This window comes from Ananas comosus, linkage group 1 (genome assembly GCF_001540865.1).
Source record: "Ananas comosus cultivar F153 linkage group 1, ASM154086v1, whole genome shotgun sequence".
In the NCBI taxonomy this organism is placed as follows: domain Eukaryota; kingdom Viridiplantae; phylum Streptophyta; class Magnoliopsida; order Poales; family Bromeliaceae; genus Ananas; species Ananas comosus.
Genome location: NC_033621.1, coordinates 14430519 through 14502607, shown reverse-complemented (window position 1 = coordinate 14502607; position 72089 = coordinate 14430519). Strand labels below are relative to the sequence as shown.

The window sequence follows — 72089 nt, the reverse complement described above, 5'->3', positions numbered from 1 at the left end:
GGACACTGAAGCGAATATGCAGGTGGTTGTTAGAGAACAAGGGTACCGAGCGTGACCAACGCGAGAAGTCACTTGGATGTCTACTCACTCGTCAGTGACTTACTCAATTGTTGCAGTAGTGTGACTGGTCCTTTGACCTGCGGTGCCTCGGCTATTCACAATGAGGTTACTGTAGTTTGACTGTACATACACTTGGTCCCTAGCCATTCGGGTCCTTGCGGTGCATGTTGGCTGCAGTAGGTTCATTGTAGGAATAGGGTGCGCACTCAGATGGAATCTATCTCCCTTGGTAGATAGGGGTGTTAGTCCTATGTGATTTATGAGACCGAGTTTAGAAGACCTTGGCCAGGGCAGAATAAATAGCGGAAAAGGGTTTCCGATATTAGAAACTCGAGTCGAATAAATTTAACATATGACAGACGATGGGGTTTGACGAGTTATTCCATAACCTCCGTCTAGTCGGGACTCATGATAGAAGGATTGTATCACACGGTAACTGCACCAAGAGGTTCAGTATTCCATTCTACTGGAATGCCACTACATGCTGCTAGGCGTCACTGGTGGATTGTGAGACTCATGAGAATTATCTAGATGATCGATAATTCTCATTGGGCTGAGTTGGAATTGTTCCGATCCACTGAAAGGAGTTTCAGTGATATTGTTGATAGTGATCAAAATATATCTCACTACCAGATAGAATAGAACCTATGGGGTCACACACATAAGAGGTTGTGATTGATCGGATAGCTAGATCGCGATTATTGAATCGCCGGAGGACCTAATTGTCAATATGTTGATAATTGGACTAATTTGTAATTGTTACAAATTAGTGGTATTAAAGTGTAAATGTTACAAGAGAGGACTTACTAATAGTTAGTAAATTATAAGAGGACTTATGTGCAAATGTTGCATTATTAATTTGATAAGATCAAATTAATATAAAATTCAAGTCGAATCAAATTAGGATTTGATCGATCTAACCAATTAAGGAAAAGATAAATTTAAATCTAGATTTATACTTATCCTTAATTGTCATTATATTATTAGGAATAGGATTATATTCCTATATATAATATACGGGAGTTTTTAGAAAACCCAAGCCGTCATCTATCCTCTCTTCTCTCTTCCATCTTCTAGCAAGAAAGACGTCCTTTTGCAAGGGAGCTAGCACCCCGGTGAGGACATCGATCAAATCAAGAACCTCGTGTGGATACCTATAGAGGCCGGACGCGTGTGCGGCTTCAAGAGAACCCGATTCCACGATCATCAAATTGAGGTAAGGATTTATCCGCGAAAAGGTAATGATTCGATCTTACTTTTCTCCGTTAATCTTAAAGAACATAAGGGATCCTAATTGCGTGGTTTTGAGATTTGATCTCGAGAGTTTTCAAAAATCAAATTTGTTTGATTTCTTTTTCCGCTGCGTTTTTACCGTACGCAATTTTCTAACAGTGGTCGGTCTAAGCAAACGGTCCAAACCAGGACGGCTGCAATACAACGCAAGTAAAAGTCTCACTCCGGAACGGCACTTATGGGAACGACCCAACCGAGTATGCAAGCGTATCTCTGCCGAGCTCAATCAGGCTCTCACAGGCTGTAGTCAATGAAAAAAGTCTCACTGGTTTAACAACCAAAGATCACGTGCTTTTGGCACAATCTGATGCAAGATACGGAATCTGGGTCCATCGTTAACTGCAACAGCACCCGACAGTACGAAACAGTCTACACATAACTGTAAAACGAGCTCAGCCTCCTAGCACAAGCGTAAACTCCAGCTACACTAATCTAGGTATCTACCTTGCACTAATAGCGGCGATACAAAATAATAATAACTCCTAAAGCTAAATCTGGTAACTGTTTAGAAATGACAGTGTAGAGTTTATTGGTTTTCTCCTAAGTCAATTCCAAGTCCAACATGTAAAAATAATTCTAGAATTTAAGGCTCTAAACTCAGATTCCATAAAAACTATGCAAATCGATGAATTGATCTTCTAAACATGATACTACACAAAAACATACATGCTGACAAAAATTCTGACTTAGGAGGAAATTCGACGATTTCGGTAAACATTAACCCACCTCGAAAAGCTCGTCCAATAACAGCAAGAAGTCGAAAAGGGAAAATCTACCCGCTCACCCGGACTCCAACGGCGCAACTGCGATGCCCACGCGCTCGAACGGCCCTCCGAAGCAACATCGAAAATCACTCGAGCTCAAGCCGCGACCTCCACCACGAACGACGTCCAAAACTAGAGAGAGAGAGAGGAAGCAGCAAAGAAATTCTCCTCTCTGAACTCTCTACACATATATATAAAGGCTGAGAATAAGGTTGGGTTGAAGGCCTCTTCAAAAGACCAAAATATCCCTTACCTACTCAAAAATACAGCTGGAGTACCGGTACCCCACTTGAATACCGGTACTCGACCCCTCAACTTGCGGTCTTGCACGCTGGGTACCGGTACCAGCCCGATGCAGTACTGGTACCCGAGCTCGGTACGGGTACTCTACAACAGGTACCGGTACTCAGCAGCAGATTTACGCAAATCGAGAGCATCCAGTTCTGCTAACACACTGAGGTACCAGTACTTCTCCCCAGGTACCGGTACTCAATACTGAAATCCTGCACTTTGCAGATTTCAGTGTCAAAACTCCACTCTCGCTCTGCGCTGAGTCTGTTTTGCATCCATTTCGTGCCAAACGACTCCAACTTGTTGCGACACTCCCCAGACGTATCGACAAGTCTCAGATGCTGAAATTATACCGACCGCTAAACACCAGAGACACTACATCCTCCCCACTACAAAAAATTTTGTCCTCGAAACTTAGAAACATATCTCAACCCTGAGCCTCAAACAAGTAGGAGTAGAACTCCTGCATCACCGTTCCGGCTCCCAAGTCGCCTCACACTTCTCGTGATTACTCCATTGCACTTTTACGTATGGGATGATCCGGTTGCGCAATTCTTTCGTCTCTCCAGCAAGAATCCGCACCGGTCGCTTCTCGTACCTCAGATCCTGGTCAAGTTCAAGTAGAGTGAAGTCAATCACGTGTGAGGGATCAAATACGTATCTCCTCAACGCCGAGACGTGGAATACATCATGAATACCGGCCAGTCGTAGGGATAGAGCAATCCTGTATGCCACTGGCTACAACATTGGAATATTCACAGTTTACACACAATTCAACTTTACATTAATACATGAATGATTCCTCCAAATACAATTACATTCCCATTTCCAAAATTACATTCTTGCTCTTGTGATATGCCCTCGTGCAAAACTGTATTATGCTGTTTTTTCTGAGTGAAAATTCGATGTACTTGTTCTGTGGAGCCTTCGGCGGATAGGAAAAATTCTGTCCGTTCGGCGATCTGTGCACGTGCCTGAACCGACCAAATAGGCGGTCCCGGGGCGTGATAATACTTCGCACCTCTGTGCTTCGCATCCAACTCGTACGCCCCTCGTGTCCCATCACTCCTAGCGAGAAAGCCCACACCTCGTGCTCTCGACCGTCCACCTAACCCTCGCTTTGCTGTGGCACTCCGCGCCCCTGATTTCTTAGGCTCGTTAAGTAAGGCACACCAAGGGAGAATTCGTGGAGCGCGGTGCCCACGAGACTTGAGAGGCGGAACGTAACGTGGCAAGCGGTATCGGTAACAATGCATAAATGTTCGATTACTTATCATAACTTGCCTCAAATGATTTCTTTCTAAAATAAGTGTGATTTAAGAGAGATGATTTTATGATACTCTATTATATTTTTATTTTTTAATTAAAATAATAAAAATTTAAATTTAACTTTGAGTAAAAATAAAAAAAATACTTTTGTTATAAAAAATGTAGGAGCCCATAGTTGATTACTTCCTATCTTTTCATCCCAAAATCTTTATTTAGTAAAAAATAAAAATAAAAATCTAAAAATAATTTTTTGAAAAATAAAGAGCAACACTATTGTTACACCTTTTTCCAAAGTAACGTGTAAATCTTATACCTTTTCATTCTGAGCCATTATTTTATATTTTTCACATGAACTTTTTTATAAAAACAAACTGAAACCGGTTAGGATTTTATAAATCTTAAAATGAAAAATGTAAGATCTACATCCCTCTAAAATGTACAAGTAGAATTTTTCTTAAACAAAGAGCAATGTTATTGCTAACACCATCTTCATCCAAAAACAATCATTTTTTTATTTGGCACATTAATTTTTTTTTTATTTTAATATCCATTTAATCGAATATATTGTAAAATAACCAATAAAAGGAAAAATTTTCTCTAATACATTAAAATATTATAGAATTAATATTTTAAAAAATAATACGACCAAAGAAGGCCTTAGCTCAGATGAAACACAAGTTTTTTTTTTTGAGAAAGATAGGCAGCATGTTACTCGTTTCATATATTTTATTTAAAAATAAATTTAGTTGAAAATGTGAATTAACTAAGATTCAAATTCGGAACCTCGAATACAAATCATCAAATTCTTTGCCACCTGCACTGGGCACGATCGGTGTGAAATATAAATTCTTAGACGAGACAAGTTATATTTTTCACTCTGTCATAGAGGCTAGAGAAAGGGCGAGCCGGATTCAGTATCAGCGGGTCCAGAGACTTGCAGAGTCTTCCGTCCCCCCCTGGATCTGCCCCGTTTGCAATCCCTATCCCTATCGGCAACTATTTTTGAACAACCCAATTCTGAATTTGGCATAACCAGAAGAGGAGGGACCACGCGCGCGCCTGGCACCAGGTGGTTGCACTGGGTAGCAACATGGTGGTGGGCCCCGGATTAAGTAGGGAGAACTCATCATCATGACATGCTCTGCAGTAAGACTCATTTGACAAACAGTGTGAGCTCCCATCGATTGACACTTGTCTAGGGGTGGAAACGAGCCGAGCTCGAGCGAGCTTATGTCAGCTCAAATTCGGCTTGAAATTAATTTCGAGCCTAAATCTAGACTCAAGTTCGGCTTGAAATTAATTCGAGCCGAGCTCGAGCGAGCCTAATTTCGAGTCGAGTCAAGCTCAAGCTCTAAATGAGCCGATTGAAATTCTCGACATTATATAATCAATAGTTTAATTTTATAAAACATTATCTATAATTTGATGCAACATGTTCAATAGTTCAAAATACAAAATAATTGTAAGAAATGTAAGTTAGGGTGACTGTCTGACTAGGTGAGGGTCAGAGAGATAGAGAGAGAGAGAGGGGGGAGAAAAAATTAGAGATTTGAAAATTTGAATGTTTTCATGTTTTAGAGTTATGTGCAACAATGAAAGTCTGAAAGAGATAGTGTGTTATGTAATTTAGAGTTGGGCTCAATTGCACAGTTGTACTTGTTGAGTTTATTTTATGGGTCAATAATAATGGCCCAAATTAAATTAAAATCCATATATAATTAAAATACATTATATTTATAAATATTATATGTATATTTTTTCGAGCTTTCGAGCTTTTCGAGCCTAATTCGAACGAGCCGAGTAATACTCAAGCTCGGCTTGAAATGAATTTCGAGCATTTTATTTTCTTCAAGCTCTGCTCATTTAATTTCGAGTCGAGCTCGAGCGAGCCGAATATCGAGCCGAACACGAGTCGAACGCGAGCCGGCTCGCTCGTTTGCCAGCCCTAGACTTGTCATTGTAAGCAATGTGTTTGTTGTTAACAATCCCACATGTGCCTATAGCACCGAATTAGCTGTGTGCATCATTATTTGCAAAAAAATAAATAAATAAATAAAACACATACCTTTAATAGTGGCAATTGGATTTTTTTTGCAAATTTTATTAAATAATTCAGTTAGCCCCTCTAAAGCATATTTGTTTCACCCAAAAGAAAGAGAATAAAATAGTTTTCGATTGCATATGTCCACTCATGATGTTTGATTTATCATAACCTTTTTACCTTCCGTGGAAATTCAAGTTCTCCAAAAAAACGTGACCGAAGTCAACTACGAAAAAAAAAAAGTGAGAAAAAGTTAATAAAATATTAATCCATTTCTATTTTTATATTATTTAAAGTTTATTTTAATCTGAACTTTATTTTCGGTGAAACAAACAGAGTTAATAATATTTTTCATGCGACCTTGTCAAAGTTTAGAATGCAGTGAAACCAGCTATTAATTTTGTTCTATTACTTGAAAAATTGAAAATAAATTCACCTTATTATTCAATCATAATACTTCAGGGCGCGTTTGGTTCGAGTTATGTAATATTACAGAGTATTTTAATATATCCAGATATCTTAGATTTCAAATGGTTTGAAGTTTAAAATTTAAAATTTGAAATTTAAAATCTGAAATCTGAAATTTGAAATCTAAAATTTAAATTTAAAATTTAAAATTTAAAATTTGAATTTGAAGTTTAAAAAATTAAAATTTAAAATTTAAAAATTAAAAATTAAAAATTTAAATTTAAATTTTAAAAGTTCACAATTTAAAACTTTAAATTAAATTTTTTAAAATGACGTATTGAAAGAGTTTCGAAAGTTAAAGGGGTAAAATTGTCATTTTGCATAATATGTAATATTACTGGCAGCCAGTAATCCAAGATACACACCCCACTCTCGGTAATATTTTTTGTGTAATTCTGTACCGTTTGTAATGCTACATTACTAACCAGATTATATACCAGATGAACCAAAAATAGTAATCCTGACAGAATTATCTGTAATCCTGTTAGGATAATCTGAACCAAACGCACCCTTAGTTTCATCCCTGAGAATAGAAATAGCTTCTTTTGTATTTTGAAGCTTTGTAGCATCATCAATAATAGATATACACTGCCAGTGTGACTGTTGAATTTAGTAAAATTGAAAGTTTAGAGTGTATTTCGGCAAACCTAAACTTAGAGAGTCCTCGTACGTGCATCCCTTATTATGTTTACAGTAAGCTTTAATTTTTTTTTTTTTTTTTTTGCATGTTTTTACTGTCTCGCACTTTTCTTTAACAACTTTGCACTTTATTATTCTGTTGTTTTAATTTTATTTTACCATAAAGACGATCAAAGTAGTATATTTTACAATCTTCGTGAAGATGAAATATAACAATTTATCATCCTATTATTTTGTAGTTTGTAAAATTTATTATAAAACATATATTACTCTCTTTTCCTTTCTTTTCTTTTTTTTTATATTTTTAAACTTAACTAGAAATGTAAATCAATTAGGATTCTAACTTATGATATTGAGTACCAATTATCTGAGTCTTTTATCATTTGCTTTAGAGACGGTGGGTATTTGAGAGTTAATAATATGTGGAAAAGAACAAGAGCCGACACAGCTGTTAAGGACAGAGCAAGTGGAGCTAACATTAATTCTCATTAGAATTCAAGTCACCTGCTGCATGGGGATTGACAAAAGCAAAGGGGTAAATTGGGTAGCAAAAGTTTTACTTTGACCCTTCATTGAAATTAATATTCTTTTCAAATTCTCATCCAATATATCAAATTCGCTTGTTTGGTTATTTATCCCTAAATTTTAATGACAACTGTCCAATAAGTATTTATTTTTCAAAAATAACAGTATTAAATATTTTTATATTTAACAATTTTCGTCACAGTTAGGCTCGAGATTATTTTGTTAGGCCCATGATGTGAAATTAAATTAAATAATAAAAAATCAATTATGCTACAAGTCTGACATGATTGAAATTCAGAATCTCCTAATCTGATATTATATGAAATAATTATTAATCTCCAAAAATTTAAATTAGTAATAAATAATATTTAAATAGTTTTATATTTAACCATTATAGCACCTTCTAGCGTAGAGCTTTATCAACAAGACACCAAGGGGGCATGTGGCCCGGCTTCTGAAAAGTGATTCTGAGCCAAAGATAATTTTGGGCTCAGTAAAGCATTGGGTACAAGTGTTGAAAAATCTGATTTTGCTTGTCAGAATTAGAGATATCAACTGGTCGGATTCGGGGCGGATTTTTAAAAACCCGAACCCGAACCTTACTCCAAACCCGAGACCCGAACCCGAATCCGAACCCGACGGATTTTAAAAATCCATATCCAAACCCGAACCCGATCAAAAATCTGAAACCCGAACCCGAACCCGAACCCGAAAATTTGAACCCGAAACAATTATTTCTTTTTTCAATATTTCAAAATATATTATATTAAACCTAAATTTTTAAAATACAAATTCAAATATAACATCAATTTTGTTCTAGATATGAGAACTAGAACTAATGTTCTGAGGATAGTAGTAAACGGGGCGTTTTACTATCGAGTTGTTTTCGATGATAGAGCTTCCAAATTGACGATCGGCTCCGTTAAAATATGTCTAAACCATTTAAACTACCAAGAAATCAAATTTCACGCACTTTTCGATATTGTTCTTTTTATCCATCTAGTGAACAAAAATGATGGCTGAAAATGAATATTCTTTAAAAAATGATGATAGGATCTGTAATCAAGATCAAGAGTATAGATCTTGTTTATAAATAGTTTAAGATTTTCTACACAAAATTCAATTGATTTGGATATCTTTACACCGTTAAACGAGAAAACGTCTCTTATCCACCATTAAAATTACAATTTTGAAATCCTTTGTCATTAGCAATGATGTCGAAAAATTTGAAATTTGATTTCTAAACACTTCAAGTGGTATATGATCATGTTCAACGGAGCCGATCGTCAATTTGGAAGCTCTGATCATCGAAAACAACTCGATAGTAAAACGCTCCGTTTACTATCGAGAGTATTCTAGCTCAACTCTATATATATATATATATATATATTATATATATATTATATATATATATATATATATATATATATTATATATATATATATATAATAAAAAATAAATTCGATTCGGGTCGGGTTCGGGTCGGGTTTCGGGTTCGGGTCGGGTACAATCAAAATCATATCCGAATCCATATCCGTCGGTTTCTATTTTTGATATCCATATCTAAATCTCATATCCATATCCATCGGATATATCGTTTATTCGGGTTCGAGTTTGGATAAAATTCGGATATCCATACCCATTGACATCCCTAGTCAGAATCAGAAAACTAACTTTGAAGGCCACAAGAATCAAACCATGCAACAACACTGCTTCTTGAAGTCTGATTTTGATTTTGGAGTCAAACTACAAAATTTTATTTTAACTTTAAATTCATATTTAAAATTTTTAATTTCATATTTAAAACTTGAAATTTTAACTTTTCAAAATTTAGATTTGAAATTTGAAATTTAAAATTTGAACATTTAATTTTAAATTTAAAATTCAAATTTTCAATCTTCAAATTTAAAATTTTATCTCAAAATTTAAATTTTGACATTTTAGACTTAAAATTCAATTTAAAAATTTTAAAATTTAAATTTTAAAATTTAAAATTACAAGTTTTAATCTTCAAAGTATAAATTTCAAAATTTTAAATTCAAATATCATATTTTTAAAATTCAAATTTTAAAGTTTTGAAATTTAAAATTTAATTATAAAATGTAAATTTAAATATTCAAATTTTAAATTTTAGAATTTAAATATGAATTCAATTTTTCAATTAAGATTTAAAAAATCAAAATTAAATTTTATATTTTCAAATTTCAAATTTATTTTTTTAAATTAAAATATCAAAATTTAAATTTTGTACAAATTAGAAAATTAAAAATTTTATTTTTAATTTAAATTTAAATTTAAATTTAAAATTTAAATTATTTTAAAATAAAATTTAGTATATATATGCAAACATCAAAAAAAAATTTTACCAAACAGCTTTATAAAATCATTTCAAAAAAATTACTTTTATCTAAACTCGGCCAAACACTGTATAACTTTTAATCAAAATTAATTCTCTAAACCAAAATCAATTTTGTAAAAATTACTTTTTCACTATCCAAGCCAAACGGCCCCAACTTAGCTAGTCTCGGTGTCACCTTTGGCTATTGAACTCAGCATTAAATGATAAAATTAGTCAATTTGATATGTTTGTGATAATTCAAGATTGACTTATGTATACTTTTAAAAAACAAAGGTCAATGTAAAACTTTCATAAAAATTTGGAGGCTAGAAGGGTAATTTACCTAAATTTATACTTGAGATAGATTGTAAAGCCTGATTGGTTGGGCCAATTAGATCAAACCTAGATTAGCCATGTATAAAATTTCAAATAAAAAAATGGCTAAATTACAGAAAATTCCCTTGTAATAACCTGCTTTTTCACTTTTCCCCTCTGACATTTAAAAACTTACATTTTGCCCCCTTGTAAAATAAAAAATGTGCACTTCATTCCCTACCGTTAGGGTTCCGTTATAAAATATTTTTTTATGCTGAAAATACCCCTCCGCCCTCTTCTTTGTTGCTTCGCCTCCCTCCGGCTTGCTGCCTCGCCGCCTCGCCGACCTCCACTGCCTCGCCCTCAGCCACATCCCCTTCGCCCTTCTCCGCCGCCTCGCCTTTGCCCTCGTTGCCCTTGCCGACGTCTCCATCAACACTGTGAGACCCCAGATAGTCATATATATGAGATATAATATGGCTAAACTCTTAACCCGGCTTAAACATTTTGGGTGGTGGCAAGGCTCAAGAGGTTAAGAGAGTTAAGCGTGCTAGGACGGGAGTAGTCCTAGGATGGGTGACCCCCTGGGAAGTTGGGGTGTCACAGTTTGGTATCAGAGCTGGTTCACTAGCTGGACATGTGTGGCGAGTCTCGGCTGAGCCAGGGTCTGGATGACGGGCTAGCGAGACGAGTCTCACATAGCCTGGTGATCTTGGGCTGTGTGTGTGAGGACTGACGAGGACGTCAGGGCCTTAACGGGGGGAGTCTGTGACACCCCAATAGTCCCACATCGGATGGGAATAGGGTTGTCATTGGGTTTATAAGAGACTTAGATACTAGTAATAATAACTGGGCTTAAGCATTTTGGGCTGTGGGTTCGGGCCCAACGGAGTTATATTGTCTAGTGGGGCTGGTTCGTTTCATGTTGTATCAGAGCCAGAGGTCACCGAGGTCTCGATTCTGCATGCTGCAAATATGTGCAGGTGCTGGAGGGGGATTGTTGGCTTAAATGGCCAGCATCCTGCCTGTGGCTGGGAGCATGTGGGCCGAGTCGATGATCGAAATGGCGTGAGGCTGGGTTGGGCCAAGTCATGTTCGAAGTGGCGTGAGGCCAGGTGGCGAGTCACAATCGAACCCGTAGGCGCTGTTTCTGTACGCTTTAAGTGAAGTTGGTTTGGTATTTCTAACAGCTCGAGCTTTTGGATTAATAGTTAGCGCCAACGCATCCTTTAGTACATTCGAAACCAATTGAAAACCACAGATAGTCAGATAATAAAATAGAACTGAACCATAATATGTCTAAGTATTTATCTAAGCATGAAGGGTAAAAGGAATAACCGACTCGGGAAGGAGCTCTATCGCAAGCTAGATACGCTCCCACCAGCTGTCCCACTCGGACTGTACGTCACGTGTAAAGGGGCGGGGGTGAGAACATGTAAACATGTCTCCCTCCCAATGAGGTACCCGCAAGCCGTAGAGGCGAGGGTACTCACTAGTCACGGGGAAACTAGATAGATATAAGTGTGATAAGTGAATATGCTGATAAGTAAGGAGACTGACAAGTATAGATGCAGGTAAGTAAAACAGTGAGCTACAATTAAACAGATAAGGGTTACTGGAATAAACACTACAGCTACTGTATGCATCGTCACACTGACGAAAAGCTCAAAAAGTACCCAATCTCGCTGCCATTGGTCCGAGACCTCAGGCTCATGCCACGCTGCTGCAACCTGTACCTGACCCTCGCAATGAAGCCCCTGGGTCAGAAGCATATACCCTCGCAATGAAGCCTCTGGGCTCACGGGTTGGCAATCCAACAACTTTTCCGGAAAAGAACACCCTCTTGCGGTGGATCAGACCGCTGGTGTTCGTGAAATGCGTACCTGTAGTGGCGATCAATGTAGTATGCTCAAAGATCATCCATCGGCAACTAGCCGACAATCCAGGCCCCTCAGGGCACACCGACCGTATAGGCCATCAGCAACTAATCGGCTACGTAAGTCAAGATGGAACTGTAGCAACTCAACCGAATAGGTCATAGGTATCAAAATAGGGGGAACCGCCCAACCAAATCACTGATAGTGAACAGATAAGTCAACTCTACTCCTAAGCATGATATCAACATGGAAATAACTGAGTAGAGGAATGTAGATATAAATGCAGGTGCAAGGCTCAATATAACTATAAGATAAAGTAGACAGTAGGGGTGAAGAGACGTCACCGAGCGTGCACCACTGTACCGACTACGGGTCGAAGTACCCACCTGTACGTATCCGACGAAGGTCTCTCGACTGTGAAGACGTGCAAGCGAACCTACGAAAGGTCCAATGGGTTAAAATCTAACCCATTGTCATGTAATACTAACTCACAACCCCTGCTAACCAGAACCACGACCGGTTTCCCAAAACCGATTACCGAATAAGCCGGAAGTCCCGAAAACCGCACCGGAACTTCACCGTCGCTCACCTGTCATTTCTAAACCCACGAAACGATGCAGGTGACCAGCCAACAGGGCTCAGCGACGAAACAAATGATCCCCAAGAACCATCGGAAGAATTCCGAATCGAAAACGCGTTCTATCGGCGGATTTCGCCAAAAAACGCTCCGGAAATCACTTTTGATTTCCGCAAGGGCTTGGGGGCCTTGGACGATCAGTCCAGAGGTTATCCTCAGCCCAAACATGCTGCCAACGATATCTACAACGAAGCAGAAAACCCAAAAGCCCATACCGATACATGAAATCGCATCATTTCATGTGATTTCTAGGCTTTTATGGGCCGTGCACGCAAACCAGAGGTCGATTAATCCGACCGCCGTACTCGCTGACAGGTTTCAGCATGTCGGAGGCCGTGCTCACCTTTCGGAGCACTGTCGGCCACTGCGGTGCCCACGACGATTAAATTCAGATAAACGCGCGCACAGCGCAAATCGTAAAGACAACTCACAAACCAGGCCTCTTTGCCGCTGTTGGAGGTGACACGATCAGTTCACGATGTATAATCGTGCTCACTTCCAAGCTAGGACTATCGGATTCACCGAAAAGAGATCGACCTTCGAAAAAACAGTCTATGACATAAAAACCCTTACCAACCCGAGGATAAGCTAGGGTTGTCCCGGCGGCCGGGAGCGTGCGTCCGGCGAGGGAGGACACTCGTCCGGAGTTCTTGAGGTCTGCCGAGCGCGGGCGCAACCGGGTGCGCGCCGATATCGACCCTTCCACTTCCTCTCGGGTTTGATTCTCCGCGCGCGGCGCGGCCGGTAGGAGGTCTGGAGGCGACGTTCGGCCCGGAGGTCGAAGGGAGCGTGCACCAACGTGCGCGGCAACACGCGATCGTACGACGGCTCAGGTCGACGCTGCGCATAGTCGGGCTCGGGGGTCAGGGCGGCCGGTCGTCGTTGAGGACGCAGGGAACACGCCGGGTTGCCTGGATGTCGCCCGGGGCGACTGAGACGGCCGCGGCCGAAGATGATGGTTGCACAGCCGCAGTCGGGTTGGCCCGGCTTGGTCCTGTCCCCTGCCGCAGGAGCATGGTGTTCGCGGGCTGAGGCTGGCACGGTCGCCTCGACGGGATGAGCCTAAGAAAGACGTCGATGGAGTGAGCTCGGCTTATGCTTTCTCCAGCATCAACAAACAAAAAATATGGCAGTCGAGCTATGGAGAGCTAAGAGGTGGCCGGGTACTTTTGCCAGCGCCAGTAGCAGCCTGCCGTCGGCTCGAGCTGCACATAGTTGCATGTCGGTGTGAGAAAGTGGGTGGTTAGACGCAGCTTGGAAGATAGGTTAGGGTTTCCTTACCGAAACCTAAAACCGTGACAATTATATATATAACTAATTGTAGAAAACCCTCGCTAGTCCCATACCACCCTTTTTATCCCAACCCCTGCCGAATTTTGTGGAAAATCGTAAGAGTCCTCTCGAATTCGAATCTCGCGAAGATCGCGCATAAAAATTGACCTTTTTTTGATTAATCGTTTGCCAACTTGCCTCTTAGCAACTTTTACAGATTCCAAATCGACGTCGGATTCCGACCGGATTACGCCAGCGGCGTTCGCAAACTGGGCATCGAATCTAGCAATTTAACTATTGTCCGAATTCTGGTCTCCATTCAGCGTCAAAACCCGATCTCTTATGATTCCACCCATAATAACCATTTTGTAATTTCCATTAAACCTCCTTTTCTCGACAACGTCGCATAACAAGACTTCAATTCTATGCCATTGGCTCCAGGAATTCACTGCGTGAAAACAGACTATCGTAAGCTATATCGGCATCCGTCCCCGAAAGTCCACCTATCCGCGCCCGTTCATTCCGGAAACCGAGTACTATTCACTAATCGAACTTCCGGTACGCGTAACTTTCTCTCGTTTTTATACTCGATTTCTCCTGAAATTTGACAGAGTACACTACTATAATTATATTTACACAAAAACATCATCAAACAAAAGGTTAATCATAAATAAAAATCTCAGTATTCAGTTCATTCCCCCTTACATAAATATGTTTCGTCCAAACTAAATTAAAACATCCCGTAAACAAATGATCACTCTTCCGATAAGCCAAGTCCCGCTAGCCCAAGCTCGACTCATAGATTGCCACCTGAACCTTACATAATGAATGCTTCCTTCTTATTGCTTCACCTCACCCAGAATCTCATCGGACCTCCCATAGCTCAGATCTCCCTACTAATATACGTTGAATCTGATATTGGTAGACCGATCTGGAATTGAGTTCCGAAGCATTGACACGTGAAAGCATTACACACGCGAGACTTGGAGATATCCACTGTACCACTGACCAAGCAAGCGCTCCAAGGATCTTCAAACCCACAAACGAGAGACTAAACTTGTTCCAAACACAACACCTATGATCCCGCCTGAAGGCCGACACACTGAGCGAATATGCTCACCGACTGAAATCTAGTCCACCCTGCCGTTATCACCGCGTTAGCTCTCTGTGACCGTCACTGAAGACCTCGCTCTCCTCGCAATCAACTTGCCTCAGCATCTCCACTATCTGCCCATCAAACGCGTTCCCACTCATCCAACAGATAGAATCACATCGCGGCCATATAAAGCCTCGTAGATGCCATCCCGATGCTCCCGGCTAGCTTTATATAGCGAACTCCACAAGTAGTAGATATCGAAACATCCAGCGTAATCAGACACAGCGCGAACAGTCTCAAATCTGGATACTCGTACTGATCCTTCACTTCTGGGGATGAATTCTGTACTGAAGTTCAGCTTTCGTTCCATAGCCGCTGGAGCTCCTCCAAAAGTGGGAAACGAAGCCGAGTGTCCCGATCAAGATACAATCGACAGCACCCATGAAGCCTGGAATCTCGTTCAATATACAACTGTGCATCGATCACGGACGTACGTCGTGTGACATCGTAGGAATAGCCATTTCGAGTCGATCCACTAAAGTCAGATCGCATCGATGCCCTCGACTGGTGATCGAGGCAATCCAGTGACGAATCCATAGTGACGCTCCCACTTCCAAACGGGATCGGGTAATGGTTGCAAGCTTCCCTGCCGCGCTTGGTGCTCGCTATACTCCTGAAAATAAACACCGAGCAGTGCTTAGCCACATTAGCTTCATCCCATGCCACCAGAAATTTCTTTTTAGGTCGCAGTACATCTTTGTTCCTCTGGTGAAACTGTTAGGGGACAGATGGCAGCCTTGTTTTTTGAATCGTCTTTGGCTCGGATAAGGATATCTTCTTCCTCTTATATGCACAACCACTCCTGCTATGAAACCAAGATCATCGGGGATGTTTGAATCCTCTTGTCCTGCCGACTGCTCAGAGGTCTCCGCCCGTACTTACTTAAGTACGGGTCACTCTCTTCGCAGTGTAATCGTCTGTCAGGCAGCTTACACCAGAGACATCAACTGGGCGTAGCTCTGTGAAACAACCTCGATCTCAAGAACGGCGAAAAACTCTTCTCCCACAACGATCCTCGCTCGTGACAAGGAAGGTCAACTCTCACCGAAGGCTTTTCGGCTCAAGGCATCAGCCTACTCGTATCCCTTTCCCGATAATACTGTAGGTGACATTCGCTAGTCTCAAGAGCTCGAGCCAACGCCTCTGCTTGAAGTCAACCCTCTGAGTGAAGAGTACTTCAGCTCTGATAATATGAACACCTCGGATGTGCCCCATAATAATAGTTTCTCCACAGCTTAAGGCAAAACCACTGTGCAAGTTCCAAATCATTGGATAATTCTTTCATACGCTTTAGCGACGATAGCGTAGAATTATCCTTCCCAATCTTCTGCATAAACACGCACCCGCAAACGACCCTTGAGGCATCGCAATAGAACACAAAGTCCTCACGCCGCTGCGTAAAGTCAGACGTGCGCGGTCAGTCGAGTCCTTTCGCCATCAAGCCGTTGTTGCCGCGTCCACTGATGTTCCGCTTTTCTGAGTTGTAGCGGTGCGGCGATCTTAAAAAGCCCTCGACAAATCGCTTAAATATATTAACCGCTCAAAACCAGAAAACTCCTGATCTGTCACTGAATCGCCTAGCCACTCAACACCGAAGGTACTTCTCGGATCACAGTAATGCCGAATGACTCACAATATTCCCCAAGAAAACATACCCTCGCAGACAGAATTCCACTTATTGAGCTTAGCATAAATTGTGCTCTCGAAGTATCTGATACTCGCCGAGATTGATCCTCCGTGCTACTCATCCACTACCGACAGTAACAGGATACATCTAATAAATACACGACAAACTGATCCAAGTACTCCCGAAAACTATTGCATCATCACCATGAGGAAGGCTGTCCGGCATTAGTAACCGAAGGCATCATCCCTGGTGAAATCGTTATACGTAACGAGTCGAAACGTCTTCCGGCACGTCTTCTGCCGATCTTAAGTCTGAATGTACTGACTGAAGGTCGACGTTAAAATAACGCGACGAAACTCTGAAGCTGATCAAAGAGATCGTCTAATTCGGGGCATGATTACTTGTCTTCTCACTGTGATTTGTTAGCTTCTCGCTAGTCTGCATGCAGTCGAATATGTCGTTCGACCATCCTCTTTGACAAAGAAACCTGGCACCCATGAACACAACCTGGTCGTAAATCCTTCCCAAGAATCCTCATTAGCTTCAGCTCTTTCAGCTCAGTCAAGCATGTATAGGGCCTTCGAATCGTGCTGTGCCACGAATACCATAAAGAACTCGATTTGCGTCCGGGGATTCCCAGAAGTTCGGTCTTGGAAAACTTCGGAAAATCCTAAACTGAATCTCCCCAAGGCGGCAGCCCGTTGGTGACATCCAACGAACGCCCAAAAGGCACACATGGCATTTATAAGCCTCTAGCTCTAGCAGAAAGATAACGAACTGCGCGAATAAGAGCTTAACACCTCGATACAATATTCTCTTCACCGGGCCAAATAAATGTCACCGTCCTCCGCTCGCAGTCGATAGTAGCGCGGTGCCTGGTGAACCAGTCCATCCCAAGCACCACGTCGAACTTCTTCATCGGAAGTACCACCAGGTTCGCTAGAAAACCTCGATTATCCAAGACGACAGGATAAGATAGGATGCACCGATCAGCTAATAGATCACCTCCGGGCGTGTCAACACGGAGCGGCACGTCTAGTGGACGCGAGGAAATACCATGCTCACATGCAAATGAATGCGAAATGAATGAGTGCGATGCTCCAGTATCGAATATAGCTCTAGCACGAGTGATGGAGAGGGTGACAATACCTGCAAGGACGTCGCCACCAGTGTTGCCCTCGTGCTGAGTCAGGGCGAAGACCCGTCCACTAGATGCCTGACGCGCCCCCTCATTTTGTCGTGAAGAAGAGGGACGCCCAGACGGTGCAGCTGCGCTGGAAGCTCCTCGGTCCTGTCGGAATGCTGCTGGGGAGGAAGCGGCGCTCTGCGTGGCCCCATTTCTCATAGGGCACTGCGCCTGTCGATGGCCCTGCTGGCCACAGCGGAAACAGTGGTCTCTCCTCTGCGGGCATTCTGTCACCTTGTGTGATCTTCCGCAGATGACGCACGATCGTCCTCCCTGTCGCTGACTACGCGAAGGCGCGCTCCCCGTCGACTGCTGAGTACGAGGATGCTTTGGTGGCCGGTTGCTGTTGGAAGAGGAGCCGCCACCAGTCTTAGAATGGGAACGCTTCCTGTCCCCCGATCGCTCTGAGGCCTCCTTTGCAGCTCGGACCTCGGTAGACTCGCTCTGGATGACGAGGGCTCGGTCCAAGCACTCATCAAATGTCATCGTGCCATGAGAAGCCAGCAGCATCCTGATGTTGGGTCTCAAGCCCCTCGCGAAGACTCTCGCCTTGTGGCGCTCGTCTCGGATGACGAAGGGAATCAGCTCCACAATGCGAGAGAAGTCCCGCTCGTACTCAGCTACGGTACGGCTCCCCTGCTGAAGACGTTCTAGCTCGCGCTCCAGCTCCAATTTTGAGTTGTCCCGAAAGAATTGCTCGTGGAGGAGTCTCCGGAACTCCCCCCAGGGCGGGAAAACATTGCCCAGCTTGAGCGATAGATGTCGACGCCACCAAGAGCTTGCGTCCCCGTCCAGAAAGTGGGCGGCCAAGGGGACGCGGTCCTGCTCATCGATGAATAAGTCCTCAAGTAGTTTCTCCATGTCGGTGAGCCAGCGCTCGAGAACTCCATTCTCTTCCTTCTTCCCCGCGTATCTCGGCGGGTCGAACTTCCTGAACTCAATCAGCTTCGCCCGCATACGGGCGCCCTCCGCTGCTGGGGTATCAGCACCCTCAGTGGGAATTGTCGTGGTGGCCGTCGTCGTCCTCGGGACGGTCGGAAGGACCGCCTATGCAGGCGCCACCTGAGGGGCAGCTGTCTCAGGAACCGGCGGCGTCGGGGGTGGTACCGGGGGAACAGCAGCTGCAGCGTGCTGCTGTAAAAGCTGCTGGAGCTGCTGAACCGCCCCAGTGAGGGCTGTCATCTGACCCCTCATCGCTGCTACCTGAGCCTCGAGCTGCTGGGTACGAGTATCGCCCTGCTGATCTGGGCCGATCTGCTCCCCTCTGCCCCTGCCCCTGCCTCTGCCTCTCGGGGTCTGCTCTCCAGGGCTATTGATAGAGCCCTCTGCGGCGCGTCCACCACCACGTCCACGAAGAGGAGGTCTGCCACGAGCCATCTGTAACAGAAACACCGTCAATCGAAAAACCAACTCGACTACTATCAACCAGAACTCGAGCCCAAACCCCGCACTCACGTGCCTATACAGCGTAGGTCTTCCTAGGGTCAACCTAACCAATGGTTCAGTCCTTTTTGGATTTCAAAAAAAAATAGTCTGTGAATGGGGTTGTAGTTGTAACTTGGCTCTGATACCACTTTAATCTGTCACGTCCCGGGGTCCCTTTTAGTTTAAAAGGTAGGCGGAAAAGCGTCTAAAATTTTTTTTTTTGAAAATCTGACCCCAGAGTGTGCCAGATCCGCCACAAATACAGGAGTTCCACTGTTCACACGGACAGAGTCTCCCCTGTATTTGCACGGCGTCGCACAAGTACAACAGAGTATAAGTACACACACAACCACAACCAGATGAACAACAAGATAGATAACATTCATCCATTCCATTCACACACACAGATATGAGACTTGAATAAGAGTAACATTCCACATCTATCAGTTAAAATGTTTCCTACCTGGAAACTGATTTTGAAATACTAAATCCATAAAACCACAGAAAAATCAATTTGAAAACTGATTCCCACACGGGAACCATTCTTTTTCAAAACCAGCTACCACGAGGGGTAGAAAACTGTTTTATTCAAGAAAACTCAAATCCTTTAGTACATTTCGAAACCAATTGAAAACCCAGATAGTCAGATAATAAAATAGAACTGAACCATAATATGTCTAAGTATTTATTTAAGCATGAAGGGTAAAAGGAATAACCGACTCGGGAAGGAGCTCTATCGCAAGCTAGATACGCTCCCCACCAGCTGCCCCACTCGGACCTGCTACGTCACCTGTAAAGGGGGCGGGGGGTGCGAACATGTAAACATGTCTCCCCTCCCAGTGGGTACCGCAAGCCGTAGAGGGCGAGGGGTACTCACTAGTCACGGGAAACTAGACAGATTAAAGTGATAGATGTGGAATGTTACTCTTATTCAAGTCTCATATCAGTTTCCAGGTAGGAAACATTTTAACTGATAGATGTGGAATGTTACTCTTATTCAAGTCTCATATCTGTGTGTGTGAATGGAATGGATGAATGTTATCTATCTTGTTGTTCATCTGGTTGTGGTTGTGTGTGTACTTATACTCTGTTGTACTTGTGCGACGCCGTGCAAATACAGGGGAGACTCTGTCCGTGTGAACAGTGGAACTCTGTATTTGTGGCGGATCTGGCACACTCTGGGGTCAGATTTTCAAAAAAAAAATTTTCAGACGCTTTTCCGCCTACCTTTTAAACTAAAAGGGACCCCGGGACGTGACAGATTAAAGCACCCAAAATGCTTAAGCCGGGTTAAGAGTTTAGCCATATTATATCTCATATATATGACTATCTGGGGTCTCACAATCTCCCCTCCTTTAAGCCCTGACATCCTCGTCAGGCTCAGACTCACAAGTACCAGGCGATGTGAGACTTGTCTCGCTAGCCCATCATCCAGACCCTGGCTCAGCCGAGACTCATCTCACACTTCCGGCTGGTAATTGGCTCTGATACCAACTGTGACACCCCGACTTTCCAGGGGGTCACCCATCCTAGGACTACTCCCGTCCTAGCACGCTTAACTCTCTTAACCTCTTGGGTCTAGCCACCACCCAAAATGCTTAAGCCCAGTTATTATTACTAGTATCTAAGTCTCTTATAAACCCAATGACAACCCCATTCCCATCCGATGTGGGACTATTGGGGTGTCACAAACACCCACCTCGATTTCCTCCATACTATCGTCGAAATCGAGGGGGCGGCGAGGGTGCAGGAGGAGAAGGGGAGCAGGTGGAGAAGGAAATGGAGAGAAATCGCGACTGATTGAGGTGGGAATCGCGGCCGATCGAAGGGGCGGCTGAGAAAGATGAGAAAGAAAACGAAAATGGCGAGGGGCAAAATGGTCATTTTACACACCGTAACAATCCTGTCAATATTTTTCATTTTACAAGGGGGCAAAGTGTAGGTTTTTAAATGTCAGGAGGAGAAAGTGAAAAGACGGATTATTACAGAGGGGTTTTCTGTAATTTAGCCTACAAAAATTAATAGAATAGGGACAAAAGTTATTAAATAGTATTCAATCTTATTTTATATATTTATACGCAGTGTTATCTGGGCATCTCATATTCTTATTTATACTATAGAATAAGTTCTACTAAACAATTCATTTTCCCAACTTTTGCCTTTAGGGTTGGACCTTGCATATATAGAGGAATTGGGTTCAGGCTTACTCTAAGATATTATTTGGTTTGGATATAAATAAGAACTGCCTATTTCCGGAATAGATATAAATTCATGTATAAGTAAGAACTAGACTAATTTTGTATTTGGATGAAAATTGGATTGTTTCTGAAAATAAGAAAAATAACGTTCAAATAGATAAGATAGAATAAGAAGGATAGAGTGTAGTTATAAATAAAAAATAATAATATTACGCTTCTCATTATATTTGAATTTAAAATTTAAAATTTTATATTTATATTTTTAAATTCAAAATTTTAAAATTTAAATTTCAAACTTTAAATTTAAGATCAAATTTAAATTTAAAAAATATAAAATATCAAATTTTAAATTTCAAAAATTTAAAATATAAAAATTTAAATTTAAAATTTAAAATTTTGAATTTAAAATTATAAACTTTTATTTTGNTATGTTATATATTATAATATATTATTTTTTCAAAAATTCTACTTAAACTTAAATTTAATAAAAATAATTTATTATAATATTTAAATATAAATAATATATATTAATATTGTACTTAATAATTTTATAAAAAAATAATATATTATAATATATAACATATTATATTTATATATTTTAGTTTTAATTTAATTTATAATTTTAATAAAGTTTGAAATTAAACATTAGAATAACACTATTTGATCAAAATGGTGGGATAGCAAATTCAAAGCTATTCAGGGGTAGCCAGGAATAGTCAGGAATAGCAAGATTTGACCGAGATAAAATATTCCAGTAAAAAATAATTCCATTTGGCTGAAAAGCAGGAATAACTTTCGTTATTGCCGCCTATACCCCGAACCAAGTTGGCCCTAATTCATTTGACCCCTCCCCACTGAAAAAGGGCTAAGTTACACTTTTTGTCCTCGATCGATGAGATGTGATACTTTGGCGCTAACACTTTAATATATTACAATTTTTTGTCAGAATTTTATAAATTATTGTAATCAAATATCATAACCTAATTTAGTTAACTAAATATTAAAGTATTACTAATGTGCAAATCATATAATATCTTAATCAATATTGCATCATTAATTACAATACCTCTGCACCATTTTTATATTAGTAATATATTAATATTTAGTAAATTAAACTAAGTTGCGAAACTTAACTATAATAATACAAAAAATTCGAAATCATTATTATAACAAATTAAAATTTGAGAAACAAAATGTTGTGTGCTTTATGGTATTTAAAAAATATAAAAAAAAAATTGACAAGACAAAAACCTAATATAGGCCCTTAGATGTAGGGGGTGTAAATCACACCCCCTTCCGGAGTGTACTAGTTTCTTAAAAAATAGGAAATGCTACTAATGCACTGAAAAGAGGGTTATATAATTTACACTTCCATTGTAGAGTTTAAAAACTCTTTAAATTTGTAGTATTAAAAATAACTAAATTACAAAAAAACCCTTCTATAAATACTCTTTTTGTTATTTTTCCTCATTGACTTTCAAAAAACTATATTTTGCCCTTTAAAAATTTTAGAAATATTTTTAAGAAGGTAAGACGTTAATGGAGAGGAGAAAATGATCAAATTATTCTTATTTTTCTATAAAAAAAAATATTTTTTTAATATATTTCTGTCATTTGAAGGGCGTTTTCAGTATAAATTATAAGAAATGGACGGAATAGTGATGGACCCCCGACAGAGGAGGGGAGGAGACTAAATGCAACAACTAAAAATATTGAGGGACTAAACTGTAGGTTTTTAAAAATTAAGGAGAGAAAGTGAAACAACAATATTTATAAAAAATGTTTTCTATAATATTGCCTAAAAATAATAATAATAAGACAAGACACAATATGGGCCATGGGATGAAAAACAATATGAGACTTAATTGTATCTTTTTTTGAAATGTACTCTTAAAAATGAATCAAAGGGATGGACATGAAGGACCCAGCAAATGATGTGATGAACATAAAGGGGAAAAAAAGAGGTTGTTCTAATAATGGTTTGATTTTCTAAGTAAAATTCATTTCAAAAAGTTTGTCCTTTGTTTGGTTTATTAAAAATGACAAAATGCTTTGCTCTTACATCATGCTTATCATTGTTGCATAGATTTTATATTATATCCTTTCTTTTTCAAAGCTCTTTCTTACCAAACTGATAAAGTGGAGAGCAATGGCACAACCACTCTTATGTGGTCACACAGCATAGGGTTCTTTGCAAATTGTTAGGTCAACTGCTTATTTCTTCTTCTAAATTCTGGTGTCTCTCTCTCTCTCTCTCTCTCTCTCTCTCTCTCTCTCTCTCTACCTTTAAAAATAGCCTGTGTGCTCTGTACCTTTAAAAATAGCCTTATCAAACATTCATGTTTTAAAAATTAGGTCAAACAACTATCCGGAATTGTTAGGACACATTTGTTTGGGCGGACATGGGGTGCAAGTGGAGAGAGGGAAGCGGTTTTTGCCGTAATCGTTTACTTTCGTTGTTTGGTTCGTCGTAAATAAGTTATGATCGAAATTCGAGTTAATCTGAAACGGTGTAAATGACTTCGGCCCATCGTGGGCAAAAGTCATTTACGGTGAAAAAAGATTAAAAATAAAATAAAATAATATAATATACTAGGTACAGATAGTTATATTTAAATATAGTTAACTATGATACTAATTATTTTTTTATTCAGTTGATATATTTAAAATATGATAAAAATTGATTAGTTAAATTTTAATATTTTCTTTATTTAATTTGTACAATTAAAATATGATAAAATTAATTAATTAAGTATTAATATCTTTTTACTTTATAATTTTATTATTGTATTACTATAATTTATGTATAAAAAAAATAATATAGTTGTTTTAAATTAAATTTTAATTATATAGAAATATAATTATATTATTTTTATTTATTAAATTATTTATTATTTATACATAAATTATAGTTTTATATCATACATTTTCTATCAAACAAAAAGCTTAAATAATGAAACTTCACTTCCATAACTACGAAACAAACAGCGGAGAAGAAGTAGTTTTTACCGCACTTCACTTCAACCCAAAGTTGAGTTTCGGTGAAAAAAAACATGCCCAAGGATGGACCAGTGACATCAACATGACGTCATAAATATTTAATTATTTTTTAAAAAATATATTATAAAAATATATATTATATCATTATTATTATTATTATTGAACCAATTTGAGTAGATATAAATTTTTAAATTTTATTTTTCATAATAGAACATACAATCTGCAAAAATTAACGATAAATAAAACTACCGAAGAAAAAAAAAAAAAAATTCAGCCAATTCGTTTAAAACCAAACCAGTTATCTAGTTTGCTGGTTGAACTGCCAGTTCGAACGGTTCAAAACAGATTTTCAGCTTATCGAATTCAAGGAATTGAACCGAACTGCTTTACAAACTAGGTCGCTTTTAAACGGGTCGAACTAAGTACATCGCGGAAAACCTGCTACACTAAAACCCAAAGGTGGAGGCATCACTCATCAGAGATTAAGAACTTGGCCGGATTTGAAATCCTAACCTCTTGGTGGCTTCGCAGGTACCTACCTAACTATACTTTGGTACTCTTATTAGTTTTGCAGTTATGCTAAGCTATACTAAGATCCAGGCATTTTATGCACGAACCTAGAGATTAATACTGATGCTTCTTGCAACAAAGGACCTAAAATTATTCCCAAACTCAGATTGTCCAAATTAACATGCACTTGGTTGGTTGGTTGTGGTAAAGCATAGTTATCGGTAACTTTTAACAATTTGATAGTACAAAAATAATTGTGTTATTTTTGTTTAACTTGAAGCAGTGACGTTTGTTGTTGCATATGGGACCACATCTTCTATAACCCCATCATGGATTAGTTTCGTCACTGATGAACCTCATGTAAGAGGTAGCTGTTAGACTCTAGATAGTCCAATATGTAAGATATAAGAGAAAGATGAAATCTGTTTTGTTCATTTTTTTAAAAAAAATAAAATTAGTTGAAAATATAAAGTAATTATGCTTCAAATTTGAAACCTCTGGTACAGCCATCCGGGCGACATCCTGCTTCAAATTTGAAACCTCTGGTACAGCGATCCGGGCGACATCTCCCCAGGTGAGAAACCACCTACAATGACCACAACTTTGTCAATGCCCAAAGGGAGTGCTGCGTCCACAACGACGACTTCTCACGTTCGCAATCTGATCTGATAAGATTTGGGCTCGCTCAATAGTACGTGCGTCGTCTGGTCTGCTTTACATCCCTATCAGAGAAGGAAGAAACTTATCCAGTCTGAGTAATCTAACCTGATCAAATTTGGGCTAGATCAATAGTCGATGAATCGAAACGCGACCTAACCTGAACTCAAGCAACTTGTAAAGTTTAATGTGATGAACTGAAACCTGCTATGTAAAATCCAGAAACCCAAAACCAACCAATTCGCAACCTGAACTACGTAAATTTAAGTGATATTTCAAACTAGAAATACAATGACCCAGCCCACTAAACTACATAGATGGGCTAGCCCATTAGCATGAAAAGCCGTGCACATTTTATTGGTAAAAATGTAAGGAGAAACGTCAACTATTTTACATTTTGAAATAGGGGCTTGTACTTTTTCTGATGACACCCTCGACTTCTAATTATTTTTTTATTTAAGTATTCTTTCTGGATTTAGGTTGAATATGTTGTTAATTTAATGACTTTACTGATTATTAAACATTAATCATTTAGTTTTATTTGCTAAGTGATTATTTGATATAGTCAATTTGATGAAGTTATTATTATATTTAGTAAAATATTAAATTTAATTGATTAGAATCATTTAACTAGAAAAAGTTAAAAGTTAATAGAGTGCTAAATTATATATAATAATAAAACTGAGTGGACCATTTCAAAAGGGACTCTAGTGAAAGAGGCCTCATCTGCGACACAAAACTATAAGGCTTGTGACACTTTAAGCTTTTTATTTGTTGCCATTTTTGGCTTGAATTTTGTAAATTATTGTGATCAAGTGATCTTCACTAAATATTAATGTGTCACTGATGTAAAAGTAATGTGATTTCTTAATCAATATTAGTCATCAATCGCATTAATGGTAGATCATTTTCACATTAGCGATATATTAATATTTAGTCAATTAAATTAGATTATGTGACTTAATTATAATAATTCAGCAAGTTCGAGTCAGAAATCATAATAAATTAGAGTTTGGAAACCAAAGTGTCAAGTTTCTCATAGTTTGACGCATTTGCTCTATCTAATTAGTTGTAAATGCAGTGTAGTTAAAAATGCATACAGTTGAAAATGCAGCAGTTGTAATTACATATAATTTATTTGGTTTTCTGTAGATGTAACTGTTGCAGTTGCATTTCTTATATTTGGTAATTTGAACCTGATAGTTGTCTTTGTGAATCTTATTACCTCTTTAGATAGAGAGGTGAGATTACCTTCACTATACATAAAATAATTATATAATTTTATTAATCAGTTAAATTTACTATCTATAAATAAATAAGTGGATATATATAATATTTTTATATTTTTCAATAATTTTTCAACTTATCAATCAACACATTTAAAATTTTNCAACTCCATTCTCATTAACAAAAAGCATGCCTTACAATAGGGTCTTGACCCTTATTTATAGAATAGGTTAAAACGACTAAAAATATGACTAGAAGTCCTAAAAAGGAAATTAAACAAATTCTCATAGGAGAATTCAAAACACAGTTCTAAAAAGGAATAGGATTCTAATCTAAATAATAAACTAAAACTTTCAAATAAATATCCTTATCTAATAAAACTTCAAAATCCATCGAACATGAATCAGACCCAGATTCAAGTCAGGCTTCTAGTATCAATCTATCGTCCAACCAAATATTCTGAATTAGGTTCTGACGATGAATATAAGTCCGAAAAGGACCCGGTTCCCCATCAAGGAGTAAGCGAGTAAACATCGTCGATGTATGACTTTTAATGAAGGGGATATATCTTAATCTATTTTAGAAAAGAAAGTTTCTTAGTTGGAGTGTATAGCAAGTTGAGCAGGAAAAAGTACGGGCCATTCAAAATTATGAAGAAGTTGGGGTCAAATGCATATCTAGTTGATTTGCACCCGAACGTGCTAGCATCCCCGATCTTCATGTTAGCGAGTTGTACGAGTACCATGGAGAGGCCCCCTCTACTATCGATATTAAGGGCTTGGCTTTTTGCATCGACATTGAAGCGTTATCAGATTAGGCGGAGGATATTCTGAATGTACGTGAGTCTACGACGCGTCGTGGTACCCATCGCCGATACTTGGTATGTTGGTGTGAATGACATTGTCCGATAACAGTTGGTTTTCTGAGGTGGAGTTGTGTTGACTTCGAGAGGACTTATGCTAGAGCTATCAGGATGCCATCTCGATGGGGTCGAGATTTCTCCAACCCAGGAAGAACTAATGCAGCAAATAAATTTTTTTAAATTTTTGAATGCAGTTTTCTCTTATTTTGTAAGTTCGTGTTGAATTCGGGCTTAAATCATTTAGTTTTAGTTGATTCGGCTAACCCAAACTCTTTTTTCAATAAACATAGAAACAAACCCAAAAAAGACCTTTCGGCTTCCCAAAATCTCTTCGTCTTCTATGTGTGATCTTTGGGTGACCATGTTGTGTGGAAGACGAATGGACAATAATTTATTACAAAATATGCTCTTAACACAATAATTACTTGGTTCTTGATACTTTGAGAGGCAGATTTGATGAATAGAAATTTCTACTCTTGTTCTTTAATCCTTGCCATGTTCTTCTTTCCGGTGTGATCATCGATGCTTTTTTCTCGTGCCGAGATCGTCTTCTTCCTCAACTTGATCGTTGTCGCTTCTTCTTCGTGGCAAGATCGGCTTCTACTTATACCCCTTTCTTCTTTAGGGTCCCAACCTCCACTTCTCCTTCGTTGTTGCTGAAGTTCTACCCATGATGTACTGCCCTCGTCGATCGTGGATCCTCTGCAATCGTGTGATCGGTGCACTTCTTGTATCTTATCTTCTCTCTCGTCTCTTGATAACCCATTATCCCTTTTAATCTAGCCTTCTACCATTACCAAACATATTTGCCAAAACAATCAGATCTAAGAGTTTTAAGTTCAATAAAACTGAATTTACCTTTTTGGAACTATTATATGTATTTTTAGTTGGTTGTTATCATCTCATATATTGAAGGTTTATCACTATTGTAGTATTTCTTGAATTCGATTTTAATTTTCCGTCTTGTTGAAATTTGTTTTTCTTGCTTCCTTTAGTTTTAGTAAAGTTCGCTAGAATTGATAAATTGAACCTAGTTTATTTCAAGAATACTTATAAACGAAAGCAAAGTTGAAAATTCAGATTTTACAACCTCTCGGTTTGCATCAGTTAGGCTTAAATGATAGGCAGACTTAATTAGAAATAATCAGAGATATTAGTCACTGGCCTATTGAGAAGAAATTTCGATGGATTGTTGTAGGATTCCGTTTTAACTGCTCGAGAGTCAGATTAACACGAAACTTTAAAACTAGCTTCTGTGGATGAAAACTGATGTCTTACCAAAATTTCATAATTTTTAGCTATTATTTCATTTGTTCTTTTTTCGCAGGTTTTTAATTTATCAAATATTGCTGCCAAATGAATTAGTTCAAAACTAATAGAAACCTAATCATGTCTGTTTACAAAAATACCTAATTGCATTTTAGATGTGGTATTCATCTTGATGAAGGGTCTGAATAATATCTGCACCATGATGACCCTATAGAATAATATCTGCACTATGATGACCCTATAGTATCATGAGAATGCCAAATTTACAGGATTTGAAATTTCAAAATTGAAATTGCACCAAGAGCTATTGGCCACCTGTCACATGCCTACGAATTAAACCATGAATTATTATTTGGTCCTGAATATGACGGGTTCTATTTGTTAGCCTCCAAAAAGCTTATATTTTTCACAATATTTGGGAAATATACGGGGACAAGGTGAATAATTCATTTGTTCATTCTTTCGCGAATAATTCGTGAATTAACTAACTCTGATCTAAAGTTGTACATTTCTTAACGACATTTTTGATCTGTTTTGAGATCATTCAGGGGAGATATGTGTTGGGCATTTGGTTGAGATGACCAATAGTTTCCAAACTCCCAAGGAATGTAAGACTCGTCATGAAATCCTTAATCTCTTCCATATTATATCCCCTAATAGAACCAAATATGGATATCTGAAATCTTCAGTCCACAATCTAGTATTTGTACAATCACGTAAACCTATTAGTATGGATATGCATTTGATTGGTGTAGTTGGTTTCTGTAGTTGGTTTCAGAAGAGATTTAACAGAATCAAAATATCTGAACTTTAATGCTCCACATAATTGAATGGAAAATTATTGGTTTAGTTTAGGAGGTTTGGACCTATACCCATAAGGTTTTTGGGTTAAATTTATGTAAATATTAATTATGGATTTTTTATCTCATAACCTTTTTGCTAGCGTTGGAACCATTCAGATCTTGATTCTTTAAATCAATTCTTTAGATATATAGAATGTCCCTTCAACATATTCAGATCCTGCAAGATTCAAAATGTACAAAATGTGATATATATTCAATTGGTTTATTCAATTTTTGGTTTCGAAACTGAAGTTAAAATTGTAAAGTGGAAGAACCTTTATTGTTTGAACTGAAAGAACTGAACTATTTACTAAAGCCAAAATATCAAATAGGTTAGGTTTGTTTGGCTTTGGTTTACTACCGATGTGTAACGACCCGACCCGCTAGCAATAATAACTCATTGGGTCAAAACCATTGGCCCAAAATGCTTAAGCTGAGGAACAAGAGGGATTCACAGAAGAAGACCTTTCCTTTTGTTCGGAAGATAGGGTGGAGTCCACTTATACCAATGACAACCCTATTTCCATCCTATATGAGACTAGTTGGATGTCATAGACTTCCCTCGTTTACGCCCTGACGTCTTTGTTCGCCCTAAACACACACAACCCAAGATCACCAGACGATGTGATATTCGTCTCGCTAACCTTTGTAGTTCCGACTCTGACTTAGCCTGTCATTCACCGACCCTGGCTTAGTCTGTTATATCGACCCTCACTCGGGTAGGGGTGTTAACGAACCGAACACGAGCGAGCTGGGGTCGGCTCGTGCTCGTTTCATGCTCGTGTTCCGCACGAACGAGTCGAACACGAGCTAGCATGTTAAAGTATCCAGTCGAAAAATTCGGCTCGTGTTTGGCTCGTTTGTTAACGAGCCCACAAGCCGAATACGAGCTGGCTTATGAATAAGAATTTAAAAGAATTAGAAAGAATATATATATGAAATAAATTTATAAGATCTTACCCGTTATACTTTGATCTAATGGTTGAAATTTTACTTATAAATGAACCATTTTATAATTGAGTTGGGCTTTATATTTAGGTTGGGCTAAAAATCAAATAATAAAAATTTATATTATATATATATATAATTATTTACTTATTTATTATTGTTAATTTGTGGGTGATCCTATTTCTGACCAACTGCTGCAGTTGGAACTGCAGTCAATTTGGATATAGTTTCAACTACAGCATTTGGACCTTTTTGTGCAGTTGCAAGTGCAGCAGTTGGACTCAACTGCATTAAACCAAACACAAAAATTGAAATTGCATATATTTGTAGTTGCAATGCAGTTGCAAATATGTACAACCACGCATTTGCAACTGCAGTGCAGTTGCAAATGCATGCAGCCTTAATTCCTTTGTTTGGTTTAGTGTATTTGAGTTCAACTGCTGCAGTTCCAACTACACAAAAAGGTCCAAATGTTGCAGTTGGAACTACATCCAAATTGGCCGTAGTTTCAACTGCAGCAGTTGGTGAGGGATAGGATCACCCACAAATTAACAATAATAAATAAATAAATAAATAGCTAAATAAATAAATAATATATGTATATAGGTAAATAAAAATACTTGTAAATAAACTCATACTAATAAAATTTTTTAGACAATACAAGCTTTGTGCAAAAAATTAAATTTTTTAAATTTATTTTATTTAAAATATAAATATAGTTTTTTTTAAAAAATTTTATAGAATGTGATTGTGTATGTTAATTTAATAAGTTTTAATTAATTATAATTATTAAATTTGATAAAAAAAAAATGAGAGAATCGTTTAAATTTTTAAAGTTTGATTTACATATTAAAATTAAATAAATTAAAAATTTTAAATGTGTCGATTAATAAGTTGAAGAATATTATATATATTACTTATTTATTTATAAATAGATAAATTTAACATGATTAGAAAACTATACAATATTTTATGTTTAGTGAAGGTGAATGTCTACCACTCTATCTGAAAGGTGATAAAATTCACAAATACAACATCAGTCTTTATATTACCAAACAGAAGAAATGTAACTGCAGCGTTGCAACTGCGTAAAACCAAACCTACTAGTGTTATTTACACTGCAGCATTTGCAACTGCATGTACATTTCCAACTACAGCTGTTTCTGCAACTACATCCAACCCAACAGCCCTAGTAGTTGAAGAGTAGAAGGGAGGGCATGTATATATATATATATATATATATATATATATATATATATATATTATATATATATTATATGTATATATCATTATTTTTAATGACGAGTTTTTTAACCACCGAAACTGTTTTAAACTTTGGTTTGTTACAACGCCGAAGCCGTTGTTTCGTTTTGGCGCCAGAAAATCCGGTGGGGTCCAACAGTCCCTACGTGGCTTTCTGTGATTGGTAAGCTTCTTCGGTTAGGATTTTTTTGAAAAAGATTTATGCGGCCAATAGGAAACTGCCTCGTGTCCGGTTGTCGTTGAAGCAGCTTCTAGAAGCTCCAATAATAAGCCCCACAAATGGAGCGGCGTTTGTTTCGGAGCCCCGCGCGTACGGTTTCGATGCTCGGAAATGGAGCTCCAATAAGAGGTCGAGGAGAGAGAGAGAGAGAGAGAGAGAGGAGAACAAACCCTAGCTCGCTTCTCCCTCCTCCCCCTTTTCTCTAGAGAGAGAAAGAGAGAGAGAGAGCGCGCGCTAGGGTTCACAATTCAGATCGGTGGATACTGTTCGTGTTAAAATATTCAAAAAGTAAATTTTATAGCAGTTGCGTCAAATCGTGTCATTTTCAGATTTGATATATTAATGCAGTGTTGATTTCGGATTTTTTTTCAGTAATCGCGTATTAATGAATAGCGGAGGAGGCAGAGGAGGAGGAGGAGGAGGAGGAGGAGGAGGTGGGGCGAGCGGGAGTTGGCGGAGGGTGGTGGTGGTCGGCGGCGGCATTGCCGGTGCCCTCCTCGCCAAATCGATCCAGTTTCATACCGACGTCGTCTTGATTGATCAGTATATAAAATCGCCAACATTTCTCCCTCTCCCCACTTTAATTTTCCGCGCTTGATTATTTGGCATTCATGATGAATAATGCTATGCTTATATATAAATCTTACAACAATTTATGAAGTTCTTGATCTTATGCGTTGAATAAAAAATATTAAAATATATAAAAAATATTAAAAAAATTTGAAGTTCCTGTCATAGACATATCAAAAAGAATTAAGCACGGATATTAATTAGTAGTGTCGGATATAAAATATGAAAACATATTCTCCGAAAACTAAAGCTATTAGAGACAATTAAATTTGGCCGTGCATGCATGGTTGTAAACTATTGTAGAATTTTTTTGTAAGTATCGCATTGATAAATTGGAATTGATATTCGAAATTTGAAAGTTTGATTATGCTATCCGTATTTTGCGACTTTTGATTTTATAACCTAACCTTGAATATTTGTTGTATTATTTTACGACTTGTCTTGTTCATTCTCAGAATATCCCTTTCGATTACGAATATTATGTCGCAAAGTTAAAAATTACTATATGATATGGTAGTACAATTAAAATTTTAAATCTTCGATACCTATTTCGATGATACTATTAAGATTATTATGTTGTCGAAAGGAATAATTTTTTTACCTTTTTTGTTTCTTAAAGCTTAAATTCAATGCGATTAGACGCTCTAGCAGATGAACTTCTCTCTTATTGTCATTGTTCGTTAGCTTGCAAACAATAAAGTGGAAAAAAAAAAAAGTTATTTTTTACTTATAACCTAATCTTTCATTCTTTCAAGATTGAAATTAAGACGATCTTTTCGATTTAAATCGAGTAGGATCTACTTTTTAAGCAAATCTGTAATGCTCTGAACAGTCATTAATTTGATTTCTTTGTGTTCTTCAAATCCTCCCAGGAAGGAGTACTTTGAGATTCCGTGGACAAACCTGAGATCGAAGGTCGAGCCATCGGTTGCGGAGAAATCGTTGATCAACCACAGCGATTACTTAGTCAATGGCAAAGTTATTACGTCGTCTGCGGTCGATGTCAGCGAAGCAGCGGTTATGACAGCCGAGGGGCGTGAAGTGGCGTACGAATACCTCGTCATAGCCACAGGACATACAGTCTCGACTCCTCGACGTCGGAGAGACAGGCTAGAACAATTCCAAGAAGGCAAGTATTTGTCGACATTTGTTTTCGCGGCAACTCACTTTAGTACTGATGTGTAGTTCATATGCATTCACTGGATTGTTGGCTTAAATGGGCCAGCATCCTGCCCTGTGGCGGGAGGCTGATTTGGGCCGAGTCACGTTCGAAATGGCGTGAGGCTGGGTTGGCCGAGTCATGTTCGAAGTGGCGTGAGGTCAGGTGGGCCAAGTCACAATTGAGACCCGTGGGCGCTGTATCTGTACGCTTTAAATGAATTGGTTGCGTATTTCTAACAGCTCGAGTTTTTGGGATTAATGGTTAGCGCCAACGATCCGACATGGATGATCTGTGAAATTGGACACAAATATGAAGCATTGCTTGAAGTTCGCGGCAATTCGCGTCCTTCTCCTTGTAACATTTCACTTTGTTACAGATAATGTGAAGATCCAAAACTCCGGTTCCGTCCTTATTGTCGGAGGAGGGCCGACGGGTGTTGAACTCGCCGCTGAGATCGCTGTCGACTACCCTGATAAGAAGGTCACTCTGGTTCACAACGGGCCAAGGTTGCTGGAATTCATCGGACGCAAAGCGAGCAACAAAGCGCTAAATTGGTTGAAGTCGAAGAAAGTGGAAGTGCTTTTGGATCAGTCAGTGGACTTGAACTCTATTTCAGAAGCTGATAGAGTCTACACAACTTCGTCTGGAGAAACCATCGAAGCCGACAGCCACTTCCTTTGCGTGGATCGACCGTTGGGTTCGTCGTGGCTCGCCGAAACAGCATTGAAGAATAGCTTGGATAAGTATGGGAGGCTGATGGTGGATGAGCATTTGAGAGTAAGAGGGCACAGTAACATTTTCGCCATCGGAGACATTACCGATATTCCTGTAAGTTTTTGCTGTTAACTTTTCGTTTACTGCTTATTCGCAAATCCTAAGAATGAAGTGTGTGTGCTCTTCGAAAAGATAGCCTGATTTTCGAACTAATTTCAGCAATCTTTACATACACATACCTCCAAAATCTGAATTTTAATGTATGATTTGCAGAAACTTCTAACACAAACCGACTTACAGAAATGACTCTTTTACTTCTGCATTCCAGTAATGGTGCATTTCAAATTGAAGATTGATACTGTTAAACATGATCTATGACATACAAACCTCTACAACTTTTAATGGCAAATAAGAGGTGCATTTGAGGTCGCTGGCATCGATTGTTGATTCAGATGTTTCATCATCCGAATTGAAGCGGGAGAGTTTCTGATAGTGTTTGCAAGTGTCATATAAGATGTTATTCGCTTACCCTTGATTCGTAACATGCATTGTGTGGGCAGGAACTTAAACAAGGATTTTTGGCGCAACGGCACGCGATGGTGGCGGCGAAGAACTTGAAGCTGCTTGCAGCCGGAGCAAAAGAGGGCAAACTCGCGTCTTACAAGCCCGGATCGGCGATGGCGATGGTGACGTTGGGAAGGAAAGAAGCGGTGGCGCAATTGCCGTTCATGACGATGGTCGGGCCGTTACCGGGACTGTTCAAGTCGCGGGACTTGTTTGTTCACAGGACAAGGAAACAAATGGGGCTTAACCATCATTGAGCCCTCAAGCTCCTCTACAAAGTGCTTTTCTTTGTTTCTTCTGCATATAAGGCATCACATTCTCATCAGATAAATTGGAAGTGTCTTTTTCATATGATTTTGGGCCTTTGAATTTGTATGTATTATATGTGGTGTATGTGTGAATTGAATGTTCACTGTTTTATATAACCTCTGCTTTTGTGTCACTGGTATGTTTCGAATTGGACTTAATGGGGCTTGGTTCACTTCAAAATATCAGCACCCCTAAATATTTTTTAGACCAATTTGATTATGGGCCTGTTGTGGCTTTTTGGGAAAGTTGATCTAGTGGTTAGATACCTACTCGGAGGCCGATTTTGAGGTCGGAGGTTTGATCTCCTATTAAGGCTTAGTTTGGTATTAAGGTCTATCTAACGATATTAAATAAAATGAAGTTAGGGAAAAAATATATAGTGATATGCTTCTGCTTTCTCCGATGGGATCGCAAATAAAAATTATAATCGACTCATCGCAATATCCAGAATACAATATTACGTACGGAAACAAACAGAGTATTTTCCCATTGTATTTTTTCACTGCACGTAACGCAATTGTACCCCAATCCCAAACGAATCCTAAATGTTTTAAATTTGAGTTTCATGTTTCAATGTCAGATTTAATTTACATCGGTCTTAGGGTGAGTTGTTTGAAGTGTGAATTCGAAATTAGAACATCCTGTAAAATTAGCTAGAAATGTGAAGCATTAGGTTTCAAACCTGGGATCTTTGATACTAACTATCAAATTTTTTATCGCTTGCACTAGAGACTATCAGTATTCCATTATATTTTATATTTAATAGAAATAAAGGGCTAGCCACATAATACAGTAATTTTTCCTTACCTCAAAGAGTTGTTATTTACCGACCGCTCCTAGAGCAAGTGGCAAAGGGCTTGGTGGTTGGTACCCGAGGTTCCAAGTTCGAATCCTAGTTGATTCACATTTTCAACTAAGTTTATTTCTATATGAAATAAACGAAGTGGGTAGCGTGCTACTTATCTCTTAGTAAAAAAAAAAAAGAAAAAAAAAAAAGAGTTGTTAGACATATCTAACAAATTTGTTAGATATGTCTCAAATTCTAGAACCGCAAGAGTTTTCTACTATTTTGATTATCTTATTAAGTTAAATTTAAATTATGCCTAATCGTATTGAGATTTTAGTTAAAAAAATAAATATAGCTTTTATCCTATTGATTTAGTGCCGCAAATAAAAGGGAGTATGCATGTATTTTAAAACTAGAATTTTGTAAGCAGAACATATTTTGTACAATACTTTGATCATAATGAAAATTTTTGCTCTATTTTTATTATAACTTATGTTTCATTTTCGCACGTCGACATAAGCCAGCGATCAAAACGCATAAATATTTTATGCTCTATTTTTCTTATCTCCATTTCAATTCTGTTTTTAATACTTTGTTTTTTTCTAGAGAATGAGAGAGAGAGAGAGAGAGAGAGAGAGACTTCTACTATCTTTTTTAAGTCACCAGTTGCTTTGCCAAGGACTAAGACAAGTGAGCCACTTCTAGCTTCATTATTCTCTGTTTTCTCTTGTGAGAAATCAAAATTGATTTGTACCTGAATATTAATCAAATTCAGACACGATTCCCTACGAAGCTATCCATCTATTTATCATCGGCGAAATGCATCCTGATAATTCAATATGAACGATACTATCTGAATAGCCCGCAAAAACCAGAAAATAACTGATGCATAAGAAAAATTCCACACACCTAACTGTATAACGATTAGCATCAAAATTGAAACATATTGGATGGTCGGCTGCATTCTTAGCAAACGATGTCTCGCAGCTGTTTAGATTATTCTGTAACTTTATTGTGAAGTGTATATATAGTGCAATATAGGTCTTCTTCAGTATTGTCAGAAAATGTAATTGCGGAGATTCAGAAATTTTAGCTTTGTTAAGTTTTATAACAACTTTTAAGAATTTTGGTATAACCACTCATTTTGTGAATGCGTATATTATTGTTTTCCATAGAACAACAGTAAAATTATATAGCAACTAAATAAGAAAAAAAAATACTACACATTGGACTGTATAAAATGCGTCGCCATCGAAATTGAAATATTTGGTGGAATATTGAGAAGGGTAGAGCACGCGTTTACAGCTGTATCTCATGCGAGAAAAAGTGCTTCTTCTAAAAGCGAGAACATGCGTGATATATGGGGGGGGATGAATGGGTGAATTTCCCCCACTTTCTCCTCCATAAGGAGAGGCGCAACAAACGATCTCACACTCACAATTGTTTTCTTGTATTTTTTTGACTTAATTTTAACACATGATCACACAAATATACTTTTGGTACAAGTAGTTGACCACAAGCAAATAAGTAGCTAAGTATTGTTTTAAGCAAGATGATCTTTTTTTATGTTTTTTTTTTTGGTTTAGGAGGGTAGTTTTAGGAGACATGGGTGCGTGATGAAACAAATTAAGCCATGGATCTCTCTCTCTCTCTCTCTCTCTCTCTCTCTCTCTCTCTGTATATAATATATATTTAGGCCAAAAGCTAGAAAATCTAATTATGATAGTAATAAATAAATTTATTAAATCTAGTTGGTGAATCTAATAGTCCCTACATCCAAAGCACAATTACATGCACGTAAAATTTTGATAATGGTTAAAAGACTGTCATAAGATTCACGTGGATAAGATTGAATGGCTTGTGATGTGTGTTCTATATCATTTTAAGAATTGTTTGGTTTCTCTAAAAAAAAAAATAGAAAAAAAAAATTTCTAGAAAAACTTATTTTTTTAGATTTTTTCTTTTTTCATATTTTATAAAATAACTAGTGTTTTTATTTTTTGGATTTCTTTTTAGGAAAACGAAAAAACTAGTTTTTCATAAAATTTGAAAAAGAAAAGCTTTTCAAAGGAGCTAGTTTTTTTAACCTAACAGGCGAAAAAGTGAAAAAAAAAAAAAGTTTCTTTTTTCATACTTTTTCGAGGAACCAAACAGGTAGCTAATGAAAGATTTTCTAATTCTACATACATATACAAATTGGAAAGCATGTTATTTTTCAAATTTTATGAAAANTTTCATACTTTTTCGAGGAACCAAACAGGTAGCTAATGAAAGATTTTCTAATTCTACATACATATACAAATTGGAAAGCATGTTATTTTTCAAAAATAAATATATTAATATCACCTCCATCCTATGAAGGGTTAAGTAAAGAGAAGTAATATTAGCCGACCAGAAATTACTACTGACAGATAGATTCATTAAAGATAGTTACTGATTATTTAATCAGTTTTGACAAGATTCAAAAAAATACAATCTGGTATTAAAAAAAATTAGAACAGTTGATACCATTATCCTCAAGCAAATGAATCTTTACCTTATGAAAATAAAAAAATTTAGCTTCCTAGATACATGAAAGCGCAAATAATTAACAATCATTAAAGAAATAAACTTGTTCTTGTAGACAAGTAAACAGCTAGTAAGTTAAAACCCTTAAGTTGAGCCTCAATAGATCCAAGTAGAGCAGCAACTAACATGTTAAAAAAGGGGTTAAATAATCAGGTTGGTTAGAACCACACAAATTTAAATCCAAGTATGGATTTTACAGTGATATTTAAGAAGCACAAAAGCTCTTTCTCTTCACAGCACTATTACCTGGACAGCAAAAACAAGTGGTGGATAATGAATAGTAGATAGATACCATATCATTTTCCTTCCAGAAACATCAACCACAACAAACTATTTTAATGATGTTAGGAAGTGGTAACACTTCTAGATCTAGAAAAGCACAGGGAAGTGTCTGTTTGTGGTGATGGTGATGGCTTGTGACTTATCATTTGTGGTCCAAGATACCAATTCCCGCCACTTTCAGGCACTGAAACACATTTTAGGGTGTCAGAAAAGACCCCCAATCATGGCAGAAGGCCATTTTCATGGTTTAGAACCATCCATCATAATGTCTCTCTCATCTTTATAATGCCCGGTTAGCGCCGCTTCTGCGTCTATTTTTATCATCAATCATTTGGAGCGGCATTTGCTCCGATAGGAGAAATGAGATTCTGAAACTTATGGAAGCGCAAGTTCCAATTTGAAACTCTGGATTATACTGAAGAGAGAAAAGCGATTTCAAAATAGTATGCTGCTGAAATACTACCGTACCTGAGAGCGAGGCCAAATAGTTACTACTACTTTTACCTGGCATGAATCAAGTTATTAGACATTTGACGGACTAAAAACAAAAGGAAATTCAGAGCAACATAAGCAAATGCAATTAAAACTTTCTTAGAGTTAATCACATCGAAGAGTATTAACGAAAAAGCGGTTATTGACTCGTCAAACAACTTTATCAAACAGAAGATATATGAGTACAATAATGCCACACATCACATTATTTTCAGTTCATTATTGTGTCAGATCGGATCGTATCCAGCTGTACCGAAAAGAAACTTCATATATGTGATAAAGAGTAACAACCAACAAATACAAACAGATTCTCCTTTCACCGTCAAGTTAAATAGACCCACAAGTTAGGCATGATGGGTGCCTCTTTTGCATCTATATGTGAACAATAATTCCGCAAGTGGAGATACCCAAATAGTAATCCTCTGGACTTAAATTTTATATTTAAATCTATCTCAAATAACATGACATGTATGTACAACAGAATTTAATCAGGCTTAGTTATATTTATATAAAAAGGAGAAATTATTTCACAGTTATAGCTCCCAAATCACAAAACTAACAAAAACAAACTGCTTTGCCCTATGTTTAATTTACAACTTGTATGGTAAGCATTTTACATATCAACTATAAATCTACATTAGGCAACAATGATTATGCCACATTCATAACACATATATATTAACAGAACAACAGGCAATGAATCAGAAGAAAACCCTGCCGTCATTCTCACTCTCTTACAATCGGAAAGAAAGCATTGAGAGAAAACTTAAAAGGAAAAGAAGAGGTTTTGATGAACTAATAAGAAGTGGGCAAGTAACTGAACCATATAAGACAAGGAAAAAAGCTGAATATAGCAGATTATATAAAATAAAAAGAAGCCATTGAAGCTCCATTTTATCTAAATTATTGCCTGAACAAGAACATATCCCAGAAACAACTGAGCTCATGCAAGTGAGCGCTAGTTTACCATGAACTATTTTATACCAAACAAAACGGGGTCAAAACCTCCGTCCAAACATGGCATACACATATAATGCTATCTATCTACATGCTGAACACAAACAAAAGATATCTGCTTTAAAGTAAAAGAACTAGACCCAAGACATAAAAAACAAAAGAAAAGCTTATTCACCGTCCATCTGCAGACGTGAAGGACTCCGCGAACCCTGCAGGCCGGGCCGGGATGCTCCCTTTGCTATCATCAAGGCTCAGGCCCACAGTGCTCACGTCGCTAGTCGTGCTATCACCAGCCTGCCACCCTTTCACCATTTGAAGGAGAGGCTGGCGAAAGTCAATTCCTAAATACTCTTCCTGCTCGTCCTTAATGGGCTTCCACTTCTCGACCAGCGGGGCAAGCACGTTCACCGCGTGGCCCATGTCAGGCCTCTGGTGTGGCTCACGGGCCGTGCAGTGGCCCGCAAGCTCCGCAATAATGCGTATGCTCTCGAAGGTCTCATCTGTAACATCGAGAGACAAGTCAATTGCCGCCCTTAGTTTTTCTTTGGAGTTCTTGATGTTGTAGAACCATGAGGCGAGGTAGCGCGTCTCCTCCGCCCGGGACTCGTCGAGGGCCATGAGGCCCGTTATTAGCTCCATCAGAACCACACCATAGCTGAAGACATCAGCTTTTGTTGTGATTTTCCCAGTCACTGAAGAAAACAAAAAAGAGAGCAGAAATGAGATTAAAAATACGGTGACAAAACGAACTAACTAACAAATTATACAGTACATGTGCACATTATCTTATATTCATGTGAATGACTTGGTAATTTAGAAACTTAAAGGGTATAAAAGAAACTACAGCCTAATAAAGTATAGTGAGAATCTATCGTAGAAAATGCACTGTCTAATATAGCACTTGATCAGCTATGGTTAGATGATTTTTGAATGTGCGTTGCATGCAGTGTTGTAGATCAGGAAAAAAGTAATGTATCTGCTCCTTTAAATTTAAATTTTCAATGCATTGCTTCTCATACATAATAAGACCCAATATTTGCAAGAAATCGGAGGCTAGAAAGATAGTTAGACAGATATCACATTAGGTTAGAAATGTTGAATTTTATGAAGGCATATAGTATGAATATCTTTCCCAATTGAGAAGAAAAGATTACTAGCTGGCATTCAAGAGTAAACAACATAAACAATCATCTAGAAATTCATCTCTTTAACATGACAACTGAACCACTTAAGCACTGAACTTTATGCAACGCTACAAATTTTATTCCAAACATCAAACACTATTTCAAACATTTAAAGCTAGCACAAAAATGATCGACTGAAGCTATACAAATGAAAATATTAGACACTAGGAAAACAATTATAATAATTCCTATTCTACAACCACAAAGAAGACAACTTAATGTTTCCTTCGATGCACTACATTCAAATTTTACCTCGAACATTTAAAGCAAGAATAAAATCATCTATAAAACTAATACAATATGAGCTGCTAAGGAAATATATACAACAAGAAGCCCTTACCAGCATATTCAGGCGCAAGGTATCCAAAAGTCCCAGCAAGTCTGGTCACCACAGAGTTCCCATCGGGTGCAAGCTTAACAAGTCCAAAATCAGAGACTTTAGCTCTGTAATCATCGCCGAGTAGAATGTTCGACGACTTGAGATCTCTATGGATGAAGCACTGATGAGCCAAATTATGGAGGTACTCCATTCCTCGGGCTACATCTAACGCAATATTAAGCCGCTTCTTCCACGACAAGGGCTCCAAACCAAGCTGCTTCCACCGGAACAAGTGCTTGCTTAAAGCCCCTTGCGGCATGTACTCGTAAACAAGAAGCCTCTCGGCGTCTTCTATGGAATAGCCCAGTATGGAGACCAAATTACGGTGGCGCACTTTAGTGAGCACGGCAATCTCAGCTTGGAATTCGTCTATCGCTTTGTTGCTCAGAACGCTCGCCTCCATCCTCTTAACTGCGATCATCGTCCCGTCATGCAGCATTCCCTTGTAGACCACCCCAAATCCTCCCCGCCCGAGAACATTTTCCTGCGCAAAGTTTTTCGTGGCGTTGCGAAGGACTTGAAGCGAGATTATGAAATTGCCCGCCTCGATGATGCGAGTGTTGCTCGATACGCTGCTCTCTCCGCTACGAAGATCGCTAGATAGCGAGCCGTTATTGTTCGTGTTGTTCGCAATCACAATTTTAACCATATTATCGGGATCCGATGGGTCTCGAGGATGAATAACAATAGGACTAGGCGCCGTTCCATTCTTTTTCCCCTTCTGCCTCCGATACAAAAGGAAAACAACAGCAGAGATTATCAAAATTACCCCGACAAAGATCGGAATCACCACGACTAGGGCATTAAAATGTTTAGAGCTCTTGGTGAATCCTCCGCCGCCTTCAGAGGGAGGAGAATTGCTCGGAGAATTCGGCGAATTGTTCTCATTACCCGGAGAACCGGGCGAAGGAGGGGAACCGCTAGTAGGCGGAGACGAACCGGTCAATGCCGGGTTTCCGTCGACAAGGAGTTTCACGCTGCTGCTAAAAGCCGGAACGGGGGGCTTCAAATTATTCGAAGACACATCCAACGTCGCGAGCGATTTCAGCGAGGTTAAATTCGCGGGAATGGTTCCGGTAAGATTGTTTCCGCCGAGTTTGATATCGACGAGGCCGTCCAACTCGCCCAACGACGGGCTGATCGTGCCGTTCAGCCCGAAATTCGGCAGATTGATGACCGAAACCTTACCGCCGCCGGAGCACGAAACCCCGATCCAGTTCCCGGAGCAAGGGTTGTCGCCGGACCAAGACTGCGCGAGCCTGTAGGGGTAGTTGACGCCGCCGAGGAAATCCAAGAGCGCGGCGACCTGCGGGGAGCAGGGAGCGCCGGGGGTGGACGAGCAGAAGGAGTTGCCGGTGTAAGTGAAGTTGTAGCGGACGGCGGGGATGGGGCCGACCAGCATGTTGTTGTCGAGCTGCAGGGACTGCAGGGCGGGGAGGGAGGTCAAATTGGTGGGGATCAATCCGACGAGGCGGTTGCTGTTGAGCCAGAGGCGGGTGAGGGCGGAGAGGGCGCCGACGGAGGGGGGGATGGGGCCGGAGAAGGCGTTGCCGTGGAGCCAGACGTCGGCGAGCATGGTCATGGAGGGGAGGACGTCGAGGGGGCCGGAGAGGGCGGCGGCGCCCTGCTGGTTGTTGAGCCAGAGGGTGTGCAGGCTGGAGAGGCCGGCGAAGGAGGCGGGGAGGGGGCCGGAGAGATTGTTGTAGGAGAGCTGGAGGACGGCGAGGGACGGCAGGGCGCCGAGGAAGTCGGGGATGGGGCCGACGAGGCCGGCGCGGGAGAGGGTGAGATTGACGAGGGCGGAGGAGTCCGTAAGGTCGGGCGGGAGGGACCAACCGCCGGTGGTGAGGTTGAGGGGGTTGTAGTCGAGGGAGAGGACCTGGAGGGCGGGGAGGGCGCCGAGGAAGTCCGGGGGGACGGCGTCGAAGAGGTTGTCGTTGAGGAAGGCGAACTGCAGGACGGGGAGGCCGCGGAGGGAGGGGAGGGGGCCGCGGAAGCGGTTGTTCTGGACCTGGATCTGGGACACGCGCGAGCCGGAGCAGTACACGTGGGGCCACAGCGGGGGCCCGCACGGGTCGGATCCCTCCGACGGCCACCCCAGCTTCTCCGGGTTGTCCAGAAGCTTCCGGAACTCGTCAAGCACCGCATAGTCGCCCGGGTCGGTCTCGCATAATACACCCCCAGGCAGCAGCACGAGGACGACGACGACGACGAGAAGGACGTTTATGCGGGCGTTCATGGCGATTATGCGGAGGGAGGGAGGGAGGGTTTAGATTTGTGGGGGAATGGTGGGCTTTGGTTTGAGGAGGAGGAGGAGAAAGAAAAGGAGAATGGGGGAGTGAAGCGGAAGCTTCTTCTTCACCATTGCGGGAGAGGCTTGCGATGTACTCCTTCACCTCACAATCTCTCTCGCTTCTCACAAAAATGGGTACAAGATAGAGATTACGGGATATATTATATCAATAAATTTTGATTTTTTTTTTCCTTTTCTTTTCTCTCTAAAATTTAATGGTTGGAGGGTACAAATGGCGAACTAAAATTATAGTTTTGGTTCGAAAATTATGGGTTAAATGCATACAGGTCCTTACAAATATACTAAATTACAAATACACTGCTATAAAGTTCAACTTTCATGCATTGTTTCTGCAAAAGTTCTAATATTTTTATATATGCCCTTTTGATTTCTTACCATTATAATACTGTTTATATTTTAAGTAAAATGTCAATTTTTTTCTATTACAGATGTCCCTTCGAAAACCACAACAGTAATATAAGAGCGGCAAAAATGTCAAGTTATCTCATAAACTAACCAAAATTAAGTATTTAATCTATGATTAATAAATTTTTTTTAATGAATTCTAACGACGGGGACATATTTGAAAATGTTAGGACTTTTGTAAAAACAATATATAAAAATTGAATTTTATAGAAATATATTTGTAATTCACTATATTTGCAAAGACTTGTGCGAATAGGGTATAATTTTTGCTCAAATCACAATTTCAATTCAGTTAACTAAATATTGACGTGTATAAGGACAAGTAATATGGCACATTAATTATTATAGTATTATTAATCATAATATTATTATATCACTCTCACCTTCACATACAAATTATTATTTTGTTAGTTAAAAAATTTAAGAATCAAAATTGTAATTTAATATTATAGTTATGGACCATTCAAGAGTTGACATAACTTTTTTAACCGTTTGGTTCGGGGTTAAGAAAAAACTAGTTATTCCAGGGATAAGGTTAAGTTCAGGGTTAAGGTGGAGTTAGAGTATTTTTGTGTCTGGTTGGGGGTTGAGTTAGTCCAGAATAGTAAAAAATAGTGTTTGGTTGGAGTATGTGGGATAAGAAGGATAGTGGGTTATTATGAATAGAAAATAGTGTTTGGTTCGGATTTGGTAGGGTTAGGTGGGGTTAGCTAATCTGAAATAGTCCATTTGAGGTGGGATTAGCTAATCTCATCCATTTTTGAAGGTGTTTGGAAATAATATGGGGGTTAAGGGGTTATTCCACTCCTTAACCCCCAACCAAACATGATTTGATAAAAATTTTAAAAAAAATTGACAAAATACAAAATGAAAAAAATATTGGCTAAAAGAAATCTATGGGTGTGTATGTGTGAATGTATGCCATTCTTAGGTAAAAATGCATGGAGACTCCCCTCTACTATAGAACGTTTTGAAATTGGTCACTCAACTATTTTTTGTTTTTTCATTGAGATTTCTCAATTTCTATTTCTTTATTTAAAACTTTTACATAATTAAATTAAAATTTTATTTTAAGTTATAATTGTATTAATTATTAATTATTTAATTTATTTACTTTTTATTAATTAAAAAATTAAGTCATCAAATTTGATGAAATCAAGCAATCAATTTTCAAAACTTTCATAATTTCGAACTAAGATCACTTAATTCTAAGCAATTAGAAGTTTAAAATATTCTAATAAAACATAAATAAAAGCTGAGGAGGCCATTACAAAATCTCCTATACCTGAGGGGGTCTCCATACATTTTTACCTGGTAATTATTTCCCTTCAAAAAAAGCATACCTTGCAAAGGGAAAGGATGTTGCCCTGTAAAAAGAGAAAGGTAAAGGGGATGAGAGAGATATTGATGTTTGAATAGGGGCCATGTATTTTCTCTTTTGGGAAAGACAAATGCTTTGTGTCCTCTTTAATGGTCTATATATCTTTGATTTCTAAATAACTTTAAAAAAATATAAATTAATCACTATTTTCTACTTTATATATATCTTAATTTATCAATAAGATAGTTCGGCTGGGATACTATTGATAGCACCAAGTGTTTGGTACTATCAATTTTCCGCTGTTAGCTTTAACTCTTTAACTATTTTTATCTGTTAGATTATACTATTAAATTAATAACTCACTCAACCCTAGGAGATCCATATTATCCTAACCGTATATTTTTTCATCCAAATGCCGAAAACTTAATAGCACGAATAGCTTAGTGCTATTGAGAGTATTCCAGTCTAGTTCTATATATAACAACAACAACTATATCCTAAATAACAATAATTTAAATAAAAATAAATAATATATTGTTAAATATTAGTTAATAGATCAGTTTTTCTATATAATCAACAGATTAAATCAGAGATTACTAGATAACTAGTACAAATGACTAAATTACAGAAAACCTCTCTGTAATAACCCGCTTTTTCACTTCCCCCCCCTGACATTCAAAAACTTACACTTTGCCCCCTTATAAAATGAAAAATATTCACAGGAAGGTCACGGTGTGTAAAATGATCATTTTGCCCCTCGCCATTGTTGTCTTCTTCCTGAGCTTCCTCAGCCGCCCCTTCGATCCGCCGCTATTTTCACCTCAATCGGCCACGATTCCTCTCCAATTTCTTCTCCACCTGCTCCCCTTCTCCTCCTACACCGTCGCCGCCTATCGATTTTGGCGACAGTAGGGAGGATATTAAGATGGGTGTTGATGGAGAGGTAGGTAGGGACAACGAGGGCGAAGGCGAGGTGGCGGAGGAGGACGAAAGGGATGTGGGCGAGGGCGAAGCAGTGGAGGACGGCGAGGCGGCGAGGCGGCGAAGCGGCGAGCCGGAGAGAGCGAAGCATGAGAGAAGAGGCAGAGGGGTATTTTCGGTATAAAAAAATATTTTTTAACAGAACCCCTAACGGAACCCTAACAGTAGGGGTGAAGTGCACATTTTTCATTTTACAAGGGGGCAAAGTGTAGGTTTTTAAATGTCAGGGGGGAAAAGTGAAAAAGCGGGTTATTACAGGGGGGTTTTCTGTAATTTAGCCAAAAAAAATTATTGACTCATTAGGAAAAGTTTTGCGGTGCACCTAATAATAGTAGAGAAAATTAAGTTTTAGTTAAAAATATATTGAGACCGCTCAATTATATGGCTTTTTTAATTTATTTTTATATTTAGCTACATTAAATATTTAATTAAATTTAATGGCTCTATTTAGGACTAATTGTTAATTGGTTTAGTTTATTTGTTTAAAGTTGAGTTAAGTGATTGAATTCAGTAAAATCATCAACAAATTTAACAAAATTTTTTAATTTTTTATTTAAAAGTACAAAATTCTAAATACCTATAACAGTTGAGGGGTCTATTTCAAATTAAATGTAGTTGATGGGGCTCCATACATTTTTTCAAAAAAAATTCATTATTTTCTTTTCCCAAAGGAGGAAATTATGATTCCTGAGAACAATTGATTCTCATCTTGTTTTTGGCTTTTTACTAATTACTTGCACTAAATTATTGTAGATGGTGATTAGAGATTGTGACAAATTAGTGAATATTAATTTGGTTCAAGAATTAATAATACTTATTATGGAAATTAAGTGGTGAGATATTATTAGGATACACTTACAAGAACATGGTCATAATTTCGAGACTATTTTAATATGGTTTTCTAATATTTTATTTTAGAAGCAATTGTTTATATATTTCTGAAAAATTCTCGATATTATTTTATTACCTCTCTTAGAAGTTTAATATTAAAAATATTATTTTAATATTTCAAGTTATTTCAAATATATTTCTAAGGTTAAATTCTATATCGTTATCTCTGTAAAATTATTATTTTGTCCGTTCAAATATACTTTTCTATCGTCATCAATTTTTTAAGAACAAAAAAAATATTTTGACTTTTTATCTTTTCAAATATATTCTTCCACCTCACCAACTTTTTTAATTAAGAGAGTGATATAAAAAGTTAATTAACTAACCACCAAAAAAAAATAGATATATAAAAAAAATTTTAGATGTTTTTAGGGATATATCAGAAATTATCCCTTTATTTTCTTTTATTTTTTCTTGCTATTACATCTAACCCTAGAATGGCTATTACAAGATAAGTTTGGATTAAATTTCCATAAATATCATTTATTTTTGGTGGTTAGTTAATTAACTTTTTATATCACTCTCTTAATCGATTTTAACGTCTAGCCAAATTTTCTTTAGGAACTGTTTGGTTTATGGTTTTTTTTAAAAAAATCTCTAAATATGAGACATTGGAATTGTGAAATTTCATGTTTATTTTACCACAAAAATCTGATGTAATAGGAATTAAAAATTTTCATCAAATCTGACAATTCTTGAAAACGTGAAATTTTCAAAAAGATTTGATTTAAAAAGACTAAGATCTCTTTGTGCAAATTTTATTTTTATCTGAAAATTTTAAGTTAAGTACGATAATTTTAAGTTACATAGGAGAGATAAATAAATTTACAAATCTGCTAAATTTAGAAATATTTAAATAGATTTTAGGTTAATTTAGTGTAAAATAATATATAATATTAATCTCTATAAAAATATATATATATATATATATATATATATATTTTATGGTAATTTTATTGATATAATTGGATAAAAATAATATATTACTATATATTCACAAGAGAATTTGGCTAAAACCTATCTCAACTAATTTTCGTCCTTATAAATCCCATTAAATGTGATACGCCAAATCAATTACTACTTATGTCTCATACAATATTTTTCCCCAAATTTATCAATTATTGGGAATTATTTTAAATTTAGTCCTCTCAATTTTTTTCTTTTTTTTACAAATAGTACTAATAAATTTATATTTACATAAATAGTCCTTTACTTACCACGCGAGCGTTTAAATGACGTTTCCAAATTGAACATGATGATTAGATTATTATGTTTAAACATGGTGATTGAATCACCGTATTTTTTTAAAATATTTTTATTACTCCTAAGTTAAAAAAAAAGAAAAAGAGAATAGAATATGGATATATTTACACTACTATTTTAGATCCGAACCCCATAACCGGTCTAATCAAACCTTACCAATTTTTCTTGATAAAGTCATATTTAGTAGGTAAGGAAAATTTACCCAGCCTACCGTACCCGACCCGTTAACGTTTAGCGGGTAGGGTCGTAATAATTATTAGTACCTAAATTCTTTTTTTCTTTTTCATTTTTTTTTTTTTTTATGAAGAACCATTTATTCTATTTTTCCCTATGTTGCGTATTCATTGTATTCACAACATGATGATGTGTCTTACATTGCATGCGTTGGGACCACTCAAACACAATTATTAAATGTGACCGGATTATCACATGCGTTGCACGTGCATTTGTTAATGTTTTTTTTTTTTTTTTTTTTTTTTTTTTTTTTTTTTTTTTTTTTTTTTTTTTTTCAAAGCCATACATAACTAGTAGCTTTTTTCACTTTTGTCTTTTTGAGAAGATGAATNGAAAGAAAAAAAAAAAGGAAAAAGAAAAGGGGTATTAGGTAAATTATGAAAAAGGAATAGATTAAATGTGTTGTCCGTTATTTATACCGTTTAGGGTCCTAGAAGAACATAACCTGTTATAGTATTAAAGTACTCTATGACACATGTTGTAGTAGAGGGATAGGTTGAAAAAGGAAAAAAAAAAAAAGAAAAAAAAAGGAACATTAGCATCTAGGATAATAATAATCTTAAGGAAAAACAAAAAATTATGAGAAGTTTCTTTGCATTCTCAAACTTTTGGATTGATCCAGATCATGTTTGACACGGTATTAATGGGGGGCTCTACTTTTCATGAGGGTCACTTATTTTAGAACTATTATAGTCCTATTATGCTTAACTATCTTAACCTCTCGAGCCTAATCATCGTCCGAAATACTATAGTCAGATTTAAATGTTTATTCCTATTATACTTGATATACATGACTATTCTAAATCATGACTAACGATGTGAGATTCATCTCGCTAGTCTTAATCGATCTTGCGGAGAGCCGTACTTTCCTCACAACGGTTATCAACCAAGTAGTCACGCTCTGCCCGATGTCACCCAGCTCAATTAAAATTTATCTCATACTTTCGACTGGTGATTGGCTGTGATACTAATTATAGTACTCCGTTTCCCAGGAGGATCATTCATCCTAGAACTAGTTTAGTTCTAACACGCTTAACCCTTTTAACCTCTTGAGCCTACTTATTGTTCAAAATGCTACAGTCAGATTTAGAAGGTTAGTCTTATTATACCTAATATATACGACTATTCTAAATCCTGAAAATGTCACAATTAAAGCTCGAGTAATGTCAGTTTCTTTTTCTAATTAGTATTGTATAATCGCAAAACAATTGAAAAACGTAAAAAATCAAAATTGAGCTTTGAATGTTAGAAATCGCTTGAAATCAATAAAAATAATCTCTAAATTTTAATCATAGATTGAGTTTATTTCAAAAAAAAAAAAAAGAAAAACTGATTGACTTATCTAGAATAGGATTGATGTGGTCTATTATAAATAGTTAATAGTGCTTATAATAATATGAAAAGCACATAAAATGCCCATAAGCCAATGACATTATAATTTTGATACATGTTCCCTTCATCTTCCTTATTATGGTATAATTATTATACTCACCAAGATTGATTTAGCTGTTGGGGTTTGAACAATGTTTAGTGGTCAAAACTTTGATGTTGACTTTCTCAACTCTTGAGACAAAACTGAACCAATGAGTACCCTCAATCCATTAAAAAATGCCAAGTGTAAATGAGTAGGGTTATATTTTAATTTACTCTTTGATCTTAATGTCACGCTCCGGATGGCTCATTTTTCCGGACGCACCGACAAATTCACCGTATACATAGAAATTTTTTCTGTATACGAAGCGAACCTGTAACTAATCCTGTAATCAACAACACCACAACCAGTAGTATAGAGCTGCTAGGAAAAAAAATGAACAGAAGTATAAAAAAAAAAGTTCACTATACATACATCCAATTCCGGTGTACAAAAGGCTCGCCCAGCGAGAAATAACAAAAATATGTATATGAACTCAAAAACTACAACTACCTGTAGCTGGTGATCCTGTGACTCTGCGACTTGTCTGGAAAGGCTCTAGCTCGCAACGCCCTTGCCACGATCGGTCTCGAAAGATGCAGCAGCCGGAACAGAAGGCTCTACAAAAGAGGAGTAACAACTGGGCGTGAGAACTACTGTAAAAACAAGTAGTCCTCAGTGGGTACCGCCCTCAAAATCATCAGTTTACCCACCAAATCTACAGAAGGAAATAAGTATAGCAAGAAAGCTGGAACAAATCTACAGCTATATGCACCTATACTATCTCGGTCGAACAACAACACTCTGTAGGAAATAGTAAAGCCTGACCCAATCTCACTAGGGACTGTGAACATATCCGTCCCGCCTGTCGAAGCTACACAATCTGACACCAAACCAGGTCGTCAGTGGAGAGCGAGTCCAATCAGGACCAAACTACACCAACGCAACAGTACAAAGCCCAACTCCGGAGTGGCACTCGTGGGCGCTACCCAACCGAATATGTAAGCATATCTCTATCGAGCTCAATCAGGCTCTCATAGGCTATAGTCAAGTAAACAGGGTCTAACAACTGAACTCACGTGCCCTCGGCACAATCTGATGCAACAACACTGGGTCCATCGTCAACCCCAATGGCACTCGACAATCCGGAATAGCCTAAACACTGCTGTAAAAATACATTTGACACCTCAGCACGAGCGTAAATACATTCTAAACTACCCTGGGTATCCATCGCTCGGATACTGCGGTGATACAAACAAATCACGACTCCCAGAGCTAAATTAGGTAGACTAAGCATGTGACAGGGTAGAATCGCGGATTTTCTCCTGAGTCATATCCAAGTCAAACATGTGCAAGTATATATAGTCGAGTACTAGGCTCTAATTCAGATTTTGTAGATAATAAATATACTAAATACATGAATTGAGTAATTCCATATGCAAAACAACACAATGAACACATGTCAACTACATATACACTTAGAAGGTAATCGACGATTAACCCACCTCGAAAGCTACTCCAAATCTGGCGTGAAGTCGAAATAGCGGAATCACACGCTTGCCTGGCCTCCCAACGCAGCAACTACAACGCTCGTGTGCTCGAACGGCTCCCCGGTGCGACGTCGGCGTCTATCCGAACTCCCTCGGCAAGCTCCACCACGAACGGTTTCAACCTAGAGAGAGAGAGAAGAATGTTGCATGAAGACCCTTCTCTCAGCCTCTCTACACGTATATGAAGCGGTGGGGGAGAGGGTGACAACAACGAGGTGAGAAAATTTCCAACAAGCCCCTCACCTACCCTGGTGTACCGGTACACGTGCGGTTGTACCGGTACAAATGGCAACCCGAGAGCAGCTGCGCGGAAACATGCGCAGTGTACCGGTACACCTCTGATGTTGTACCGGTACAGCAAGCAGAAAATCCTACATTTGTAGGTTTTCAGGCTAACCTCCTGCTCTTGCGTCACACTGAGTCCGTTTTGCGTCTCCCGACACTCTCCCGTCGTGTCGACAAACCTCAACTGCTGTACTTCAGAGATATCACACTTAAATTCTGAATTCAAATTGAATTCAAATATAAATTCATAATTTGAATTAACATTTAAATTAAAATTAAAATTTGAGTTTAAAATCACAATTCAAACATTTGAATTCATAATTCGAATTCAACGTTAAAACAAAAAATCATTATTGAAATTAAATTTAAAAAATAAACTTAAATTTGAATTTGAATTTCAACTTAAAAATTTAAATTTTATGTTCAAGCTTCAATCAATAATTTGAATTTATAGTTGGAACAATTTGAATTCAAATTTCAAATTAAAGCTCTTAGATAAAAATAATTTTATTAAATTTAAAATTACATTTAGATTGTCACGCCCCGGATTACACGTTCCCCGGGCACGCCGACAAATCCGCCGTATACAAAGGAATTTTTCCTGTATACGAAGCGACAGCTATACCTGTAAACCGTACAATACTACAAACAGTAGTATAGAGCTACTAGAGTAAATAGAAGCTAAACAAACGGAGTTCCATATACATAGTCCAATAACAAAAAATACAGAGCTACTCGCACTGGCGAGTTAAGTATACTATGTACATGAACTCAAAACAAAATATCTACCTGCAGCAGGGGCACCTCTAGCTCGGCACGTCTTGTAGGGCTCTAACTCACGACGCCCTTGCCTCGATCCTGATCTGCGACAGCAGCAGCCGACGACGATGGCTCACAGGGGGTAACAACAGGGCGTGAGAACTACTGTAAAAACAGGTAGTCCTCAGTGGGTGCCGCCCTCAACAACATCGGTCCACACACTAAGTCTACAGAAGGGAGCAAAGATAGTAGTAAATGCAGGAATAAAATCTACCGCTATGAATCACTACACTATCATGCTCTACACTAACCAACTATAGGAAATGTCAAATTTGACCCAATCCAATCGGGACTGTAAACCTACCCGTCCCTGGGACTGTGAATACACCCGTCCCTGCCCAGTTGCGACTATCCAGCTACCTCCACACTAACTGGTCCGTGGAGAGCAAGTCCAACCGGCATGAGCGACACCAACGCGAAAGCACAAAGCCCGTCTCCGGAGTGGCACTCGTGGGCGCTATCCAACCGAGTATGTAGCGTATCTCTGTCGAGCTGAATCAGGCTCTGAAAAGCCAAAGTCAAGTAACCGACTATAACTAGTCTAATAACCAACAGTTCACGTTCCCTCGGCACAATCTGTCGCCAAAAAGACGATCCGGGTCCACCGTCAACTCTGACGGCACCCAACAGTCCGAAACAGCCCAAACGACCCTGTAAAAATCCACTCGGCATACCAGCACGAGCGTAAATGTGTTCTAAACTACCTGGAGTACTTGTCTCTAGGATACTGCGACAGTACAATTTTATAACGGCTCCTAGAGCTAAATCAGGCAGTTTAAACAAGTGACAGGTCCAAATCGCAGGTTTTCTCCTAATTCAAATTTCAAGTCCAACATGTATAAACTACTCAATTTATTATCACATGCTCCAAATTCAGATTTGCAATCTACCATATAATCCATGAATTCGAGCTAGAATAGACTATACTAAAATTGAATTTTACACATGTCGACGATTAGAACTTAGGAGTCAAAACCGATGTAACCCACCTCGATTGCTAAACCCCGGCAGCGAGGAGGTCACCAAAAATCCCCAAATTCACTGGAAAAACCAGAGTGTCCAGCTCAAGTTCGAAATCGCCCTGCACACATCGCAACGAAGAACTCCAACTCAAATTCTGTCCGAAACACAGCAGCAGAGGAAAACATAATTTCGACCCAGGTAACCTTCAACAAATTCAGCAAATAAGGGCTTCGTGGATTCCTCTCGAAGTCCTGAATCCAACGAACCAAGTCTCGTCGAAATCCGACGTTCCTACGCCGAGTACGAGCCGAAACACTGATGGTCGACGCTGAAAATCAGCACGCGAGCTCAAAACCGTGCGTTCAAGTAATCCAAGGAGGAAAGTTAGGTACCCACCTCGACAGCGAATCCAGCGCCGGTGCGACGTCGAGGACGGCGAAAACCACGCCCTCGCTAGAACTCCTCGCGATGCTACGACTGCAACCGTATCCTCAAACGGCTCCGCGGCGCGATGTCGACGTTGAATCCGAGCTTCGCGGCTACTCCCCCAAGCTCCACCTCGTGTGGTTCTCTACTTCACACTAAAGAGAGAAAGCAAAAGCAAAATTAATTAGAGCCACCCTCAAGCAGATAAGCATGCATGGGGGAGTGCACGTGGCATCCATAGCCACACTTAGTCTAGGTACTAATATATATATATATATATAAAGAAAGGATACTACATAGATACTAGAATTCAAATTTAAATAAAAAAATATAAAATGTAAAATTTTAATTTATATATAAACTCACAAATTTGAATTTAAAAATCTTATGCTGAATTTGAATTTACAAATAAAATTCAGAATGTGAAATTAAATTCATGATTTTAATTCAAATTTAAAATAAAAATTTAAGTTTAAAAGCAAATTCAAATATTAAATTTAAGATCAAATATAACTAGTTAGCTAAGCTCTTCACTTTCGGTCACTTAAGAATATTTTGAGCCGAAGTCAAAAAAGTAATATTTAGTTATAATTCATTTTATCAACCCACTTTTGTAAAGTAACTTTTATATTCATTTTTGCACACCAAATAACTGATAAGATATTATTTTTTAAAAATGAAGGATCAAACGACAACTAAGAGTGAGGGTTAATTAGTTGACAACTAAAACTCAAATAAAATTGAAGTAAGATAAAAGTTGCACAACAAAATAAAAGAAAGAAAAGAAAAGAAGTAAATTTAGATAAAACAGATGATTTATTCTGATTTTGCCTTTCTCCTTACTTCAGTCTGGTCTTTTCTCTCCTTGAGGTACTACTTTAAGCACCATAAATTGGCCTTTTGATCAGGTAAGACTAAAGTCGCTTAAAATCAAACTTTACAAGACTTCTATTATAACCTCTTAATAAAATTTATAATTACAAATCAAAAAAAAAATTAAAACTTAGAGAATTTTTCTGAAGTTATATTTCAAATAACATCCGGGCCTCATTTAAATACACTATCTATCATTTAAAAAATAGAGTAAGAGCATGATTAAAGAATAATTGATTTTAATTTGAATTTCAGTATATATTTGCAAATATATTTGAATTAATTTTAAAATAATTTTGAATTCATACCACATTTACAAAGTACATTTAAAATATTATTACATTTGAAAAACTCATTTGAAATTATATCAAATTTGTAAATTTTTTTAAAAATTAATACTACAAATGTAAAAACTTTTTAAATTCATTCCACATTTGTAAAAAGCTTTTGAATAAATACTATTGTAAGGACTGAGATTTTTACAGTGCAACTAAACTCTCTGTTGACGATGTTTATGTGTGTAATTTAATTACATAAGCACTCGTCAAGTTTCAGGAGAAAATGAGCTAAAACGGAGAAGTTACACGATTATTAGTTTTCACTTAAGTGAATAGTAACTCCGGTTTTTCGGTGAAGCCACGGTGTAGAGTTGGCTTTCTACGTGTATCGGACTCCGTTCATATCAGTCCAATAGCTCGTTTCGACCGGTTCAGTTGTTCTGGAACTACTGGCGTTGAAGGATTTTGAGTTTGATGCACGGATTTCGAGAAAATCCAAAAATACATGTTTTATATGTATTTATGTGTTATTCATTCGGTTGGAATGAAAGGTTGGATTTCGTCACGAATCTGTGGTCGATCGAGGTGAACCAAAATCGTAGATTTGTTGTCTCCGTCGTGCTGATCGCACTGGTGCAATCCGTTCGCAAATCTGACGGACGGATCTGCGAAAATCGCGCGTTGTTCGAGGAGAGGTCGGTGATCGCAAAATGATATTTTTTTCTTTAGATCTAATATTTTATATATCGAATTGCGTGAATTCGAACATGGAGGTACATACGCGCGAAACGCACACGCTGGCAGGGACTTAGCTAAGCATATTAAGCTCTGGGAGGACCTTCTTGCGATTTTTCACCTACATATACATACATTTGTGCTAGGGTTTCACAAGGAAACCCTAACCCGAGTCCACCCAGCTACCCCCCAACCCTAGCCGTCACTAGCTTCCCTCTGCCCATCTCGTGCGCACGCCTCGGCCGACGGCGCGCTGCTCCGGCCGCCGGAAAAGCCACCCTGACCTCCCCTCGGCTCTCCACTTCGGCTCCAACTTGTCACCTTCTCGTTGCTGTGCTCAGGGAAGCTCCTGAACCCGAGCTTCACCATCCCCTGGCCGAGAACCAGCTCCGGCATCCTTCCCACCGACTCCGGCCATCCCCGTGCCCTGCCGGAGCCCCACGAGTCCCCTGCGGCCATCTGCGGTCAGCCCAGGCCGAGCTTGGGTGACCTCGGTTTAGGCGCGTCACCGTCGCTCCCCATCGGCCGCGCCGCCTTCCGGTGACCCCCGGCAACCTCCCGCTTGCCGTCCCGCCGTCCCTGCACGCTGCCGGCCGCCGCTGGAACCTCCTGCGGCCGCCCAGACCCGGGCGGGCCGAGGTCGGGCCCGCTCGGCTCCTAAGCACCGCCACAGCCCACCGAGGGGTGCACCACCTTCCCCTCGGTCTCCGGCACCGGATCCTTGCCGCCCCGACCCCCTCCGGCCGCCGCCGCGCAGCCGGGAAGCTCGAAACCGAGAGGAACTCGGCGGCTTTGAGCTGCGCTGCCGCGCCACCGGCCACCTCCCGCCGCCGGCCAGCACCTTCCCCAGACCTCCCCGACCTGCTGCTCCCATCACTGGCCGGAGCGCCCGCCGCCCGATCGCTGGCGACGAGCCCTAGCTCCCACTGGTCCGGTAAGCACTGTTTACGTTGACAGCACTGTAGTTTAGAGTTCCTGTCACCTTTCTGGTGATCCGAGGATACTTTGACACTCCGGGAAGTGAGCACGATGATCTCAGATCCGTGCTGAACATCGTACTCACCTCCGACAGGGTCAACGATGCCCTAGTTAGCGAATTAGAGGCGATCTTAGCGCTGTGCGCGCAATTTCGCTGATTTCTGCGTCACTTGTGCGCATGCCACAGTGGCCGGCAGTGCTCCGAAAGGCGAGCACGGCCTCCGGCATGCCGAGACCTGTCAGCGGGTGTCTCGGCTTGGTNATAAATTAAACTATATAAATACTAAATAAAAATTAAACTAATTTAAACAAAATAAAGTGAAGAATATATACACAAAAATTGTACTATATCTTTGCTTTTATTTGATTATTTTTATTTAAGAATAATATGAGAACCGAACGATATTTAACGAAAAAATAATTTAAATGGAGTAGACAAAAAAGATACTTAAAAACTAAAGGTTAAATTACAGAAAATCTTCCTGTCAAAACCTAATTTTTCACTTTTTTTTCTGTCATTTAAAAATCTACACTTTGCTCCCTTGTAAAATAAAAAATGTTCACTTCACCTCATACCGTTAGTAATCCGTTAGGGTTCAGTTATAAATTTTTTTTTATACCAAAAATACCCTCAACCCTCTCTATTGTTGCTTCGCCTTCCTCCGTCTCGCTGCCTCGTCCCTCTCCACTGCCTCGCCTTCGCCCACATCTTCGCGCCCACAAACACCCCCGTGCCCTCCTCCGCCGCCTCACCTTCACCCTCGTTGCCCTTACCCACTTCTCCATCCACACCCACATCGATTTCCTCCCTATTGTCGCCAAAATGGAGGGGCGACGAGGGTGCATGAGGAGGGGAGTAGGTGGAGAAGAAAATGGAGAGGAACCGCGGCCGATCGAGGCGCAAACTGCGACCAATCGAGACGGCGGATCGGCAAGATGAGGGAGGAGATGAAAATGGTGAGGGGCAAAATGGTCATTTTGTCATCACAGTTCACACTGTACCTTCCTATGAACATTTTTTATTTTACAAGAGGACAAAGTGTAGGTTTTTAAATGACAAGAAAGAAAAGTAAAAAATCGAATTTTGACTGAAAGGTTTTATGTAATTTAGCCGAAACTAAATTATAAAAATAAACTGTTTATATTAAAATTGTAACATTACACATGGTTTCATTTTTTGATGAGAGATAATTTCGTAATTAAGCTCCACATAACCGCACGATTACTTATAATTAAGTATAAATAGTGACAAATTGGTCCTATATAATCTTCGTCAATCTGAGAATTAAACAGTATCATTAATAAGATTCATAAATTCATATATAGAGGCAAAAATGAGGGGGCATTCATAATATTTTGTAACTTTGAGGGAGTACTTATGAAATTGCCCCTTTATTTTGCAGTTTATTTTTTAAAAGTTAAATTCCACGTACAACTTATTAAATGGGTAAATTGCATTGTTACTCCTGAATTTTTTGCGAAGTTTTATTTTACCCCTCGAACTTCTAAAATGGATATCTAACCCCCTAAACTCTAATATTTCATTCATGTTACCAATTCCGTCAGTTTTCCGTCAAGCTCCGTTAACTGAAAACTAACGGAAGGGATAAAACGAATGAAATACTAGAGTTTAGGGTGTTAAATATCTATTTTAGGACTTTGGGAGGTTAAGTAAAACTCGCCAAAAGTTCAGGAGATAACAGTGCGATTTACTTCTAGAACTTTTGATTATAAATTATTTTATAATAATATGTTACATATGGATTGACTACTAATCCTCAAGTTAGTGATTATGCTTGATTTTGAATTTATATATATGTTTTATCCTAAAATAAATCATAAAATAATTTATTTTATATTTTATTGTAATAAAATTAAAGCGAAAAAAAAATAATCAAAATGGCTTAAAGATAAGAGAAGAACGATAGTAATTACCTACAATACTCGAACACTCTACTGTTCTGCTGTACTCGCTAATATGGTTTATTTACAATAGATGTTCTCATTCGGATATAGAGATTTTAATTCTCAATTAATTTTCTGTAGTACTTGTTTGTCCTTTTTATCTTTAGAAGTATTGTTCTAAAACATTATAACATATTATTTTATATTTTTATATTAAAAATTTTTAATTGGCTGAAATAAAATACAAAAATTTTATTTTAGGCTACAATAAAATTACATTACATAGTTTCATAAGAAATAAGTGTATTTTCTAATAAAATATTATTTTATATTTTTATATTAAAATTTTTTAATTGGTTGAAATGATGTACAAAAATTTTATTTTAGGCTACAATAAAATTACATTGCATAGTTTCATAGAAAATAAATGTATTTTTTATAACAATACTTCTAAAGATAAAAGGAACAAACAAGTACTACAGAAAATTAACTGAGAATTAAAATCTCTATATCCTAGTGAGGACACCTATTATAAATCAACCATATTAGCGAGTAAATCAGGACAGTAGAGTGTTAGAGTATCATAGGTAGCTGGTATCGCTCTTTTCTTATCTTTAAGCCACTCTAATTCATTTATTTCACTTTTATTTTATTACAATAAAATATAGGATAAATTATGATATGATTTATTTTAGAATAAAAAATATATATAAATTCAAAATCAAGCATAATCACTAACTTGAGAGTTAGTAGTCAATCCATAAGTAACATATTATAATAAAATAATTTATAGTCAAGAATCCTACAAGGCAAATTGCACTACTACCTCCTGAACTTTTGGCGAGTTTCACTTAACCTCCCAAACTCCTAAAATAGACATCTAACACCCTAAACTCTAATATTTCATTCGTTTTACCCTTTCCGTCAGTTTTCGGTTAACGGCGTATGACGAAAAACTGACAGAAGGGATAACATGAATGAAATATTAAAGTTTAGGAGGTTAAATGTCAATTTTAGGAGTTCGAGGGGTAAAGTAAAACTTCGCCAAAAATTCAGGGAGTAACAATGCAATTTACCCCTTATTAAATGATAGAGCTTGATTATAATATTATATATTTCAGAAAAAAAACGCAGTTTTATATAATGAGAAAAAAGTGAATATCCCAAACTAGATACTCCCTGATTTCACATTTTAGTAGTCCAAGTTCTACAAAATTGTACTTATTAACATTTTAGGAGTCCAAGTTCTACAAAATTGTACTTAAAAGTAATAAAATCTCTTTACAAAGATCTAAGCCATCCAAATTTGAGTTGCACTTGTAATCATTTAGGTACAATATATAGAAATCATCTGAATTATGGACTATTTTGAAACGGCTACTCAACCTTTCAAAAATTTGATTTTATTATTTAACTTTTTAATTTGTTTAATTTGAGTCAATCAACGATATTTTAACTTTATTTGAATGTGTTATTTATCTTTTTAGGCTTAGTTAGTATACTTCATGCAATTTCACGAGTATGAATTTATTAAAATAAGTAATTAGCTTAAATCTTAAAGTTAAAGTATCGTTGACCGGATCAAATCAAAGAAATTGAAAGATTGAATAATAAAATCAAAATTTTGAAAGCACGAGTAGCCGTTTCAAAATAATTCATACTTCAGATAAGTTTTTTATATTTTTACCAATCATTTATTAGTATTTTTTTGTGAAGCCTAATGCAGCTATGATTACCGCACAATCAATACAATATTTGAAGAAAACTTCACAAGAAAGCTTGTTTGGGCGCCTCTGATCCATCGCTACGTATTAATTTTGCTTCTATCTAAAAGATTTGCTGAGTATTTTTAATAATAAAATATAAAAATAATATTTTATACTTAAAAAGAAAGATTATAAATTTTGAATAGAGATAAAACTGACACATGACAGCAGATTGAAGCTCCTCATCGAAGCATCATTGGGAAGCTCCCCACTGAAATTTTTTTTTTCAACATTTCCTAAAAGCAAAAAAAGAAAAAGAAAAGAAGTATAGAATGCAACTATTATAGAGTCCTATTGAGTAGTAGTAATAATAATAATAATATTATTATTATTAATAAAATATGTGGATATATGATTTACCTTAATCTGACTATCTAGTTTTTAAAATTTTTAATTTTACAATATAGTGATTTTAATTTATTTGTTTAATTTGTGCTACTCTCCTACTTTCATAATTTAGATGTAGACTTATATTAGGATATTAATTCTACTAGATTTAAATAACAATCTTTTTATGAAAACAAAAATGCTTCCAAATTTTATTATAAAAGAGAAGTTAAATTATTTAAATTAAAACAACTAAAAAAGTACATGATAAATCATGAATCAGAATATACTATAGTTCACATAAGTTTTATGCATAATAATAATAATAATAACAATAATATTTGCGCTATTATATATTTCTGTCGAGTAAAATGCAACACGCGCATTAAATTTTATTTTATTTTTTTTTTACCTTACTTAAATGTGAAAAGGTATTGGAGACAAAATCAGGAATACTATACAGAAGATAGACATAATTATTATTATTTATTTATTTATTTTTATCCTTTTACCTGTCTCTACAATGTACATTAATAAATTTGTACCCAACCAAATCAGGTTTCACCTACCAAGTACAAATTAATTTTTTCTTTTCTTTTTTTCTCCCTCCTCCATTATTTAGTTAAGGGAAAACTTCAAAAACCCCCCTCTGTGGTTCCACACTTTTTCATTTTAGTACCCTGTAGTTTAAAGTGTATCAAGTTAGTACCCTATGGTTTCTCACTTTATCACTTTAGTACCCTGTGGTTTAAAGTCTATCAAGTTAGTACCCTGTGGTTTTGCACTTTATCACTTTAGTACCCTGTGGTTTCACACTTTATCACTTTAGTACCCTATAGTTTAAAAAATCACAGGGTACTAATTTGATACAAAATCAAAACCACATGGTACTAACTTGATACACTTTAAACCACAGGGTACTAAAGTGATAAAGTGAGAAACCACAATATACTAACTTGATGCATTTTAAACCACAGGGTACTAAAGTGAAAAAAATTGAGACCACAAGGGGGGTTTTTGAAGTTTTCCCTTTAGTTAACTAGCTAAAAATTGAATACTTTCTCAGCATTAATTTTGTGAAGTTTTAATACCAGAAGCTTCTGAAATTAATATTCTCCTGGTGGTGTGAATTCTCTCCTGTGCTTGTTTACCATAGCATGCAGCCAACAATTTGATTTAAAGAAAAATAATAAATAAAAAGTTACGAAACAAACTCCAAATCGAATTTTCTGCTTACGGTGCGATAAAATGTTTATTGAGCAAGCGTTTAATAGAATTAAATTACTCTAACAACTCTATTCAAATACCATTTCATAAGATTCTAAGTTGGGATTGCATGCATAAATATATGATCAGTGTGCGGCGAGAAAATAAAATAAAAAATAATTTATTTATTTTTTTAAACAATAATATGTTGCCCAGTCAGCAACACTCAAATAGGATAAGACTTTTGCGCATTTAGCGAAAGAACGAAGCTGCATAATCGTGAGAATTTTATCGCAAACTTATTTTAACATTGACAATTAGAAGTGCTTCTAAGTACCAAATATGTCCGAACTGATGAAAAATCTTTAGTCACTTCATCTGTCACTTTTTATAATAAAAATAAAAAATATAAAGAATCTGTTTGAGATAAGAAAAATTACAATATACAGAATATTATTTTGCGTGCAAAGAATTTACTTTTTTTTGTTTTTTTTTTTGCGCTCTCCTCTAGATTTTTTTTTTTATTTTTTATTTATTAAAATATGTTTTAGAAAATAATAAATATAATAATAAAAATGAAAATAAAAATTAGAAGGAAAAAAAGTTAAATGAAACTACCTGCGGTCAAAAAGGAGGCAGAGAAAGAAGCCAAAGCAGCCCACGCTTTTTTAGGGTCTTCTCATTTGGGTCCACGTGGCGTCCTCACACACTCCCACGTTTGACCTTCCGTTCCTGCGGACCCCCGCATACTGATTACTATGCGGAACCCTCCCGACACTCATTGGTAAGTGTATTTAAGTGCTATTTGGTCGTACGCACTTCTAACTCTAATGATATATAATTTTAAAGCTAAATTATATCAACCTTTTTGTCAAAAATTCAATTTTTAACTTTTTTTTTTTCTGTCATTTAAAAATCTATATATTGTCCTCTTATAAAGTAAAAAATACTCACAGAAAAGTACAGTGTGAACTGTGATGGTAAAATAATCATTTTGCTCCTCACCATTTTGCGTCTCACCATGTTCACAGGAGAGAACGTTGAGAGCATTTTTGGCATAAAAAAATATATAATAGTATTTTATAAACGGATCCTAACGAATTACTAACAGCAGAAGATGAAGTGAACATTTTTTATTTTATAAGGGACAAAGTGTACATTTTTAAATGACAGGGGAAGAAAATAAAAAATTGGATTTTAATAGGGAGGTTTTATTTAATTTAGCCTAATTTTAAAGGCTAAATTATAAAAAAATTTATAATTTTTTTTAAAATTTTTTTTTATAAGCTTCTAAAAATTTCTATTTTATTATTTTAGCATTTTAAATAGTTGTATTTAGTTACTCTCCGTCAGGATTTCATCACTATTCCGTTTATTTTTTATAATTTATATTAAAAATATCATTCAAAGTGACAAAATTATATTAAAAAAAAAATTTCGTATGAAGAAAGTAATAATAATTTGGTCATTTTATCTGTGCCCTTCTAAAAGAATTTTTGAAATTTTAAGTAAGCAAAATATTAAGTTTTCAAAAGTTAGAAAGAAAAAATGAAAAACGGGTAAAAAATAGGTATCTAATTTTAGCCAATTTTGAATATAATATTTGATTTAATATATTTTAATTTAATTATTATAATTAAAATTATAAAAGAAATTTCAACTGCACCGGTTGAAGCTACGCTCAGCTCGCCCACAGTTTGAACTGCTGTAGCAATTTGCTAAAATAATTTTAATTAATGAGAATTTCTTCTACATTGAATTTAATCTTATTATCCTATCTGTAAGATAATAAAATTTATAAATACAATCCCTAATTATGTGTAATTACATAAACTATTGATTACAATATTTTCAACTATATCAAATCAGATCGGATCTGTCAATTAGATTTTGGCTAAATTACATAAAACTCTGCTGTTAATATCCGTTTTTTCACTTTCTCTTCCATTATTAAAAAATCTACATTTCATCCTTTTAAAAAATTTAAAATATTCACAGGGAGTACGGTGTGACAAAATGATCAAATTTCTCTCATCTTCTTCGTTTTCTCAATCTTGCTCATTCCGCACCCTCGCCCGCGCCTCTATCAACCCCAGCTCCGACTCCGTTTTCTCCACCTGCTTCCCTACTTCTCTAACATCCTTGACGTCCCTCTATTTCGGCGATTGTAGGGAGGAGATCATGGTAGGTATGGGCGGAGAGGTGGGCGAGGGTGAGGTGGAGGAGGATGGTGAGGGCATGTGGGCCTGTTTGGCCTAGCTTCCGAAAAAGTGATTTCTGAAAAAGTGATTTTGGTTTGGAGAAGTGATTTTGCTTAAAAGTTATAGAACGTTTGGCGGAGTTTAGATAAAAGTGATTTTTTCTGAAGTGATTTTAAAAAGCTGTTTGGCAAATTAAAAATTTTGAAAAGCTGTTTGAAAAGCTAGTTAATTTTAAAAATATATTTAAATTTTAAACTTTAAAATTTAAAATTTAAGATATTTAAATTTAAATTTAAAATTTTAAAATTTAAATTTAAAATTTAAAAATTTAAATAATTATGAATATAAAATATAAAATTTAAAAATTGAATATTTAAAAAATAAAATATAAAATTTGAATATAAAATTTAAAATTTAAAATTTGAATATTTAAAATTTAAAATTAAATTTTAAATTTTAAATTATAAAATTTAAATTTATAATTTGAAGATTAAAATTTATAAATTTTTAATTTTAAAAATTTGAAATTTATAATTTGAAGATTAAAATTTATAATTTATAATTTAAAATTTTAAATTTTTACATTTAAATTTTAAAATCTAAATTGTAAATTTGAAATCTGAAATGTGAAATTTGAAATTTGAAATTTGAAATAAAATTTGAAATATTGAAATCTAAAATTGAGAAATGTGAAATTTGAAATTTGAAATTTGAAATAAATTGAAATTTTAAAATCTAAAATTTGAGATTTGAAATTTAAAATTAAAATTTAAAATTTAAAATCTATATTTCAAATTTTAAAATTTAAAAGTTAAAATTTAAAAATTTTAAAATGAATCTGAAAATTAAATTTTAAAATTTAAAATTAAAATTAAATTTAAATATTAAAACTAAAATAAAAATAAAATTTTGAAGTTTAAATCCAAAATCAGAATCAGTTTTCAAAAAGCAGCTTTTTTCTGCTTCTGATTCTGAGGCCTTCAAAATCAGTTTTCTGATTTTAAAAAGCAGAATCAGATTCTAAAAGTGAGTTGCCAAACGCTCTATTGAGCCGAAAATTACTTTTCAGCCCAAAAGCGCTTTTTAAAAGCTAGGCCAAACACCCCGTGTCTAGGCACGAACAGAGAAGTGCGTGAGGGCGAGAGCGAGGGCGAGGCGGCGGAGTAGGGCGAGGCAAGGCGAGGCAGCTGAGGATGTTGGTGAGTAGCGACGAAGCCAGGATTCAATCAGGAGGGGGTCAAAATATGTACAAATAAAAATTTTAGCAAATAAATAAGATTTTAACTACTCAAATTTTTAGTAAAAAAATTTAATGATTAGATAATTAATGTTAAAAATATTAATTTTATTTCATTATTTATACTCGCTTAATTTCTAATTATTTTATTTATATTATTCTTATCAAATGACTTAGAATTTTTATCTTTTCGCATCTCTAATTGCACCGCATTTACAACTACAATTTCAAAAGTTGTGGGACCCACAATTTTGTCACGTAGGTACCACTCGCTTTCATGCGCGGCGCCCCTACAACACGTCCCCATCATGACACCTACACAGAATTTATTATGTCACAAACCATCATTCATCATGCACATTATTATTATTATTATTATTATTATTATTATTATGTGCATAAAAAAGGTCTGGGGATTTAGCACCAATCACGCTCAAAAATACATGACCATCCATTTTGATATTAACATGAAAACAAATGGGTCGGTGTGTCTCTTCTAACTAAAAATTGGAGTGTTTAATTTGGACAAAGGTGTGTATATATATTATATAAAAAGAAAACATTACAAGAGAGATTACCTTAACAACTCCATTTCTATGTATAAAATTAAATCTATCACGTCTAGTCGAATAAATTAGCGATTAATGACCAGATTCAATAAATATACGCTATCTTATCACCATGTAATGTTTAAGAATCATGATGCTCTAACGGAGTTATTAATAGATCCAAAGGGGCCATAATTTTCCTCAACTTTTCAATATTTAGTTTACAGTTCTTTGATAGTTTATAAATTTTTGCTTAAATTTTAAAATACATGGACCTATTTTATAAAAAAATTTTAGTACTAGTATAGAGCTCTTTTTTTTCTTATGTGTTTTGTAGATGAAAATACATTAAAAACCTTTTAATTATAGTTCATTTTAAAATAAATCCTTTCAATTTTAAATATTTTATTTATACATTCTTAACTTTTTAATTATTTTTAATGAGTTAATTTATTTAACTAAATAAAATAGTATGCTAAATTTAATAGTTCCGTTAGATATTAGTCATTGATTGCTATTATTTTTTTAACAAAAAATTTAAAAAATTAAATTCTAACTAAATTACTATTAGATTTAGTAAAATTCTTAAGTTATTTGATTAGAATAATGTAAATAAAATAACTAGAAGTTAAGAGAGTGTAAATTAACTAAGTGAATTTAATATTTTTTAACATTAATTATCTAATCACTAAATTTTTTATTAAAAATTTAAGTAGTTAAAATCTTATTTATCTACTAAAATTTTTATTTGTACATATTTTCGCTCTCCTCGTGATTGAATCCTGGCTTCGTCCTGCTCTTGCTCTCGAGAGTTATATATAACTTATAATAGCATGTGATTCACTATTGTTTGTTGAGATAATATATTACATATCATTTAAAATTTTAAAAATATCTTATTTATTGTTTATTTAAAAATATCTTATTTATTTCAATTTTTTTTCCTCTAAGAATTTATGAATAAGATTGAATTTTAGAAGAGTATTTTGGATATTAAGAGATAAATTAAAAGTTTTCAATAATTATTAGAGGTATATAAGCAAAAGTCTATTTATTTATTTATTTTAAGAAAAAGATAGTGTCGAATTATTGGCGTTAATCATTAATTTTAAAAGGTCAAACGGTTAGAAATGCGCAACCAATTCATTTAAAACGAACAGATGCAAAGCGCCGACGGTCTCTATTGTGAGTCGGCCCAACCAACCTCACGCCACTTCGGACATGACTCGGCCCAACCTAACCTCACGCAATTTCGAATATGACTCGACCCAACCTAGCCTCCAGCCACAAGGGAGGATGCTTGTCCATTTAAGCCAACAATTTCTTTTCTAGCATCTGTACAAATTTGCAGTATGTGTAAATCGGATCCGTAACCTCTGGCTCTGATACCACTTATTGGATCGGATCATTGATGCTAGTCATTAATCCTAATATATAGCTCGAGTTATTAGAAATACGCAACCAATTCACTTAAAGTGTACAAATATGACGCCCACGGATTTCGATTGTAACTTGGCCCAATCAGCCTCACGCCACTTCAGACATGACTCTGTTCAACCCATCCTCACGTCATTTCATTTCGAACATGATGCGGCCCAACTTAGCCATCCATCACCGGTTAGAACGCTAGCCCATTTAAGCCAACAGGTAACATGATATCCGTTTTTTTTTTTTTTTTTTTTTTGGAAAATAAACTTAGCTGGAAATGTAAAACAATTAGATTTCGAACTTAGGACCTCAGGTATCAAACATGAATTTTTTATTACTTGCGCTAAGAATAGTCAATTGTGATCTACTATTTATGACTGGCCTTGCATGTGCTTTTGAAGATGTTCTACATATTTTTATATTCAAAGATTTTAAAAAGAATCAGTAGTTTTTCAATTAAAACTTACTAATTTTATTTTTGTTGGTTTCTTAATTAGATTTCGAATTGCCCATGATGGGTAGGCCAGATATGGCCTATTAAACTAGCAAAACTTACTAATTTATTATTATTTTTTTTTAAGAGGGGTAGCGTGCTATCCGTTTCGTTTATTTAATTTAATAATAAATTTAGCTGAAAATGTGAATCAATTAAGATTCAAATTTAGAATCTCTAATACCAACCACCAAACCTTTTGCCACTTGCGCTAAGGATGGTCGGTTTATGTGCACAATTTTGACTAAGAAAAAGATTTTGATCTGTAAAATTCTCTCACACTCCATGAATTTGGTATTTAGGTTACAAAAATGGCTAAAGTTCAAAAAAATTTTCTATAAAGATTTATTCTTTTACTTTTCTTCTTGACTTTTACATTTTGTCCTTTAAAATTTCAAAAATATTTTTTAGAAAATTACTACGTTCATGAACATGGCGATAAAGACCAAGTTACCCTTGCATGTTCTATAAGAAAAAAAATAATTTTTTAAATATTTATATTACTTTTAAGAATATTTTCGGCATAAATTATAAGAAATGGCCGAAATAATGACGAAACCTTAACAGAGTGGGACTTAATGCATCAATTTAAAATTTTGAGGAATAAAATATAGATTTTTGAAAGTCAGGAAGAAAACGTAAGAAGACAGATTTTAGCCTATAAAAATTAATACAAATTTTATCGTGTGATCCTGCACTAACCAGTTGAAGTGAGTGGTGTGATACGATCCTTATGTTGGATATATTGTTATTGGATATACTGTTATCTATAATCCAAATAATATATTCATGTTGGATATTTTGTTATAATATAATTTAAATAATATGTTCACATACAAGCCCAATAGGTGAAAGAGTATTAAGGCCCATATCTCTGGAGACCAATAGCTTATTTATTTATTCTAGGGTTTCCTACGCTGGAGGTAACACTGTTGAGCGTTCCAAATTTGACGTCTCTTGGTGTAATACTTTAAGCACCCAAAAACCCATCTATTCTCAAAAACGATAACCTCCAACAATCTTAAAGTATTATCATCGTATGTCGGATTTGAGCGAGGAAGGTGTCGATTTGAAGATCTCATCAAGACGAACTCACCGGCATAATTTATTTTCGATTTCGACGGTCGGATTGGCCGGGATCTGAGTTTGAAAGTCAGCAGCCGAAATCTTTGATTTAAAAATCCAGAAATTATAGCCAATTTCTGAGGGTGAAACCACTTGGGTTTTGATCTACTCGTCGATACGAACGTTTTGAGTGGTCACTAGTCTCAAACGGAGGTCGGACGACGGAGTTACGGCAACCAAAAGTTTTCAGCAGTTTCCGGCGACGAGGGTAGTTCATCTTAAGGTTTTTAGGCGCTACGGATCCAATTTTGAGTCTGTTTTTGGCAAATTCCACCTCTACAAAGCAGTTTGATTCAGATCAGGGGCTTTGTTCGACTTTGTGCGCTCTGCGGACTACAAGGTGCACTCTTTCTAACACTTTGCTCTGATTAAATGGCAAAGCGTAGTTCTTTTGATATTATAAAATTGCAATCATTTGATGTTATTGAATTTCATGGTTGGAAATTACATGTTCAATTTGGCATGAAAGAACGTGAAATATTCTATACTGTTTTGAGTGATTTTGCATCTATCATTGAAGATGTGGATGAATATCAATGGAACAAAGATGAAGATTTTTGTAAAGATTACTTGTTGAACTCTCTAAATCCTCGTCTGGCTATGACTTATAGTGAGTATAAGACAGCGAAAGAGATATGCGATCACTTGAATGCTCAGTTCCAAAAACAAGAGGGGCTTTCTAAAACTCTTCTAGCGGAGAAATTCTTTGACTTTAAGTTCAATATGAATTCAAGCATCACCTCTCAATTAATTGAACTTGAGAACATGAGGAACAAACTGAAAGATGATAAATCTGATATGTCCGATAATCTCTTTGTCGGTCTTGTATTGAGTAAGTTACCTGCTGAATGAAATTCTTTCAAGACTGAAATGCACAGACTGAAAGAACAGGCGGGACTGGATAAATTAAAGAGATATATTCACATTGAGGATCAAAACAACACTAGAAAGAGTTTAGAAAAAGTAGGACAACAAAAGTCAATTGCCAACTTAGTTTCACACTTCAATAAACCTCAGAAAAGGTCCAAGTCACCAAAAGGTGAATCTTCTTCACAGCTAGAGGCCAAAAAGACTATCTCCAAAAAGAAGAAGAAAGGAAAGTGCCATAACTGTGGAAAGTGGGGTTACTGGGCAGCAGAGAGTAGACTACCAAAGAAGCCAAATAATAACACACCACAAAGTGAGGCTAATATGCTAATTAGTGAATCTGAGCCTCAAGCCTTCATTGGAATGATGAAAATTGGAAAGGCTAGTATTTCTTCTGAGTGGTAGTTGGATAGTGGCGCTACTTGTCATGCTGCAAATGACAAGAACCTACTCACAGAGGTCACAGAAGTGAAAGACACCGTGAAAAATTGCAATGGTGGTGAGGCAGAAGTGACTCATACTGGAACTGCAAATTTGGTGCTTTCTTCAGGTAAATTACTAACTCTGAAACATGTTAGAGTAGTACCTTTACTTAAAAAGAATTTGATATCTATGAGCTTACTTGATAAAGCTGGTATGTCCTTTTCAACTATGAATGGTAGGTAACCTTTTCAGTTAACTCATGTTATTTTGGTTGTGCATTCATGGTTAATGGTACGTATAGGTTGAGTTTAGATATTGATAGCATAAACCATGTGAGTTCTATTCTGATTGATCCAAAGTTGTTGCACAATAGACTTGGACATGTGAAATACAGGAAACTGCAACATCTAGCTAAAACTCACAACATTCCATTGGATACTTCTATTCGATTTGACAAATGTGAAGTGTGTGCACAAGCTAAGATCACTAGAAAACCTTTTAAGATGGTTTCTAAAAGCACACAACTTCTTGAGCTAATACATTCTGATCTTTGTGATTTTAGAAATTACGTCACTAGATGTGGTCTCATAGACGATTTTTCTAGATATTGTCATGTTTATTTATTGAAATCGAAAGATGAGGCTTTTGAAAAGTTTAAAATTTTCAAATCTAGAGTAGAAAATCAACTC

At 36.9% G+C, this 72089-nt stretch overlaps 2 protein-coding genes and 1 long non-coding RNA gene across 6 annotated transcripts; 1 reads left to right on the top strand and 2 right to left on the bottom strand.

Annotated features, from left to right (window-relative positions):
* On the top strand, nucleotides 32565-35611 carry LOC109716629 (apoptosis-inducing factor homolog B-like). The gene is made up of 4 exons (XM_020242195.1): nucleotides 32565-32722; nucleotides 33622-33878; nucleotides 34288-34739; nucleotides 35186-35611. The coding sequence occupies exons 1-4, from the start codon at nucleotides 32565-32567 to the stop codon at nucleotides 35444-35446; spliced, it is 1128 nt and encodes a 375-aa protein (XP_020097784.1). The 3' UTR covers nucleotides 35447-35611.
* On the bottom strand, nucleotides 40469-44653 carry LOC109710990 (receptor protein kinase TMK1-like). Its single transcript, XM_020233849.1, has 2 exons — nucleotides 42109-44653; nucleotides 40469-41276 (listed from the first exon to the last, which is right to left on the bottom strand). The coding sequence occupies exons 1-2, from the start codon at nucleotides 44384-44386 to the stop codon at nucleotides 40756-40758; spliced, it is 2799 nt and encodes a 932-aa protein (XP_020089438.1). The 5' UTR covers nucleotides 44387-44653; the 3' UTR covers nucleotides 40469-40755.
* On the bottom strand, nucleotides 51359-55233 carry LOC109717256. 4 transcript variants are annotated; one of them, XR_002218139.1, is made up of 4 exons: nucleotides 54981-55233; nucleotides 54788-54912; nucleotides 54611-54702; nucleotides 51359-51587 (listed from the first exon to the last, which is right to left on the bottom strand). It is a non-coding gene; the product is annotated as an uncharacterized LOC109717256 (long non-coding RNA). The 4 variants fall into 4 exon arrangements; XR_002218138.1 differs by lacking the exon at nucleotides 51359-51587 and adding an exon at nucleotides 53689-53726; XR_002218140.1 differs by lacking the exon at nucleotides 51359-51587 and adding an exon at nucleotides 53695-53723.

Bases quoted from the DNA above. Each gene is read 5' to 3' on its own strand.
- LOC109716629 (XM_020242195.1), top strand. From the start codon at position 32,565: ATGAATAGCGGAGGAGGCAGAGGAGGAGGAGGAGGAGGAGGAGGAGGA. The intron at 32,723-33,621 runs GTATATAAAATC...AAATCCTCCCAG, and splicing joins GACGTCGTCTTGATTGATCA to GAAGGAGTACTTTGAGATTC. The intron at 34,740-35,185 runs GTAAGTTTTTGC...TTGTGTGGGCAG, and splicing joins GAGACATTACCGATATTCCT to GAACTTAAACAAGGATTTTT.
- LOC109710990 (XM_020233849.1), bottom strand. From the start codon at position 44,386: ATGAACGCCCGCATAAACGTCCTTCTCGTCGTCGTCGTCGTCCTCGTG. The intron at 41,277-42,108 runs GTAAGGGCTTCT...TGTTTTCTTCAG, and splicing joins CCTTGCGCCTGAATATGCTG to TGACTGGGAAAATCACAACA.